The sequence below is a fragment of the Capsicum annuum genome, chromosome 10 (genome assembly GCF_002878395.1).
Source record: "Capsicum annuum cultivar UCD-10X-F1 chromosome 10, UCD10Xv1.1, whole genome shotgun sequence".
NCBI classification, from domain to species: Eukaryota; Viridiplantae; Streptophyta; class Magnoliopsida; order Solanales; family Solanaceae; genus Capsicum; species Capsicum annuum.
In genome coordinates, this window is record NC_061120.1 from 105,672,753 (window position 1) to 105,744,841 (window position 72,089).

At 37.2% G+C, this 72,089-nt stretch overlaps 1 protein-coding gene across 2 annotated transcripts; it reads right to left on the reverse strand.

Annotated features, from left to right (window-relative positions):
* Window positions 1-19,635: 19,635 nt before the first annotated feature.
* On the reverse strand, window positions 19,636-39,217 carry LOC107845734. Of its 2 annotated transcripts, XM_016690208.2 has the most exons (8): window positions 38,755-39,217; window positions 26,281-26,454; window positions 26,035-26,127; window positions 25,887-25,955; window positions 20,839-21,045; window positions 20,260-20,385; window positions 19,992-20,127; window positions 19,636-19,871 (listed from the first exon to the last, which is right to left on the reverse strand). In XM_016690208.2, the coding sequence occupies exons 1-8, from the start codon at window positions 39,007-39,009 to the stop codon at window positions 19,786-19,788; spliced, it is 1,146 nt and encodes a 381-aa protein (XP_016545694.1). In that variant the 5' UTR covers window positions 39,010-39,217; the 3' UTR covers window positions 19,636-19,785. The 2 variants fall into 2 exon arrangements, with proteins under 2 accessions (XP_016545694.1, XP_016545696.1); XM_016690210.2 differs by having other exon boundaries at window positions 19,636-20,127.
* Window positions 39,218-72,089: the final 32,872 nt, after the last annotated feature.

Consider the following 72,089-nt stretch of genomic DNA (forward strand, 5'->3'; position numbering starts at 1 on the left):
CACAAATATCTTCATCTTGCAAAGAAGCAGTGTATTGAGCTTATCGAGTTTGATCTCATCGAGCCATCAGATTCCTAGTGGTCTTGTGAGTCATTCTAGGTCAACAAACGTGCCGAACAGACAAGGGGAAGGCTTCGTCTAGTCATAAATTACCAGCCCCTAAACCACTTCCTTCTAGATGGTCAGTTTTCCATTTCAAAAAAGCTTACCCTATTCTCGCACATAGCGAAAGCCACCCCTCTTTTCCAAATTTGACCTCAGATTTAGAATCTGGAAGCTAGGCATACACCAAGAAGACAGGGTCAACATGGCCTTCAGCATACCCGATCACCACTATCAGTGGAAAGTTATGTCGTTTGGGGTCAAACCTGCCCCCTCACTCTTCTAAAAGGCCATAATTAGGATATTCCAGCCCATCCTACATACATCATTGGTCTACATCGGCGACATACTACTCTTTAGCAATACTTTAGTGGAATACTTGCACCTTCTTTGTTAGTTCTATGACCTAGTAAAGCAACATAGAGTTATGCTCTCGACAAATAAGATATCCCTAGTAAAAGCTGAGATTGATTTCTAGGTGATGTATTTTTCCCATAGGTCTTACACTCCAAGATCCCACATATGGAAAGAACTGCTTAGGTTCCCAGACACCAACTTCTCCATAAAGCAGCTCCAGCAATTTTGGGTGTAATTAACTATGTGAGAGACTTCATCCTTGACGTTTCCACATATATCTCCCCACTTACAAAGATGCTCAAGAAAAATGCTTCAGCCTAGGGAAAAAAGTAGGATGATACAGTCCAAAGGATAAAGGGAATATCCAACAAGTTCAAGATGCTCCATATTCTGTTAGACTGATAGATGATATTGCAGACCGATGCAAGGAATGACTATTGGAGTTCAGTTCTCCTAGAAGAGAAAAACGGCCAGCGAAAGATATTTGGACATGTAAGTGGAAAGTTCAAAGAGGCGGAACAACATTTTTATTCCACCTTCAAGGAAATTCATGTTGTGGAGAATGGAATAAATAAGTTCAACTTCTTCCATATTCACACAGAATTTTTGATGGAGATGGATATGCGGGCTTTTCCCTGAATGGTCCAGCTGAACTCAAAGGTCATCCCAAATCTACAAATTTTTTGATGGTCTCAATTATTTTCTCCCTATATATTCAAATCCAGACATATCAAGGGAAAGGAGAATATCTTGGTGAATTTCCAATCATGACAGTAGGAATTATCTTCCAAACAATGCATGGAAAAAGGTAAAAATCAAACAATGCTGGCCATCAAACTCATGCACCCACTCATCAAGCATGGTGTAGACTGGTGGATGGAAAAAGCATCTGCGAGCCCATCGTTGTTGGCACCATCCAATACTGCTTGAAAGATAACGTCAAATGACATGTGCAAGAAAGTTACCCTTTCCAGCGGGTTACCCTTCCCAGTGGGTTACCCTCTTCACTGGGTTACCCTTCTCAGTGGGTTACCCTTCTCTCCAAGAAAACCCTATTAGATTGGTTACCTTTACCTGTGAATTACTCTTTCTAGTAGGTTACCCTCCTCTCCAAAGAAACCCTCCTCAGTGGGTTACCCTTTTAGATAGGTTTTTAAAGTTTCTCACTCAGCTACTTCGAAGACAAGGAGCTTATCCACCTACTTGCAAGATGCCTGTGAAGCAGCTGATGCACCTGCTTGCAAGCTGATGACTCACTTGCTTGCACATGCTATCTCATGCAAACAACATATTTTGTTTTATTTTTTATTTGGCCCCCCAAATGTTAGTACGACCCGGTGTGAATAAAGATAATGCTTTTCTAATCATAACAGATAATGCTTATCCCTTCCAAAAGGATAAGACTAAATCTTATTAACAGATAATGTTTATCCCTTAGCTGTTAGGATAGGAATTGTAATATTTTATTTCGTGTTTATCCGTAGCTTAATTTAGGTAGTAAGCTTTCTTCCTCTATAAAATAAAGCCTAGGCCTTTAGGTTTGAGGCATCATTTGCTTTACCTTGATCATTTCCTATACCTAAAAACCCCTTGTATAAGTTTCTCTCTGCTATCAATGAAAATGTTTGTTGGCTAAACTCTCTTTCTCTTACTTTCTCTATTCCAAAGGGATGGGTACTTCAATCCTTTTGGTTAGAGTAGGGGGTAAGGAAATACTACGGCGAAGTGCAAGCTTGTTCCGACGACAACAATGGCATCCCAAAGTTACTTTCCATATTTATGAAATAAAGTTGGATTTATCCATACGACGTAGATTTTTAAGTTCTTTCCATGTATATTAAACGAAATTGGCTTAGTCCATGCCATAGCTTTCCCAAAAGATTCAATATTTGAGAAAGAACACGCTGATCTAGTGTCTGCCTCAGTACACCTTTTGTTCTTTGATTGTTTTTAAGGGAAACAAGCCAGGTAGAGCCACCCTAAGACCCACTTAAGGCAAATATATAATAGTTGTGTATTAAGGAGACAAGTGATCTTATGTATTCTAAGCATGACAAAGCCAAGTCATCCCTCTTTTGGGTTGCGAAGTCTTTGTTGCCGAGGAAAACTATCCGTAATGTGTAGCTTGCAGTTCCAAAGTCAAGCCATCCTATTAGGTTTTTGAAGGGTTTGTAGCTAAAATGCAAACTGTCTATACGAATGCGTAGCTGGGTCATAGGAAGTTTTGTGGCGTGTCAATTAAAAGCTTTGATTTCGTATGTCGTGCCGCCTATATGGACGTGAATCAATAGTCATGTTTGAAAGGTTAGTCTCTGTGTATGTGGTGTTGACGAAAACTTTGACTTGTTAAGATATACCGCCTCCATGGTGTTGAAACCCATTGGAAAGTTAGTCTCTGTGACTGTGGTGTAAGATGAAAACTTTGATTTTGTATGGCGTGTGTCCTATATGGTCGTAGGCTCTGCTACCTGGCTTCTTGGATTCTCTCTCCGTTAGTCTTTTGTGCCCCTCTGCCTCCTAGTTTATTTGGTATTAGAGCCAACCCCACTTTCGAAGGTCGGGAGAAAGAAGGAGTTTTCATATACCTCTGCTGGTTGCAAACGCGTGAGCTAACTTTACATTTTTATTTTCTTTTGTTTTTATATTTTCTTTTTCTTAGTTTTTACTCTAAGATCAAGTGCATAGTTCGTGCTTTCCAGTTTATCACTATCCAAGTCCTGTACATATTTGAGTCAGTTTTTTCATTCTATTATCAGAGTCAGTGTTCTCTAGTATAGTATTCTGCATCTTGTACTTACTCAAGTCGCTTTTTAACTGAGTCTTATTGTCCACAAAAACACAAAAAGATTTGTATTCTATTGAGTCTTTTCCATAGAAGATTAGAACATATACATTGAGTCTTTACAGTCGAGAAAAAACAAAAAATATGCCTATCCCAGAGTCCTCATCTAGTTCACACAAACTTTTTGTCAAGATAAAACCCAACTAGGTTGGGGTCAAATCCCACAGGGAATAGGGTGTGAACTTCAGTTTGTTTATGAAATACTTTACTAGTAGTTTACTGTTTCTGAAAATAGGGGTTTAAGTTTCACATAGAGTCAATTGTCACTTTCAATATTTTAGTGTTTGTAACCAAGATAAATGGGAGACCAGAGTTATGTTCACCATGGGTTTTGGGAATTGACAGATAATACATAATGCTTAAGACTCTTGAAGTAAGTAGAAACAGCAGAATACGCCTGACGTCGATACTATCTGACTTATCTCTCAACCTCACCAGACAATTTATTATCTAATTCTCTCGAACTTAGATAACTTATCCATTTCCAATAGGATATTATCCCAGGAAGTTTAATCTAGTTACGGCATCATTCATTAAACAGAAGGTTGGTAGCTTCTGAATCCCTGTTGATAATTCACGTCCTCTAGTTTATTTCTCTGTTAAAATCAAATAGGCCTAAGCCATAACCTTTTGTTTGCAACCAAAAGATTCAAGTTAAAGCAATAGAATTTAAAGATGTCCTACTACTCTTTGAATCCTTTCAATACCTAGCATGATATCAAACCCTAATCCATAGATCCCATAACTCGGGCTAATGGAATTAGCCGCTCATGATTTGATGAACAAAATAACAAGTTGGATTCATGATAATATGGATAGATTTACTAATGGATGAAACCCAACAAGTATTTATTAAATTCAATCACAATATAAAACCCCACAATAATTGATAAGTGTTTGGAAAAAAAACAAGAAAAATATCTGATGAAAAAGATTAAGCAATTTTACGTGCCACCCTCCGAGTTAATTGTCTGATAGATTCTCCATCATAAAAATCCAAAAAAAGATGATTTAAAAAAACCTAAAACAAGTCTTTAAATAGTTAATTCTTAATAAGGAAACAAAAATAGATTTCAGTTTTCTCTTCGGAATAGTCGACGGCTATCTTGATGGCGTGTTAGACGTCTGACGATGTGTGCAAGTTATCATCAAATATTCCAGTGAATTTTTATCTTGTGAGTCTTCTGACAGCAAATCTAACGGAGTGTCAATTAAGTGACGATGCATGAAAAATGTTTTCACATCTTCATAGGAAATCATCATGTTCTGCTTCGAGTTAACAGCAATTTTGATGCCTTATCATAGTTGTGACGGCACTTCAAGAAGGTCATCACACGTTACTTTAATTCTTTAGATTTTGTCTATGCTTGACGGTGACTTTAACAGCCTTTCACATATCTGATAAGGCTTCAGAAATGTCTTCATCTTTACTTCTGCTTATTTGCACCAGATTCTAACTGATTTCCTCTTCTTTTCTTTTGTTTCCTCCCCTATCATTCACATCTGCATTAACACAATAAAAATAACCAAAACTAATAAAAGTGGCTTAAGACTTTGCAATTATTTTGAGTTAAAAGCCTCAAATGTGTTAGCATCTACTCACACATCAGTAGCTTGCAAGCAGGTGCATCAGGAGCTTCATAGGCATCTTGCAAGTAGGTGAATAAGCTCCTTGTCTCTGAAATAGTTAAGTGAGCAGCTTCAAAAATCCATCTAAAAGGGTAACCCACTAAGGAGGATTTCCTTGGAGAGAAGGGTAACCTACTGGAAAGGGTAACCTACTGGAAAGGGTAACCCACTTGTGAGGGTAACCCATTTAACATGTTACCTTGGAGAAAAGGGTAACCCACTTAGAAGGGTAACCCACTTGAGAGGGTAATCCACTGTAAAAGGCAACCCGGTGGAGAGGGAAACTTCTTGCTCATGTCATCTGATGTCATCTTTCAGACAGTGTTGGATAGTGAATGCTGCGATGGGTTTGCATATCCTTCATCCATCCTTCAATTAATTTTATGCTTCTGCTTGAGGCGTTCTTGGCCTTCTAAGCTTTTCTTCATTGATCTGGTGAAGTAACTCTTTCTAAACGATAAATCTTCACATTCCTGTTGGGGAGATTTCAGTTGTATGCTTTGCTGGAACCAGTGACTTCATCTTTAATGATCTCGTACTGCAGCTGATATTGTTTTACTGCTCATCGCACCTCATCCCAGTGGGGCTGACTTTTGTATGTATAGTTCCATTTTCTCCATTCCTTTGGCAAGATTCCTTTGGAATGCATATTTTCTTAAAAATAATACATTGGGCTTCATAGTATTCATCTTTAAAAGAGAGTATGGACATGGGAAATTTCTAGAGGAGTGAAATTTCTAGCTGAGCTTGGATGTTGTGGTCTGAGATTCCCACAAGGCAATGTAGTATGAAGGCCATTACATTATATAAATCCTTGAAGTATAGAATCCAATATTCTTGTGACTTGAACCACAACATGAATCTCTTTAGAGCTGGTTAGATTCGATCGAAATACCTGAAAGCATCACACTTGAACTCAGTGAGAATGTACTGCTGGTGGTATAGATACCAAAATAGCCACATGAATTTTTGTGGGAAGTCATTGGAAAGCGCAATGAATACATAGTAGAAGGGATATTCCGAGTGTACTCCGAACGGCTTCAGGATGGATCCATCATATTTTTTGAACACTTAAAGCTCGTAGTAGATTATTCTTTATTAGAGGATAGATGGATAGAAGGGATCCACATACTAGTTAAATAGATCTAGAGGGTAATCTTCTAGCCCAAAAGATAGTATTCCTATTATGTTGAGAATGAGGATTTGACTGGCCCGATGCTTTTAGTCTTCGCTGTTGTTGGACATCAGGTAAAGATCATTGGCATATATTTCACCTACTATGTCATATATGTCTATAGAGATAAGGGTGTCCTCTATTGGTTCTTCTTCCAGTGAGAAGACTGATTTGAGGTCATCCTCCTGAGATAGGCTCCAACATGATCAGATATCTCTTCAAAGAGGTGGACGGAGTCCTTTAACTTCCTAACTTGAGGATAGTTTCTACAAAAGTGGTAAGGTTTTCTGCAGATAAAGTAGCCATCGTCTTTCTTCTTGTCGTTTGCTATACTTCTCTGTCTGAAGTACCTGATTCACCGGGTAACCCTGCTTCTATCATCGGGAGGCCTTGGTAGTTTTAACCTCCTGAATAGCAGCTGCCTTTTCCTGCTCGTCTTTCAGTGAGTGCTGGGGCAGTTGGACTTGGTGACTGTGTTGTATTTGTTGTAGGCTCGATCGAGGGTTGGATTGTTTTTTATGATTTGCTTTAGAATTTTCCTCTTAATGTATATGTTGTCCAGAGCCTGGAAAATGACCTACCGAATGTAGCCTATTTGTTGGATAGTTATCGACTTGAACTTCTCGTCCACAATCATCATGGTGTGGTTTGCTTGCATTTTTGGTAGTGATGATATGAAGGCTTACTTCAGGATGGGATCCCCACCTAACTCAAAGTAGATCTTTGCCATCCTATGGAAATAGATATCGATGAAATTTCTATCAAATCATAGACACTTCATCTCAAAGAAATGTCGTTGGACCTTCTCGTTCCCTTAGCCTGCATCCCTGTAGAATACCTCGTACAGGATCCTGATGTTAAAATAAAAGTCCTAGGATGTTAGATATGTTTTCTTGTCTGAAATCCCAAGAGTATTCCATTAGTCTCTGAGTATGTCAGAGAATCTAGATGTGAACTCTGAGATTATCATGTATTTCTCCCGCTCATCCAGATTCTTCATCACCATCCAAGTGTAGAAGTCCTGGATTTTCTTGGGCCAGGCTTAAATCTTTATATCATCGAGGGTGAAGGTGTGAAATTTGGCTCCCATGGTCTTTGTTGCCGGTGTACCTGGATTTAGCCTTCTTTCTGGGTTTGGATTTTTCGTCATCCCAGCTTGGTTGTCGATGATGTCAGAGACCTCTGGTTCCTTGGACTGGTTCATTTATATAGGTGGATAGTCTTCTTTTACTGTAGATTCAGCATTAGTTGTATTAGATTTATCAGTATGTGCTGGATCATCATCAGTAGCATCAGAATCTTTTATCTGCATTGGAGTATCAACAGATGAAACCTTCTCTTCTGTGTCTTCAGCGGATGTTCCATCACTAATTTTAGAACATGCATTCACAGATTTAGTGGTGGATGAGTGTTCTTGCTCTACCTCGGTTTCAAAGCCAAAGATATCATCGATTGCTTTCAAAAATTCTTCTTTTAGACTATTCTTCAGAAATTGTTAAGTAATGGCATTCTCGGAATCTGCAACATCTAATTTATAGATAACTTGACTTGGGATGATAGAGCTGTCCATCTTAAGACCACTGTTACTGAGAAGATATTTTATGGTGGATATCCACTCTTTATCTGGTCGCTCTTTCAATAGTGATTCTGCAATTTGGACCTCTGAGTCATTGTCAGAGATAATAAAACCTTGTTTAGGAGCAACATGTATTGTGATTGACTTATCAACGTGATGTGGAGCCTGTCTAGAATGCTTCATTCTTTTGACCTCATTTTGTGCCATCTTGTCTTCCTTTTGAGTTGTCATAGCATCCTTCCTTTTCCATACGAACTTGGCAATGTCAAACTCTTCCCATTCATCCAATGGGGCAGGAGTGAACAACATTGAATGAGTCAGAAAGGTGGAAAAAATTTTACTTGATCCTCGTGAAGAATATCCTTTCAGAAATACGATGACTTTTTAGGCATGACCATATTTCAGAAAATGGATTTATTCTTCCAACAAGGCTCTTTCTTTCTTTTGTTGGTCAAGAAAATGTAGTATTGAGGACCCTAGCAGGCATCTTTTAGACTGTATAGCTTGTATCCTACTCTCCAGTATTCTGATAAGTATGGCATATTAAGTTGGTGCATCTGTCTCCTCTCGCGTGAAAGATGGAATAACATGTAGTGGTTTTGGAGCATGTCTTTGGTTATTCCCTCTAGGTAGGTAGTCTGGTAGGAATGCAGAGTTGGAATTGCATCTAGTTTTAGATATCATGAACATTGGGGATTCTGGATTAGAATCTAATATAGAGTTGGGGGATCTACTTTGAGATAGAGTGGGCAGTGGAGGCCATTCTTGTGGTTTCTAGGAGACTTCAAATGGATGGTTATTATCCCTTTCATCTGAAGGCCTCTATATTGGGATTTTTGGAATCCCCAAAACTCATCCCATTCCAATTCATCTTCCTCCTCATCAGAATCATTCAACCAGGCCTCTTGGCATCTCAGACAATCAAAGTCGACATCCCATAGGTAATGTTCTGTGAATGGCTCTTGGAACCAGTACACTGTATGCCCATCATGACCAAAGTGTACAATCTAATCATTCCCATTAATGGCACTAGTGATATAACTTGACATATTGGCTGGGTTTGAATCCTCTGCATCCAAAAAAGTGTCAGCAAGGGTATGCATATGGACGAAGAGAGATATTCTTAAGGTTTTTTATCGAATATAGGTTTCGGTGACCAGAGATGTTAAGGATGATATCTCATCATCTCATAACTTCTAAGCCATGATTTTGGAAGAATCGTGAGGATTTCTTCCTTTAGGATGTCTTTTGAGACTTGGATACACTGGGTCGTACCCTTGGTGGCATCTATGGTTAAGAACATCGAGTGGTGGCCACAAGGAAGGTATAGGTTTCTTCTGTGGTTCTAGACTTGCAAAAATATCTAGTGGTGTAACGTTATTTGTATAGGGCTATAGTCCGGTGAGGCTCCAAGAATTTGGAATTGAAGCCTCATTGCCTTTGTAAGATATGGATCTGAGAGGGACATGGTGAAGTTGGGGGACATATTAGCGACAATTGTCCTGAGTCCAATTTGATGTCCAAAGTGCCTAAATTCGCATGTTGGTACTTTTCAAATCTAGTATCGGAAATGGAAAAGCATTCCTTTAACGGCTGTCCTTTTCTCCCTTGATAAGTCAAAGAATTTGAATTGCACAAAAACGGTTATGGGTAAAGCTATACTTTTCCACCGCTGTGGAAAATTCTTTGTCATCCCAGAGGAATAAGAAGGGTAAAGCTATTACTTTTCCACCATTGTGGAAAATTCTTCGTCATCCTAGAGGAATAAAAAGACCATCAACATCCTCAGTTAATGGATCCGTTAAACATAATGATCTCAAACTATGATCCAGCTCCAATTCTTCCCGTGGAGGCTGATGATGTTGCAGGCGTGATTACCACCGATCACATCAAACCAGATGAGTCTCCCCAGCTCTCAAGATATCAGGCAAGGCACAAAAGGTACTTGCAGTACAGGAGGGCCACAAAGAAAAAACCACCGAATAAAGAGCAGATATCCTGTAGAAACGCCACATCTCCTAGAAAGAAAGATCAAGGAAAGGCTAAGTTCTTATTCTACCATAACAAAGGACATTTGGAGAATACATGTCCTAAGTCAAAGAAGGCAAAAAGGGAGGCTCAATATGTAGGAGGAAAGATGGAGGAAAACAAGTCCTCAATCGAAGATAAAGCTCTTTATGATCCATAAAACATTCCTATATCTACTAGTAGCGCAGGCACAGAAGTGTCCGAGGACTGTCCATACCCCTTCATTGACGGCCAACCTCAACCACTTATTATCGATGACTACTTGGATAAGGTCTCATTGCCCATCAGCGAAGGGGAATTCAATAGGTTAGCAAAAATGATAGAGGCGATCAACATGCTCATGCAAGGAATCAACATGATCTTCGAACTGGAAACCCCCCATGTCGAACTCATGCTATATCCAAAAGATTGGGAAAAAACCCTTCAAGTCCTTGCCTTTATGGACACCGGTGTAACTACTTTAATACTAAATCCCGACATCATCCCCAATGATCACTGGTTCCTCACTTAAGAACATTTGGTGCAGCATCAAATAAAGGAGTCCTTACAACCAAGATGATCACGAGGCAGCCAGTCATGATCAAATTCTTCCCAGGCATACTCTACAGAACGAAGCTCCTTGGCAACAACATACCGAGAAAGGATCTGATCTTTGGTTTTTATACCTACAGGCAGTTGAAGAAACACCTTATTATTAGAATGAAAGGTATAACCTTCATGGGCCGATTTATGCAATATTCCACTGAACCGAGGCTATTCCAGATTTTTGAAAAAACCTAGTAAAGAGGATGGAAAAGCAGCTGATAGAAGAATCTTGTGCTGATTCCCACAGAGAATTCCTCAAGAAGACCAAACATCCCCTATGGCTCAATCAGGAATTCTTCATTAGACTTCCATTAAAGAAGAGTGAGAATGTTAACCCCAAGAAGGCAAGTCAGTCTGGAATGAATCCAGAATATCTTTTATCTTATAAAGAAGAAGTGTGATAAGCTTATGGAGTTTGGGCTCACGGGCCATCAGATTCCCAGTTGGCTTGTGAGAAATTCTATGTTAACAAGCGCGCCGAACAGACAAGGGGAAAGCTCCGTCTAGTCATAAATACCAACCCCTAAACCATTTCCTTTTCGATGATAAGTTTCCCATTCCAAATAAGCTGACCCTATTTTCGGACCAGGCAAAAGTCATCCACTTTTCCAAATTTGACCTGAAATTTGGATTTTGGCAGCTAGGCCTACACCCAGAAGGCAGGGCCAAAATGGCCTTTTACATACCCAATCACCACTATCAGTGGAAAGTTATGTCGTTTGGGCCCAAACCTGCCCCATTACTCTTCCAAAATGCCATGATTAGGATATTCCAGCCCATCCTATATACATCATTGTGCTACATCGATGGCATACTGCTCTTCAGCAACATTTTTAAGGAATACATGTACCTCCTCCGTCAGTTCCATGACTTGGGGATGCACTTTTCCCATGGGTCTTACACTCTAGGATCCGACATTTTTCAAGAACTGCTTAGGTTCCCGACACCAAATTCTCCATGAAGCACTCCAACAATTTCATGGTGTAATTAACTATGTGACAGACTTCATCCTTGATATCTCCACATACATCTCCCCACTCATGAAGATGCTTAAGAAAAATGCTCTAGTTTGGGGAAAAGAGCAGGATGATGCGGTCTGAAGGATAAAGGGAATATCAAGCAAGGTCAAGACACTCTATATTCCATCGGACGGACCGATGATATTGTAGACCGATGCCAGTAATGACTATTGGAGTGCAGTTCTCCTAGAAGAAAAAGACAACCAACAAAAAATATGTTGACATACACGTGGAAAGTTCAAAGAGGCGGAATAAAATTATTTTCCACCTTCAAGGAAATTCTTACAATGAAGAATTGAATCAAGAAGTTCAACTTCTTCCTTATTCACACAGAATTTCAGATCGAGATGGATATGTAGGCTTTTCATAGAATGGTCCAGCTGAACTCAAAGGACATCGCAAATCGACAAATACTAAAATGGTCTTAATGGTTTTCTCCCTCTAAATTCAAAGTCAGACATATCAAAGGAAAGGAGAACATCTTGGTGGATTTCCTATCAAGGCTGGAGAAATTCTCTTCCAAACACTTCCTGGAGAAAGGTAAAAAGGAAACAATGTCGCCATCTAATGCATGATCCAAATCATCAAGCATGGCATAGACTGGTGGATGGAAGAAGGATACGTTATCCTGTCACCGCCAGCACCATCGAACACTGCCTGAAAAATTATGTCAGATGACATGTGCAAGAAAGTTACTCTCTCAAGCAGGTTACCCTTCCCGGTGGGTTACCCTCTCCAGTGTGTTACCCTTCTCAATGGGTTACCCTCTGCTCCAAGGAAACACTATCAGATGGATTACCTTCACCAGCGTGTTACCCTTTCCAGTGAGTTACCTTCCACAGTGGGTTACCCTTTCAAATGGGTTTTTGAAGCTGCTCACTCAGTTACTTTGAAGACAAAGAGCTTATCCATCTGCTTGTAAGATGCCTGTGAAGCCACTGATGGACCTGCTTACAAACTGCTGACTCACCCGCTTGCACATGCTGTCACTTGCCAACAACATAGTTTGTTTTATTTTTTATTTAGCCCTACACATGTTAGTAGGTCTTGGTGTTAATAAAGATTAGGATTTTCTAGTCATAATAGATAATGCTTAGCCCTTCCAAAAGGATAAGACTTATCCTTATAAACAGATAATGCCTATCCCTTAGCTGTTAGTATAGGAATTATAATATTTTATTTTATGTTTATTCATAGCTTAGCTTAGCTAGTAAGATTCCTTCCTCTATAAAAGGAAGCCTAGGCCTTTAAGTTAGAGGCATTATTTTCTCTACCTAGACCATTTGCTCTACCAAAAAACCTGTTATACAGTTTCTCTCAGCTATCAATGAAATATTTGTTAGCTAAACTCTTTTTCTATTGCTTTCTCTCTTCCTAAGGGATGGGTATTTTGATCCTTTAGGTTGGTGTAGGGGGTTAAGTAAACACTAAGGCAAAGTGCTAGCTTGTTGCGATGACAACAATGGCACCCCGAAGTTACTTTCCATGTTTATGAAATAAAATTGGTTTTGTCCATACGATGTAGATGTCTAAGTACTTTCTAGGTATAATGAAATTGGCTTTGTCCACATGATGTAGATTTCTAAGTCCTTTCTATGTATATGAAACAAAATTGGCTTAGTCCATGCCATAGCTTTCCGAAAAGATTCAATATCTAAGAAAGAACACATAGATCTGGGTTTTGCCGTGGTACACCTTTTCTTCTACAGCCATTTTTAGGGAAACAAGCTAGGGAGAGCCGACGTAAGACCCTTTTTAGGAAAATACAGAATACTTGTGTACTAAGGAGACAAGGGATTTCATGTGTTCTAGGACTGGCAAAGTCAAGCCATCCATCTTTTGGGTTGGAAAGGCTTTGTTGCCGACGAAAACCATCCTTGATGTATAGCTTGTAGTTCCAAAGTAAAGCCATCTCGGTAAGGGTTGTGAAGGATTTTTATCTAAAAAGAAAACTATCTATATGGATGCGTAGCTTAGTCATAGGAAAGTTGTGGTCTGTCGATTAAAATCTTTGATTTCATATGGCAGGCTACCTATATGGACGTGAATCGCCTGTTATGTTGGAAAGGTTAGTCGTTGTGTCTGTGGTGTTGAAGAAAGATTTGACTTGTTAATGTATACCACCTCCGTGGTGTTGAAACCTGTTGGAAAGTTAGTCTCTGTGTCCGTGGTGTTTGACGAAAGCTTTGATTTCCTATGGTATTCTGCCTACATAGTCGTGAAACTGCCTTTCATGTTGGAAAGTTTGGGGTCTGTCGATGAGCCGCCTGGCTGCTCTCTTTGGCAGTCTTCCATGCACCTCTACCTCTTCGTCTTTGCATCCACCTCTGCTGATTGCAAATGAGTGAGCTGGCTTTTCATTTTTATTTTCTTTTGTTTTTACTCTTCACTTGTCCACCCTACTACTTGTACATTCGTCCTTAGTTTTCGCTTCCAAGTTTTACTACTCATTTCCTATACATAATAGAGTCATAATTTCATTTCATTTGTCAGAGTCAGTGTTTTCCAGTATAGTAGTCTGCGTCTTTTTCATAATCGAGTCGTAGTTACTTTCTTATATTTTAGAACATATATCAGTTATGTTCATAGATCCTTAGCACAAATATATAAAGTTAATCCATAAAAATATAAAAAGATTTTCATTTTATTGAGTCTTTTCCATTGATATTTAGAACAAATACATCGAGTCTATACAGTCCAGAAAAAATACAAAATATATCTTTCCTTGAGTCTTCTTCTTTAGGTAGGCCCAGTTTATGCAGATCTCTAGCTCAAGTAAATATGTACCCTTCCAAAACTCTGTCATCCAAATTTGATTGCCTATGCAAAGTAGATGTGCTACCACCAGAACAAAAGATATCTCAACACATTTACCTATCCTAAACCCTTACTCTGCCTTTGCGAAAAAAGCATGAAACCAATGGCTACAAATCCGTTCTTTGGTGTAGCAGAGACCGAAAGGAGTAAAAAAAATATATTCCTACCTCAAAACTAGACCAGCATCCTATTCTGGCAACTCAGGAGGAACAATTCATCAGTCTACAGATACTGCAAGATTTTCTAAGATAGTGTAGGAACCAAGGCTTCACCCATATCCACATTGGTGTTGTTAGAGTTGCCTTATCATATCACAGAAGAAAAGGCCAGCCTATGGTGGCACGTCTTTCACTCCTCGATACCAGGTACAACGAATACCAACATGCCAACTTGGGAACTTTAGAAATCACACTGAACATCGGGACAGTCTTCACACCATATTCCCCAACTTTAACATGACCCTCTTTGATCCGTATTTGACGGACGCATTAGAGATCAAGGTCCAGATACTTGGAGCTTCACAGGGGATAGATGTCATGCAGGAAAATATCCACAACCAAGTAACTTGGCGAGTTAAGAATCATGCTATGGATTTATACCTTCCAGGTGGTGGGGATGCTTTGTTCTTAAATATAGATGGCACCAATGGAACCACTCATTGTGTCCATATCCCAAGGAAGTTACCCAGAGATGAACTTGTGAAAGTACTCCCAGATTTATAGGTCACAAACTATGAGAAGTTGAGAGACTATACTCAATTTCTCCAGTCCAAGGATCCAACCTTTGCCAGAAGGAGTGACAACACCATAACGATTAGCTTCAACAACTCATACCTAAAGCAGCATCCCAAAACCACCTTCTCAATTCATATGTATCAACCTTCTAACGACATGCCACTATTAGAAGGCCAAAGGTTGACAGATGACCCAGGGTTCATGTGCTGACTCATAGATAACTTTTTGGAAGAGAATGATTGGATACCCCACTTCGATCATAACGACTAATATATCGTGTGGTGAAAATATCCTCTCTCTGGACATTGTCCATGGAAGATGATGGTTGCTTCATCTGCCGAAAGCCTGGCCACTTTGCCAGAAATTGACCTCAATCTAAGAAGTCAAAGGACTCCATCCACCTATTTGAAGAGATAGCCGACCATGCAGGAATCTATCTCAGTACGTAGGATGACCTCGAATCAATATTCTTGCTGAAAGAAGAACCGATGGAGGACACCCTCTTCTCCATAGACATATATGAAAAAGCAGGTGATATCTATGCCGATGATCTCTCCCTGATATCTAGCAATAGGAAAGACAACTAATACTAGGCTATTCAAATCCTCATGCTAAAGACCAAAGGGATACTATCTTTCGGGCTAGTAGATTACCTTCTAGATCTATTCAACCAATAAGTGGATCCCTTCGATCCATTCATCCTCCAAGAAAGAAGGACCTTCTACAAGCTTCAAGTGTTCAAAAAGTATGTGGATCCATCCTAAAGTTGGTCGGAGTTCACCTAGAATATCCCTTCTTTCATGCGCTCATCGCGCTGGAGATCGACTTTTTGCAAGAACTCTTATGGATATTCTAGTATATGTGCCACCAGCACTACATTATCATGGAGTTCAAGTGTGATGCCTTCAGGTATTTCGATCGATTACAACCTGCTTTAAAGAGATTTATGTTGTGGTTCAAGCCACAAGAATATTGGATTCAAAGCTTCAAGGATTCCTACAATGCAATGATCTTTATGCTGCATCACCCTATAGGAATCTTATGCCACAACGTCCAAGCTCAATTGAAAATTTCACTTCTCTAGAAATTTCCCGTGTCCATACTCTCTCTGGAAGATGAATACTATGAAGCCCAGTGATTCTTTTTCTAGTAGAAAAGATGAATTCCCAAGGAAATCTGGCCAAAGGAATGGGGAAAATAGAACACGCAGATGACGGGCATCCCCACTTGGATGAGGTTCGATGAGCAGCAAAAGAATATCAACGACAGTATGAGATCACTAGATAAAAAGTCACCAACTCCATCAGAAGCATATAGTTGAAATATCCCCAACGAAAATGCAAAGATTCATCATTTGGAAGGAGTTACTTTACCAAATCGATGAAGAGAAGCTTGGATAGCCAAGAAAACCTTAGGCAAAAGCACAAAATTGATTGGTGGATAGAAGAAGGATATGTGATCTCTCCACCGTTGATACCATCCAACACAGCCTAAAAGATGGTGTCAGATGACATGTGTAAGAAAGTTATCCTCTCTATCAGTTTAATGATTTTAAGTGTTGAGATTGATAAACAAAGAAACTTCAGGAATGTTTTTGAGAAGTTGGCCACTACTTATTGAAATTGTTAAATGAATGGAAAGCCTTTGCATGATTTTTGACTTATGATTTGAGATATGACTCTTCTTAAACTATATGCATGATCAAGTGGCCTGAACATTGTTTAAGAATGAAATAATCATATATGGCTCAGAATAATGACTTACAAGTCTTGGTATGACGATACTAACTTAGACAATGCTATAACAGAGACAGACTAATACAGAAATCAGACTTTTTTGTTTTAAAATTTCAGAATGATGCATGTTTAGAAAAGGCTAAAATAGCGCATAAAGAGATGTTAGGTGGTTCCCTGAAGAGGGCACGAGTTCAGATAACTCATTGCCCAAAAACTATGATTTGCCAATCTGGGTCTATTAGATTACGCCGGCCTAGTGTCGTGTGGCGTATCAGAATCAGAGATTCCAACCCTTGTGGCATACTTGAGTTGGGTGCTTCCCCGCCGAGTCAATGGTGGAATCCATATAGCTTGTGGAATATTAAAGTTGTAGGGGAGTGCCACCTAACTCAGAAGTAATACAAAGAACAAACAGTGCATTGACAAGAATGACTTATGATTTTCAGAAAGTGCCCATATATTTTGAGAATTGTTTATGCATGATGTTTTAACAAATTGCTCTTCACTATTTTACTTATATAAAAGTTTTATTTTGGATTATTTTGCGTACCAGTACATCTGTATTAACCCCTCCCTCCTCCCTTCAGATCTGAGGCTTAGTCTAGGGGTCGAGAAAAGCAATAGATTTTATCAGACAGAGTTGCAGTATTATTAGATATGGCTTTGGTCTACTGGGGGCCTTGTCCCAATTTTCAAATTGTGTTAGTGATCATGTAGTAGAGATTTTGAAGACGGTTAGCAGATGTTGCTAGTTAGTTTTGATTTTCATTTTTAAATGTTAAATTCATATCAGATTTATGACCATGATTCCACCTTGCCATAACTTTCGTATTTCCTAGTTTATGTATGAATGGTGTATATGATTTCAAGTTTAGAAGGGTGTCCGAACCTTCATGGTTCGGGATGCTCGTCACGGCCAGGGCCTCGTTTCGGGTCGTGACAAACTTGGTATCAGAGCACGGTTCATGGTCCCAGGGTATCTGCGAAATCGCATCGGGTAAAGTTTTATTTATGGGTGTGTAGCGCGCCACACATATAAGCAGGGGGCTACTAGGCGTTTAGGAATGTTTCCCTTCTTTGTGATCTAGTTCGTGCTTTGGAGTCTAATCTGCCTCTAATCAATGCTCTCTTGCTTTTCAGAAAAATCGATCATGCCTCCTCATCGCACTATCGATTAGAATGCACAGACAGATGAGGTCCACTCATGGGATGCGAACCCATAATAGAGCTCTCACCCTAGAGCCTGTTCCTACCCTGGGAGTACCCCCAGTCCCGACCAGCCCACCTCGGGCTCCACGGACCAATGTTAACTGTCCCCGACTTCTCAGAGGGATATTTCTAATGCAGAATTCAGACAGTTTATTCATATGCTGGCACAGTTGGTGGCCAATCAGGATTAATGATCGAAAGATGTTGGGTCTGCATCTGTTACATCTGAAGCTACTAGGGTGGGTCAGTTCATGAGAATGAACCCGCCCAAGTTTACTGGCACCAAGGTAGAAGAAGATCCACAGGAGTTTGTGGATGAGATGGAGAAGATCTTTAAGGTGATGCATGTGGAGGAGATAGAAGGAGTGGAGTTGGCAACTTATCAACTCAAGGATGTTGCAAATCAGTCGTATAACGAGTGAGAGGATGCGAAGGGAGAGAGTGTTGAGCCCACAGCAGGTATTTCAGTATCCAATTTTACATTATCTTATCAGTATTTAAAACCTTATGGCGTTGACAGTTTACTTCCGCACCTGTGTATTTTATTACTTTATTCAGTGCTCACAGCAGGTACTAGCTCATGGGTTAGCTTGTGGTCACTTGTGACATAAGCACTGTTGTCGCGACTAGGGGTAGACTTGGATCGTGACAAAACTTGGTTTCAGAGCCTAAGATTTTACAGTGTCCTAAGAAGTCTGAAAGACGCATTGAGTAAAGTCTTGTGAATGAGTGTGAAGCGCACTACACTTATGGATAAGAGGCTACAAGACGTTTTAGGAAAAGTTTCCCTTCTTTTGTATTCATGTCCTGCGACTGAGCATAGCTCTATTTAAACTCTCTTTCTAATACATCATTTATTCTGTTATAGAAAAATGCCTCCTAGAAGAATAACAAAAGAAGAAACGGGAAGCAGCCCGCACATCCACCTGTTCAGGAAGATCCCCTAAATGAGCATGTCTCTCACGCTGAATTCAGAGCCACTTTCACTACCTTAGCTCATTCAGTAGTTGCTCAAAACAACCAGCAGGTGGTTGTCCTATATAGGCTTATGGTTCATGCTCAGCAAAATAAGGAGGAGAAGCGTAGGGAGAAAAAAAGAAAAGAGTAAGAAGGCTAAAACAGGTAGTTTTAAGTCAAGGTCAGAGAGTGGTAACCATTCCCAGTTCTGCTAAAAATTCTCAGCCCTAGCTCCTTCTTCAACTAGTGCGCTAGTGCTAAAGTTAAGGAATTACAATTGGGATAGAGCGCTAGGCTCTAGGCCCAAGGTAGCATGAACAATGATCGTACTAATCCTCTCTGTGGAAGGTGTTGTAGGAATCATCAGAGTGTGTGTAGGGATGGTAGTGGTATGTGGTACTAATCCTCTAGTTCCATGCTTCTGCGCTATCCCATCCCATTTTATTTATTTTTTGTTCATTTATAAACAACCTACTGGCGCTCCACATTGAAAGAGAAGTATAGTAGTTCATTGAAAAAAACTGACCGACAAACTAAGAGAAGCATATTTGTTTGTATATTTTTTGCGGTTCAGATCGAGCAGGTTAGACTAAGGTGTCATTTAACATTGATTTGAATTTCTATGTTAAAGGAATGTTACAAATGAAAAGTTTCGTAACAATGAAGGTGACATCGAGGGCAAATTTGGCCTCAAAGTATGATGAAGGATATATTTAGCCAATTTTCAAAGTAGAAGGGTAAATCTAGCCTCAAAGTATGACAACGATGGTAAATTTAACCCCAAAGTATACTTGGCCAATTTTCCAAAGTAAAAGGGTAAATTTGCCCCTTTTCCCTTGAATATATGTAAAGCATCACCAACATAATAGACACTACCAAACTGACATAACTCAATTGAATCACAAACGGTTAATAAATCAAGCAAATCCAAAAATGGATGGCGTGACATTTCATCTTTTAGCCAATCAAATGATAGAACAAATCAAGCACATGTTGCAGTCATTTGGGATCTATATCCAATCACCTTAGTGTTGAACAAAGTAGAAATAGGGAATTGATGATACAGTCATACTTTGCTCCTTTACAGAGGCTCTTGGAACTGTTCACTGGCCAGGAATTGACAAAAGAATTCAGTTTCAATTTGCTTCATCATTGATAGCTAGTCTTGAGTGCTATAGGTATCCACTTACTAATTTAAATAGGGATTCATTAAGCTCCTTTATTACCTTTAAGATTTATGTCAGCAAGCTCTTGTTCAACATATTCACCGGCACAAATGGGAGGATACTTGCTTGCAAGAGGACTCTCTGAGAAATGCCCTAAAGGTTTCAGAACTGCATCTGATGCTATGTGTGCAAATAGCTAGGTGAAACAGAAAATGAATCAAGTTAGGATCACTTTCAACAAGTCAACCTTCAAACAATTGCAACTTTTGGAATTAAATAGAAGTTTCGACCCAGAAATAAAAGGTTTCACCCCAACTTCCTCACTCACCGTTGAGGATACTCTCCACAAACTGCACTTTTGCTCCAGAGCTCGTTTAATTGCATCAGTGGTCCTATTAGTTACAACAACTTCATGCATGCCAGCCATGCATTCTCCAGCTGTCAGCCATTCTATCTGAGTACATTATTGAACAAGAAGTTAAAAATAGTAGCAACTGAAACTTCCATAATATGCCAGGTAAATTAGGAATACTTATAAATCAAATACCTTCGATTATATGATACAGATCTTGAAAATTGAACATATTAAGATATGTCTTGATTAGAAAAATTGGCATTTTAACATTACATTTATGCCAGACACTGCCGCAGAGCTAATAGCGACTAATTCTAATTTTCTTATAAAAAGTGAGCATATTTATTCAAACATAGAAAATGATCAAACATGACATTCGTTTTACTTTTCTCCAATAAAAATGGGAAAACATAGGACTACAGTTTACTACTTCACCATGCCAATGAAAATCTAGCAGTGGTGCATAAACATCTTAAGACAGCATAGTAGATTTAAATGTTAAATGCATTAGTACTGTCAAGAAAATAAGTAAGTGCATAGAATACTTTATACCTGCTTTCCTGCCTGAATAAGGAGGCATCCTACAGGAACCTTCACTTCCATTTTTAGCCCATTTCTAAGCCAAATACTTAGTCCAGGAAATCGACTTCTCCCATGAATTGTAAGGAAGTTCAGGTCATAGTGGTATCCTGCAAATACTGTTCCCTCTTTGCCATAACGCCTCAAGTCACTTCCCGTCGGAGCAAGCAGATGTGGTCCCTGAAAATTTGAATTAGTATAGAGAGTTGAACTAAATAGAGCGAAAACAGACCGTGTCCCCTACTTATGTCAAGAAAGAAATATAATGATAACAAAATAATAAAAGAACAGTCCGGTGCACTAAAGCTCCCACTATGTGCAGGTCCAGGGAAGGGCTGGACCACAAGGGTCTATTGTACGTAGCCTCACCTTCTTCAAGGGGCTGTTTCCACGGCTTAAACCTGTGACCTCCTGGTCACATGGCAGCAACTTTATCCGTTACTTCAACGCTCCCCCTTTCAATGAGAAACAAAATAACATTCCTAGAGAACATTTTTTAAACTCGCAGAACATATTATGATCATACACCCAAGAATATTAGTAGTGGGTCCCAAGTACCAATTAGCAAGCGCGATTCAATAGAGAGAGACTATTCCAAATTTTTCTTTCAGAAACAAATGTATCTGTTTCTTGCAATTTTCTTTCTTGTCCAAACCATTTTAACGACCCCACTTGTGGGAATTCATTGGGTATGTTGTTGTTGTTGTTGTTGTTCAAACCATTTTAAGCAACATTCCACTCGTAAAGCAAAGAATGCAAGAGTTGTCATCTCATTTTTATGATCCTCGTGACTCTTTTTGTTCACATCTGATTTAAGGCATTTCACTACTCACAACAAAGACCCAGACTATACAGAGAGGGTTTTCAGCGAGAGGTGAAGGGTTGGAACAATAATCAGGTATGTGCATTGATGTTCAGTCAAAATACACACATTTTAGCTAGTATTTGCCTCACATTTTGCTACTTCAAATTGTCTTTTGAGTATTCATCAAATTGCTTTGTGCTTAATATTTTATTTTTACTATGTAGGAAAATAGGAATAAAGAGATGTAAAGATGAAGAGATTTGAAGTGAATGTGAATAGAAAGTGGAAACTTAACAAAAAGAGGCAGCAAGATAACGTTCTAGGGAATACAATTGGGAATTTATTAGGTGGAACCATGTGTAAGGTTAAAAAGTTTGTAGATCAGCATATTTTATGGAAGCTTGGAAAAGGGGATGCAGCTTTTTGTTTGATAATTGGACAAAATTAGGTCCTCGGTGCAACTTTTTACCTGAAGGTCACAGGTCAGAAGAATTAAGCTCTCCAAAATGGTTTAAACAGTCATTTAAATTGGGGTGACTGGTATCTATTATTCTTCCTCAACATGTGGTTGATAAGGTTCACAGTATCCAAGACTTTTTAATATTCACAGTCGATAACAATCCTATCTGTATGGCTGACAACAGTGGAACCTATTCTGTGGCTTCAGAACGGAATTTGTTCAGAAAGAAGCAAAAAACTTAGATTAATGCGATGAAATGGAAGAAAGGTGTTGCTTTCAAGATGTTTCATTGTGTGGATAGCACAGAGAGACAAGATAACCACTGATGCAAGAATTTCCAGAATGGGAATTTCAATTACTTCCGCGGATGTTCTACCCACCCATCTGTTAGAATATGAGTAAGAATAGGAATAGCATATAGAGTCCTATTTGGAAATGGATTGGAATATAGTGTCTATAAAAAGGGTCTCAATGTAATAATGTAGTTACATCAATTTAATAATATTCTTCCCTTCCATTTCTCACATGGTATCATAGCCTCTACGATCTTGATAGAGAAGCAAAGAGTTTCCACTGCTGGCGGGCGGCTATTGCTCATTTACATTGTCCGTCTGGCCAATGATCGTGTTAACAAAAGTTGGGCCTTCGTGCTTCTTTCGGGTGGCTTCTCATATCTAATTTGCATAGCATCATGCATCTTTCCGGTGACTACTTTCTCATATCTAATTTCGGAGCATTGTGTATATCTGCCGTGGCTACTTTATCATATCTGGTTTGTAAAACTCCGTGCATCTCGTTGGACTACTTCTCATATTTAATTTGTGCAGTGTCGTGCATCTTTACGGACTACTTTCGCATATCTGAGTTGCATAGAACTGTGTGTCTTTTCGGTGACTCCTCAAATCTGATTTGGCGCAGGATTGTGCCATCATTCTGAACCTACACATAATTTCTCTTTTTCAGCAGGGTATTGTCTTCATTTCGTTCCTACCCATATAATTTCTTTTTTTCAGTAGGGACGTGTCGTCATTCCGACCCTACCCATATAATTCCTATTTATCCAATAAGGTCGTGCCACTATTCCGCCCCTATCCATATAATTTCTCTGGTGCCGTCATTCCGACCCTACCCATATAATTTCTATTTATCCAATAGGATCGTGCCACCATTCCGCCCTTATGCATATAATTTCTCTTTCTCAGTAGGGTCGTGCCATCATTCTGACCCTACCCATATAATTTTTTCTTAGATTGTGACCATTTTTCAACAATCAAATCTAATAACCCCGCATGTGAGCATGTTTCGGCCAGTTTTTCGGTGACTTTCTTGTTTAAGATCTACTTATCTCTTGATTTCGAGATGACCCATATATTTTATACCAGTTTCCGGCAATTTTACAGCAACAAATCGAGTTTCCGACAACGTTACTACTTTTCTTCAACTAAGGTCTCCTAGACATCCGGAGCAACACTTACCAGCTTCCTTACAGATATCTTCACCAAATCCCTCATTGATCCTCATATTAATTATATCCATAATAAGCTTGGTACATATGTCTTGTATGTACCAACTTGAGGGAGTGTTAAAATATGAGTAGTAACAAGAATTACATATAAAAGTCCTATTTGGAAAAGGATTGGAATGTAATGTCCATAAATAAGGTCTCAATGTAATAATGTTGTTACAACAATTTAATAATATTCTTCTCTGATATTTCTCACACCATCACCACTGATTGGAACTGCTGACCACCTGTTCTGCATTAGTTCATTTATTTGCTCAAGAACTGTGGAGAATATTGTGTGACCCTATGGAGATCTACTGGAGCAGAGGCAAAATGAAAAATCATGTTTATACCTTTGTTGTTAAAAGTCTGGAAATAATTGCCTCTTGGGAGATATGCAGAGCTAGGTGCACTGCCAAATAAGATACAACTAGAACTAATGTGAGGAAGTCGCTATCTCTTATTGCATTCTATCACCAATCTTGTGAATCTGCAATTTAGTCATCTCAACTTAGAGTCCAAATTGGGAAGAGGCTATTCAGTTACTGAGAAGCAACTTGCACTTTCCAAAGACTATTGTTACTGAATAGATTAAACCCACTCTTTCAAATGTTTAAGTTAAATTCCAGTGGTAGTAGTAAGGATGGTAAATGTGGTGGTTGAGGCGTGATAAGGGATAAGGCTGTCTAAGTTTTGCTTACTCTCTGGTACTTGGGGAACCAGTAATTGGGCAGAGGCTTCTGCTCCTCATTATGGCATAATATGGTGCTTATTATGGCTTTCAATTCATTGATGCTGATAGTGACTCCAAACTTTTTGTGAACTGTGTTCATAACCTTAACTCCATGGAGGATATCTAGTGAATTCGAAGAACTTCAAGAGCGCATGTACCACACAAAATTCACACTTAAACACTGCTACAAGGAGAGCAAACAAGTTGCAGACAAGCTTGTGTCCCTTAACCATTCCCTCAACCAGACACAACTATATCAATATTTGATGAATTGCCATCACAAATCAAGGGGCTTATGAACATGAAAAGATGGAATATTATGAACATGAAAAGATGGAATATACACACCTTTCGGAGATGCAAACTAAAGGAGTTACAACATCACCTTTGAGTCTCCATGATCAAGCTGTTCTTACATAGTGTATTTCCTCTCAAGTTGTTAAAAAGTTAGTGCCAGCTAAATTTCACCACGGATTAGTGAGTTAGTTTCTAATCCCTCACCTCAATGTAACCTTGTCTTGGAGATGAATAAAATGAGCAGTTAGTATTTATAAGGGCCCGATGCACTCAATTGGTGCTTTCCAGAAATACACTCGGCCTTTAAAAATGAAAATGTGACTATTCACCAAATAAGTTATAAATAGCACAAATTCCAATCTGCCCAGACCATACCCCCTAGATTGCAACTCCATGCCTTTAAACCCAACCAATCAAGTTGAAACTTACTATTCCCCATAGTCCCCAATATAAATCTGAAGACCAGTAAACTTATTAATAATGCTATTTGTATATGAATGATATAAAAGGTCACTAGACATAAAAGGACCAAGTCACACTAGTAACAGTAACTGCAGCAAGGCAGGGAAAACTCATTAGAAAGCTAAGTCGTGCAGACTCTCCACTTTCAATGACGCACCCGTGTCAGATTCTCCAACAATACATTACTTTTGGAGAATCCCACACGTGCCCGTTGACATTTTTATAAGAGTCCGGGCAACATAATTCGAAAGGACGTTTTAGTCACAATGTTAACAGAATCTGAAATAAGAAAAGCAAAGAGAGATCAAAGTGCGTAACTTTTTTTAAAAAGTATCAACATTTGCTTCTTGTTCTGATACATCCTAGCAAAGATGAAGATATAGCATTCATGTAATAGATCCACGGAACAAATTGCAACCAGTGAAGTAATGCAACAATTTTCGTACACGATACAAGCAATACTAGAAATGTGTATTCAAGCTCTTCACATGTTGGATTTTATATCAATGTCACACCAACAACAATCAGTCCCACTTAGGCAATCTTAGGCATATCCATTGTTCATCGGAATCGATTTTAAGAGAAATTCTGTACACCGACTGCCTTCCCCTTGGAGGTAAAGGGGGAGTTCTTGAGTTGTACCACAAAACAGTATCATAACCGACAAACAATAATTAATTGTCATCAAATTTATAATACACAAGCAATCCATTGGAGACCCAATATGAAAAAATTTCCACCGACATGAAACAACAGTCACCTGCTGCATTAGGGAAGTAAATGCATCCTTTGAGAGACCAAAACCAATGGCAGCCATTTCAGCAACAGACTGAAAAAGACCAAGCAGTCACATTTCAGAATTGTCAAACTAATTACATAGATAAAACATACAAATGCTTACGACCCACCTCTATAGTAGATACGATCTTATATCCCCATGAATCCATAGTACATTTCCATTCAGGAAAGCCTTCAGGTATTACTGGCTCTGAATTCAGTTCCTGAAAGAATATAATGCTTGTTTACTTACTAGCAGCAATTTTCAGTTCTTATGGCACTAATTGTATTCATTGATTGGTAACTAAATCAAGGAATATTTTTGATCAATCTCATCTTAAATAACATGATTGAAATGGGGAAATGAGTGGAGAAACCTTAAAACGGGTAATCTTTGGACGGGGACCAACTCTCCACATATATCTCCATTTAGGATCTGGTCCAGATGGACTAGATGGTTGATATTCTTTAGGCATTGCTTTGAGCTTCTCTTTCATTTCCTCATCGACCAGGCTACGCGGGACTTCAACTCCTTCAGGTGTCACCCCCACCTGTCAGACATTGACATGAATAGTCTTCCAAAAAAAGAGACTTAATGAGCAGACTTGGAATTTACTGAACCACCTCTTTTTCTAGTTATTAATTGATAAAATTAGCAGTCGCTCCTCAATAATTGACAGCAAAACCATGAGAAAGAAAATCAAAGCAAAATAAGTTTGTTATTTCAACATGTAGTACATGCAGCTCCTTTAATGTTAAAAAAAAATGTAGTATAAGCATCAGAAAATAGAAATTGTGTACTATTCGAAGTCGTTTCCAAATTAGAGTCAGATGCTCTGCATCCCTTTTACTCCCGAAGTCTTTTACCATATGCTTTTGTACAGTTTATTAGCAACCTATAAGAGCTGTAGAGCATTTCATTCTATGCTTATCTCGCTGATATAGCAAGGGAAATAGAAACAGAACAGAGAGTTCCAAATATTTTTATGAGAAAGGTAACATATATAATATAAAAAGGGAACTACACCAAAGGTGTTTTCCAGTAATAATTACAAGTAATAGTCAGAACAGCAAAACCTGCTACCTATCTACACATAAGCATTCTAGAACACAAGAAATGTCCTCAACTACTAAAGGATATTCATTTTTACGCAAAAAATGGAATAGCACTAAACAGTTCATTTTTTTAGTTTCTGGAAAGTACAGGATTTATCTTCAAAACACCTCTGGTTCCTCTCTCTCCAAATAGTCCACCATATGAAAGCAGGGAAAATTTTCCATCTCCCCCATCAGTGTTAAAAAAAGCGCTCGCTTCAGTGCTTCTTGAGTGAAGCGAGAAGAGGCGAAGGTCAAGCGCTTCACGGCACTAAAGCGAGTCGAGGGAAAGAAAAAAAAAACGCTCATTTCAGCAGAGGAAGAGAAAAGCGAGGCGACAGTAAAGCGTTGCTTTTATGGAAAAAGCAAGATTTTAGGTCTATTTTTAAAAAAAATTGCAACAGTCTTACACATTTTTTTGGTTCTTCTTGCTGCTGTTCTTCTCCGATTCTAGGGCTTCAAGCTGAGTTCTTCTCTTCAATTTTTTTTTCTTCTCTTCTCCTCTTTTCCCGATTCTTTCCTTTTTTACTGCTCTCCTCTGTTTTCAATTCCTTTTCTCTTCTACTATTTTCAATTTTTTTCTCCTTTTCCATTCTCCACTGCTTTCTATTCCTTTTCTCTTCTCCTCTTTTTTTCTTCTTTTTTCCTCTGTTTTTTAATTCTTCACTTCTCTTTTTTTGAATTTTTTCTATTCGTCTCTACTCCTCTGTTAGTTTACTGTAACTTTTTTGTTCTCTGTTTTGTTACTTTTTTGTTTTAGCTTTCCTGTTTGCTGTTGCTTACAAATTTTCAGTTTATTGTTTGGTTTCTGATTGTAGTGAAAATCTTTAGCATTTTTATCCTATTTATGGCATTTATTGCTTACTTTCCAGTTTAAAATTGAAAAAATTTCCTTAATATGTTATTTCTATTGAGTTCAGGGTTATCTATGCAAATTTATTATTTTCTATTTTCAAGAAAGGGTCATATTTGCTTTTGTACTCCTAGGAAAAGGTTATATTTACCCCACGTCATACTTTTTGGTATACTTGCCCTTAGCATCCAACTTTGGGCACATATTTGCTCTTGGACCATTAACTCCCATGTCCCCAGCCTCATTATCTTACCTGGCGCCTACGTGGATATACATTTAACCCAATTAAAATTTCCTCCCAATATAATTCTTCCTCCCCACCCAACTGACCCAACAAACCCAATTGAGAATTGTTCTTTACTCTCAAAACTGCCAAAACAACAAGTGAACCAAGTCAATAGGGAAGTCTTCAGGTGAACTTATTTCCATCTAGTATTAAAATCTAGAGGCTTGTGAACGATGAAATTTCTTGAGGTATGTCACTATGAAAAGAAATTTGAACTGAGGTCTAGTATCAGTTAAAACTTTCTACAGAAATCAGTGTCATTGTTCCGATTACTCAAAGCATTTGGATAGTTCAGGAGATTATGAATCCTCAATAAGGTCTTTGATTTTGAAGATTGTAGTTGCTCTGAGGAGCTAATTGAGAGCAATAAAAAAATTAGCAAAACTAGAAGAATATAAATCCTAAATGTTTTTCCATCAGCAAAATCATTAAAACGACTGAGAAATTTACACTTTTTTTAGCTTTCTTGGAAACATTATTTGCATCAGAACATAGGAAATTGCCACTTCTTCGCTATTTCAGCTGAAACTTTAGTAAGCCAACATATCAAACTCTGAATCCATAGAATTTATTTAATATAACAATTAAAGAAAAGTGTAATATTTTTTTTGAAAATGGTAGCAGACTGTATATAAATCATCAGCACAAAAGCTGGAAGCCACAATTACATCATTGAATCTATATCCAAAACAGTAGAAACAATAGACCAACACTAAATCCCATCTCATCTTACAAGGATTCTACTATAGAAATTGGGTCATCTATATACTCCGAGCTACACCAATAACAAAAACTTATACTGCAGCTCATCTTTAACTTTTGAAGAGAGCTATTGGTGCCTTCAAAACACCTAGAGTTTCTCTCTTTCCAAATGATCCACCATATTACTGCTGGGACAATTTTCCATCTGTCTTTATTAGTGATACCACCACCCTCAAAATTCCAGTTAGTACCTCCCCTGTTCTTTCCGGCATCGTCCACCTAATGCCTCTTGCCTCTGAAGCTGGTAAATAGGTAAATAGATTCCAAAGTTGGTTGACTACGTTACAATGAAGAAACAGATGATAAATTGTCTTTGCATTATGTTCACAAAAAAAGCATCTTGAGCACAAATGTTTGCCCTTCTTCATTAGGTTCTCCGGAGTTAAAAAAGCTTCTTTCACGACCAACCAAGTGAAAATAGCTACTTTATGGAATTTTACTTTCCAGATAAGCTTCCAAGACAAAAACTGATCTAAGAACCCATCCAATTCATGTCCTTATAGGCAGAATGATACAAGTCGAATTACCCCAAAGATTCTAACTCAACGTAATTGGCGAAGCCTTAGAGATGAAGAGGAGTTTTGAGGTCCACCGGGATGAGCATGGGCGATGGAGGCTCTTTCTTTGGATATTAGGCACTTTAGGTCACTTTTGGGCCCATTTGGCATTTAGGGTCACTTTTGGGCCCATTTTGTAATAAAGAGCCCATGGCTATAAATAGCTAGGTTCCTTCTTTTCTTAGACTTGAATGATTTTTGATGAGTTTACACTTGAGAGTGTTTATCAAGCGTGTTGGGAGCTTCGTTGACTGTCTAAAAACGTTGGTTGCGAGGGGGTTCAATTCCACTCTTGGTCTTCATAGGATTTAGGTTCTTGTATTAGGATTACGTTTGAGGGCCTTGGGTTAATATACCATTGGTTTGCCTACGTTCCTTCTCATGTGTCTATCTATTTATCGTATTTCCTTTATTATTGTTTGATTTTCGTATTTTGTCCTGTATACATTTGGTACATTTGGTATCAGAGACGAAATGAGTTTTTGGGTCTTCTCCAAATTTTGAGTTTTTTATTTTTGTGTTTTCTTGAGTTTCTAGTGCTAGATTCTTGTTCTCTAGTACTATTTGAGCCTAAATCTAAAATTTGAGCTTTATCAGAGTTGATTTGAAGGTTCTACCATTGTTGAGTTGAGCATGAAGAAAATTGAAAATGGGTCTTTAAATCTGAGTGTTTTTTTTTTTGGAGTGAAATAAAGGGTTGAAACACATTGGGGTTTGTTACCCATACTAAAAGGTGACTGCAGGTTCACTGGAAGTGACGTGCGAAGTCCCACCTGCGAAGGAAGACCCCCTCACCTGCAGCCGCACCTCAACCAATGTAGGTCAACAACTCCAAATCAAATTTTCCTCAGGTTCTACCGTTCTAGTTTCATTTTCTTGATTCCTAATTACTTCCTCTGATTCTTAGAACTAATTTTCAACTAGTAAGAGCCCTACTTAGTTGTTGATTAGTTCTTGAGTCTGTCTCGTTTCTTTCTTGTCCCTTTTATATGATTTTATCGTTTATTTCTTAGTTAGCTTCTTCAATTCAAGTCCTTTAGTTTTTCAATTGAGTCGTCCGTTCTACTCTCAACAAGAATCCATTCTAACCGAGAGTAGCAAATTGACACCTCATATATCAACGTGAACAAGCAAGTTCAACAAGTCGAGCTAATTGTGAGTCAATCCAAGTGTGAAGACACTAGTGATTGTGAGATTTGATTTCATTAACGTTAACCATGTTTGTTAGTTGTGTTGAGTGTCTTGTTGATAGGTACCATGGCACCGGGGGATGAGATCCAACCTACCACGAGCGGGGCAAACTTGGACACTTTGGTCGTGGCCATCATGGGGTAGCGACAAGATATAAATGTCATGAGGGAGAGACATCAAACATGAATGAGAAGATATCAAATGTGGAAGGAAGAATGACGAATATTGATGGAAGGATGGTGAGTGTGGAGGGGAATCCTAACTCTTCAAATGCTACTCCGCAAAACATCTCCAAGCTTTCTCAAGTGGGCAAGTCCAAGAAACTTCCACTACCATTTCTCGTAGAACTCTCCACCACATATTTTCCCCTGCCCAACAAGGTAATGCTCCCTTACCTAATACTATTACCGATCAAACTCCACGAAATGTAGCCCGACCCCACAATTTAACCCACCCCAACCAACGCCCCGAAACTCACCACCACCTCAAGCTCCACAAATTCTCACTTCACCCTATCAAACACCACAAAACCAAGTTCCAAACTATTAAATTCCACAATAATTGAACCCACAAGGTCTCAACCCACCCTACTACCTACCCCATCAAGTGCCACAAGTCCAAATACCACACTACCAAAGACCACAAAATCCAAACCTACCTTACCAAGTCCAAGTAATCAAATGCCACCCAATCAAGCCGTAAGGGTTCAAGGAGAATTTGAGGAATATGTAGAAGGAGGTTATGGGTATGGCGCTCAAGGAAATGGTCCAAGGGACCAAGGTGGATATGGATATGGAGATCGCGACATGGGCCTCAACTCTATCAAGGTCACTCTTTATAGTTTTCAAGGAGGTAGTAATCCCGAAGGGTACCTCAAATGGGAATCTCAACGTGATAGGATCGTCCAAGCTAATGATTTTCCAATGTTAAGAAGACAACCTATGTCGTTGCTCAATTTGATGGATAGGCTTTGAGTTGTTGGGAGTCGGCTAAAAGAATACATGGAGCTGTTCATGGAAGTCATTATCCATCATGGTAGGAAGAGACTATTATGAGAGCTAAGTATGTGCTGGAGAGGTATAGACAAGGGTTGCTTGCCAAGTTGTACAATTTGAGACAAGAAGAAAAACGTTTTGAAGCGTACTATGATGAATTCCAAAACCTACTCTTAAAGCTTGATTATAATAAGGATGAAGAGCACACCAAGATCCGGTTCAAAGTGGGATTGAACTAAGAACTTGCCTCTACAATGACCATACACAAGTCTGCCCGCATGGATGATCTTTTAGAAGCGGCCATTGATGTTGAGTGAGATATCAAGGCGGAGAAAGCCATCAAGCTTAAGATGGGAAATCAAGAGTCCTAAACTTGGAGACAAGGCTCTGAATTCAAAAAGTCTTTTGAAAAAAAACCATTGAGAAAAATGCTCCAAGGTATCTCCCTAGAGAAGAAGGTAAACCTAATCTTAAGGGTACCCAATGCTTTAGATGTCATGGATGCGGTCATCGAATGAGTGAGTGTCCAACTCGGAGAGCAATTATACTCAGGAAAAGCGAACCCTACTACAAAAACGAGGTGGAGCAAGAGGAAAACTACATAGAAGGGGTTGACAGTTTTAATGAGAATGCGGAGGGTGTAGAAAATCCATGTGATGGGGTTCTCACTGTTCCAAATATGCTTGCCAACAAAGTGCCTATTGAAGAGGTTTTACCTCAAGAAAGAGAGCTTAGCATTCCATTTTTTGTTGGCTAAGCGAGTTATGAACTCTCAATCCCAAGGCGTCTCCAAGGATCTTGATTTTGAAAATGATGTTTTCTTGAATTTGAGGACAAATTCTCTTCAAGAAACAGAGGTTGATACAAGTCGAATTACCCCAAAGATTCTAACTCAAGGTAATTGGCAAACTTTAGAGATGAAGAGGAGTTTTGTGATCCACCATGATGAGGATGAGCGATGGAGGAGTCTCCTTATTTGAATATATGGTACTTTGGGTTACTTTTGGGCCCATTTGGCATATAGAGTCACTTTTTGGCCCATTTTATAATAAATAGTCCATGATTATAAATAGTTAGGTTCTTTCTTTTCTTAGACTTAAATGATTTTTTATGAGTTTACACTTGAGAGTGTTTATCAAGCTTGTTGGAAGCTTCGTTGACTGTCTGGAAACATTGGTTGTGTGGGGGTTCAATTCCTCTCTCGGTCTTCGCAGGATTTAAGTGCTTGTATTAGGATTACGTTTGAGGACCTTGGTTTAATATACCATTGGTTTGCCTACGTTTCTTTTTTGGTGTCTATCTAGTTATCGTCTTTCCTTTATTATCGTTTGATTTTTGTACTTTGTATTCGTTCCCATATTATGTCTCGTATCACAGAACTTACAGTAAAAAATGCCCTTGTTGTGGCATTTCCATCTTAGGGTATCTTCTCCTTCCTGTAGCCCCTTGCATTAGTCTACTGTGCAATAAAAGTTGCACAATCTTTCCATCTCCCCGTCTTGCATCAATCTTCTATAGGTCAAGTTCCAGCCTTGATTTGACCACACATTGTGTAAAGTAGAATTTTGGTGCTGATTTAAAATATAAATGTCAGGGAATAATTGCTTAAGACTTCCATTCCCTAGCCAGTTATCTTCCCAGAACAAGATCCTTTTACCATCTTTCACATTGGAACTAGTTCTTTCAAAGAATACATGCCACAAGTTCCTGATTGACCTCCACAAGCTTGTGCCCTATGCGGTATTTACTTCTTTTTGTCTTCCTAAAACCTTTCTTTTCATACTTAGCTTGAATCACAACGGCCCATAAAGAATGTTCTTCCTTGGGTAGTCTCTAAAGTCATTTCATCAAAAGGTTTTTGTTCTGCTTTCTCTGATTTCTGATACCCAACCCACCATCTTTCTTAGACAAAATTAACATGTCCCATTTGACTAAATGATAACTTTTTTCCTCCTCGCCTCCTTGACAAAAGAAATTCCTCCTAAGAGTATCGATTCTTTCCTCCACATTAACGGGAAGAGGTAATGACATCAAGTAGGTTAGTACGGCAACCAATACAGAGTCCTCGAGTCAAGTATTGTACTTTCCATCTAGCCAATCTTTTTTCACATCTTTCTATGACGTCATTCCATATATCTCTTGATTTACTTTTTGCACCCAAAGGAATTCCTAAGTAATCGATTGGAATCTTACTTATTTCTCCACCCAAAATTCCAGCCAACTGTTGAATGCTAGCCACTTCATTCATTAATTGGAAAATTAAGACTTTTTCTCTAATTAATGTGAGGGCTGAAATATCCTTAAAGAGAATTGTTAAGTATCCCACATCGGAAAAGGGATAGGAGTAATTGGTCTACATATATGGACTTGGACAATCCTCCCCTCATGAACTAGCTTTTGAGGTTGAGTTAGGCTCAAGGTCCGTTTCTTGACCCATCCCAAATCTTTGTTCACCGATGTTGGGCCCCCATATTATATTGTCCACGCTCCAATTAACGAGGCCTGGGCGTGCAGGGGAGTATTAAGTATCCCACATCGGAAAAGGGATGGGTAATTGGTCTATTTATATGGATTTGGACAATCCTCCCCTCATGAGCTAGCTTTTGAGGTTGAGTTAGGCCCAAGGTCCATTTCTTGACAAGAATCAAAATAATCCTCAAACACTTCAACTGACTCTCATCGGGATCACATGAGAGTGTTATCTTCATTTTGTGTGTTACTTCCACTCTATCATTCTGTTCCTTTTGCTACATTGAAACCTCTTATCCAACCATTATTGTGGACAATCTTCGCCATATTGTTTAGTCCCTCACTCACCAGAAAAACGATAGCAGCTCACAATCAGGTATATATTTGGTCCGATAGAAGAATTTTATTTGGATACATATATATCCACATAGGCGCCACAGAAAATAATAAGGGTGATAACATAGGAGTTATCAGTCCAAGGACAAATATGGGCCCAAAGTTGGATGATAAGGGCAAATATATCAAAAAAGTATGACGAGGGTAAACATAACCTTTCTCGGAGAGTACAAGGGAAAATATGACCCTTTTTTGTTCTATTTTATATTAAACTGCAGTTTAGTTGAAAAAAGCGTGCGCTTCGCTTCTCGCTTCGATGAAGCAAGCCCTCATCTCTTTTTTCGGCTTTTCTCTTTACAATACACTGCTCCCTGTGACCTAATTGATTACACTCTGTAAGACTCTATGTATGCTCCTTGGCATGGTCTACCTGATACCCCTTAGATTGATGAAAATTTGTCATAGTTTATCAACCACTTTACAATGTAAGAAAAGAGAATTTATTGTCTCAGTCTAGACTCGAACAAAATAAATCTGGAGCATAGTTGAATGCCCCTTCTCATAAGATTATCTTGAGTTAAAGCCGCCTGTTTATCCAATAACCATGTGAAGCATGCTACCTTAAATGGGATTTTCACTTCCAATATCATCATCCAAGTTCCAAGGTCAGCCTCCAGGTTGTATGTGTGAATCAAGCAAGCAGTAATACGTGGATTTGACTCCTACCTATCTTTAGTCCAAACTAAATTGTACTCCCTTATATTAAAATCTTGAAATTGCTCGTGGGTGTCATAGAAGTCTACCAATTTATCGACCTCCCAATCATTTAGGAGTCTTTTAAATAAGACACTATCCCAAATTGCACCTTACCTCCATGATTATAGCTCGTTTTTGTAAATTCAAATTGTATAACATAGAAAATCTAGTCTTCAATTTTACTGAACAATCGTCTTCCTAGAATAAGGACTTCCTTCCATTGTGTACCTTAATTATGGAATTACTACTGATCTTGCGCCAAATTCTTGACAGTTCTCTATACTCCAGTTCCATACTTTCTAATCCAAAAGTCCTATATCTCATATCTTGCTTTGATAATTTCCTTCCACAATGACTGCTCATCTGAAGCAAATCCATAGCCATTTCAACAAGAGATTCTGGTTGTGTATTTCAAGTTACTAAACCCTAGGCCACCTTCCTTCTTGCTGGTTATTACTTCATCCCATTTTACTAAGTGAAACTAGTTGTCACAGTTTCCTTACCAAAAGAAATTTCTTCTGATAGCATCTTGTTTGTTCTACATATTGACTGGCATGGAATAGAGGGATATCATATAAGTTGGTAGGGAATCAAGTCCGCAATTAATGAGTGCCACCCTCCCTCCTAAAGATTAATATTGGTTCCTCCAATTGACAAGCTTCCTCTCAAATTTTTCTGGCATTGAGCCACACTATGAAGTTTTGGGAGAGGGTGGTAAAGTTAAGGTTACGAAAGATTGTGACTATTTCTGAGAATCAGTTTGGATTTATGTCAGGACGCTTGACTACTGAGGCCATCAATCTCGTAAAGAGACTGGTTGCGCAGTATAGGGAGCAAAAGAAGGAATTACATATAGTGTTCAATGACTTGGAAAAAGTTTATGATAGTCTTCAGGGAGAGGGAGGTTTTATGGAGGTGCTTGGAGGCTAGAGGTGTACCTATAGTGTATGCTAGGGTGATTAAGGATATGTATGACAAAGCCAATACTCGGGTTAGGACTGTGGGAAAGGACTCGGAGCACTTTTCCGTCTTGATAAGTTTACACCATGGATCGACTCTTAGCCCGTTTTTATTTGTCTTGGTGACGGATGTTTTGACTTTGCAAATTCAAGGTGAGGTGCCTTGGTGTTTGTTATTTGCGGATTATGTAGTCTTGATTGATGAGACCCGTGGTGGAGTTAATATTAAATTAGAGGTTTGGAGGAAAACCCTAGAGTTTAAAGGGTTTAGGTTGAGTAGGTCCAAGACGGAATACTTTAGGTGGAAGTTCAGCGAGGCATCGCATGAGGCTGATGTGGTTGTGAAACTTGACACTAGGCCATACCGAAGAGAAATAGTTTCAAGTATCTCGGATCTATGATTCAGGAAAATAGAGAGATTGACGAGAATGTCACTTACCGGATTGGGGTAGGGTGGATGAAAGGGAGTCTCTCGTCCGAAATCTTGTGTGACAAGATGATGCCTCTTAAACTCGAAGGAAAGTTCACACAGTGGTGGAACCACCACTTTGTTGTATGGGGCGGAGTGTTGGCCAGCCAAGAAATCTTACATTCAAAAGATAAAGGTGGCGGAGATGAGAATGTTACGATGGATTTATGGGTATACGAGGAAGGAAATGATTAGAAATGAGGTTATTCGAGATAAGGTGGGAGTGGCGTCTATAGAAAGCCAAAATGGGTGAAGTGAGGTTGAGATGGTTTGGAAATGTGATGAGAAGGGGCAGGGAAGCCCCAGTGTGGAGGTGTGAAGGTGTGAAGGTGTGAGAGGTTGGCTAGGGATGAATTCAAGCGAGGTAGAGGTAGACCATAGAAATATTGGATGGAGGTGATTAGACATGACATGGAGCAACTTCAGCTTACCGAGGACATGACCTTAGATAGAAAGGTATGGAGAAAGTAGATTCGGGTAGAAAGATAGTAGGAAGGGAGTCTCATTGTTAGTAGGTAAGAGGACTTTATTTTGTTAGTCGGGCATGTAGCTATAGCATCAATATTATTTCAGAGTGTGTTATTAATGTTGTATTACTTGGTTAGCCGTGTTTATGTTATTATTGGGTGTGGTTACTTATTCCTATTGTTTCTTGTTAGGTATATTGTTGTTTGTTTTGTTTGATTTTCTCTTAGCTCCCAAGGGCATCCCTAGATAAATGGAGGCAATTCTCCTATACTACCCCCTAGAATGTTAGTTAAGTTGTAGAAGCCAAGCACCTCACAAAAAGGTAGATGAAACATTTACCCCAGTTAATACGAATCCCTGAAATAGTTTTGAAAAGGATGAAAATGACTCAGATATTTCACTGGATCACTATCAGCTTCAAAGAAAATGAGTGTATCCAGCGTTATCTTTAACCATATCGCTGGAGCCCCTAATCCACCTGTTACTCTGAGTTGTCCTTAGCCTGTCATTGAGACTTAGCCTGTCATTGAGACCATCCATTGACGGTATGAAGAGATAGAGATAAGACATCCCCTTGTCTCAATCTTCTATCAGCTGAAAAGAAGTCAAACGGTGAACCATTAATAAACACAAAGAATTTCACTGTGGTAACACAAAACTTGATCCACCTCCAAAACCCTTTTTTTCCATAGACTTCCGGAGAAACTCCAAGTTTAAATGGTCGTATGTTTTTTCTGTATCTAACTTACATAAAATGCTATTCCTGATTTTCCTTAAATCCACACATTCATTATCTATCAGGATGGCATCCACGATCTGTGATCTTTCTAGTTTCGATGAATGCCATTTGATGGACATCCACCAACTTAGACACAACTTGCTTTAACCTCTCAGTCAGAATTATAAATGCTCCCAATCAAAATAATAGGTCTGAAATCTTTTAATTCCTTAGCCTCCATCTTCTTTGGAATCAAGGCTATGAAAAAAATTTTCAAAAAAGCTCTGTGCATGAAAATTCTGTATAGCCGCCACAGCTGTTAACTCACTATAACCAACAGTCGATAAAGAATGCCATAGAATAGCCATAAGGACCCGAAGCTTTATCCCCTATTGCATGCCATAACACACTCTTTAATCTCCGGTTCCCCAAATTGACACTGTAACATGATGTTGTCTTCTTCACTAATCAAAGACCCTGGACTGATAACAGAGTGTGGTCTCAATGTTTTGGATTCAGTATACAGATTCTGTAAAACTGTACAATGTCCTTTTTTATCTCAGCAGGTTTCCACTATATTAACACAAATATAGACAGTTCCAAATATTTGTGATCCATTCAATCAAATTGCAATAAAACTCAACTCCTTGACATACATTTATAGTTAATACAAAAAATAGAATCATCAAGCGAGGTATTAAGATGAAGAATTTTAACTCCTACGGATCTAGTGAACACCTGGCAAGACGGTACACGGAGGAAAGGATGAATATGATCTAGAAGCTTATACCTTTTGGAACAGAAGGAACAAGAGGTGTTCTGATAACGTAGCAAACATACAACATACAACAGTTTGGGGATTTTGAGAAGATGCACTTTAAGGCATAAGTTAGCAAACATATAACAATCAGGGGATTAGAAATTCAAATGAAATGACCTGATAATGTAAATGAGGGCGCTCTTGAAGGCGCTTAAATTCCTGAGGCTGTTGGAAGTACTTTTCCATCATATCAATAAACCTATCATTATCTTCGGCTGTGCATCTCGGATCCTTCACCAGTAAAGCTCCACTGTTTACTAGGGTTCGACTCACCTCCAAGCACACACTCTTAATTTCCGAATCCAACCCTTTCCCTTCAAGATAGGGTGCCAGATCGATTACCGGAAGCTCCATTGAATTTGCCTGCTCCATTGAATTTGCACAGGATCACCACTTTATTACTTCTGGTTTTGGGTTTTCATATAATCGTGTACACCAAATACACCTGGTTTTCTTTTTTATCCTTTTTTGACAAAAGTAGATTTTACGGTGAAAACCTTTTTATGAAAAATATTTTTAAAAAAAATAGTTTTAGGAGATTAAGTGATATTTTATTTATTTTCTGGTGTTTCGTAAGTTGATGTTAGTCCAAAAGAAACATTACTTTCTAATAAGAGGGATAGGGCAGAAGAAGCACGTATGCCTTTTCTTCAAATACTTTTTCCGTAATTTTATTATATTATCTTTAATTAATTATTATAAATTATTTATTTATTAAAAAATTAATAATATTTAATAAAAAAGTAATATAAATATTTATAACATGTTTGTTTCAACTGCTTCAATCATAACTTCATTAAATATTGCTCTAAATTAATTATTATGTGTTATCTGAGTATTAAAAAATAATAATATTTGATAGAAAAGGTAAAAAATAATATGAAATGATAAATTAACTAAAGGGCCGGAGAAGCAGGCAGCTCTCCGTCAATATGGCTCCTTCTTCAGCTGCTTGTTTCGTGATTTACTATATCACCTCTAATTAATTATTATAGGTCATTTATGTATTAAAAAATTAATAATATTTAATAAAAAGTTAAAATAAACATTTATGACATATTTGCTTCAGCTGTTTCAATCGTAGCTTCATTAAATATCATTCTTAATTAATTATTATGTGTCATCTGAGTATTAAAAGATAATAATATTTGATAGCAAAGGTAAAAAATAATATGAAATGATAAATTAACTATTGATATTTTAAATGAACTTGATGACTTATATGAGGCCCACTTAAAAAAAATTACAAATATTTTTTATAGTAATTTTGCTATATCACTTTTAATTAGTACTTGATTTTATTATATTACACATAATTAATTATAATATGTTATTCACATATTAAAAATTAATAATATTTAATAAAAAAAGTAAAATAAGCATTTATGACATTTCTGCTTCAACTGCTTCAATTATCTCCGTCAATATGTCTGTTTCTCCCACATATTTCATAAGTTGCTTCCTCTGTGATTTTATTATATCATCTCTAATTAATTATTATAAGTTATTTATGTATTAGAAAATTAATAATATATGATAAAAATGTAAAATTACTCTATAATAAGAGGTAATGGCAAGGAGAAGCAGACAAGTCTCCATCAACATGCCTGCTTCATAAGTTACTTCCTCCGTAATTTTTTATTATACCATCTCTATCGTAATTTTTTATTATACCATCTCTACTTAATTATTATAAGTTATTTATATATTAAAAAATTAGTAATATTTAATAAAAAATTAAAATAGATATTTATAACATGTTTGCTTCAGTTGTTTCACCCATAATTTGACTGTATCACGCATAATTAATTATTATAAGTCATTTAAATATTAAAAAATTATTATAAAGTCATCTAAGTATTAAAAAATTAATAATATTTAATGTTAAATTTACTTGACGTTTTATATGAGACTCATTTAATTTTTTTCGCAAGTATTTTTTATAATAATTTTGTTGTATGACTTCTAATTAGATATATCTGTTTCGTTGTTTCAATCTTGATTTTACTATGTTATTCCTAATTAATTATTAGGGAAAAGAACACTCTATAACACTTTATAAAACAAATTGCATAAGTTTTAAAACTTTTCAAAAAGTGGTCCTATTTCCGCTTTATAGTCATTTTCTAATTTGGGTCATTTTGGCCTACGTAATCCATATACAATACTATACAGTTTATATACAATACTGATAAAGTATTTAACTTGGATAATTCGACCCTTTTAAAAATATTTTAATTTATTTTGCTATAAATTTTTTAACTGATCAGATATTCTGCTTTTTTTATTGTTTAAAAATAATAATTAAATTGTATAAAAACGATATAATTGTTAAATAAAATATGTATTTATATAAAATATATGTATAGAAATTGTATAGTTCTATCAAATATGTATATGTATAAAATATATATAAAAAATATATAGAAAGTGTATGAAAATATATATGTATCACCTTCCGAAGCGCGATAGCGAAGACCCAGATTGACTTTTTGTTGCTTAGGAAAGGAGATAGGGTGTTGTGTAAGGACTGTAAGGTCATTCCGAGTGAGAATCTTTCGACCCAGCATAGGCTCTTAGTTATGGATTTGGGTATAAGGAAGGATAGGAAGAGAAGAGGTGAGGAGTGTAGACCTAGAATTAAGTGGAGCAGCTTGATGCCAGTGAATGCGTGGGAGATAGGGAAGAAGTTGGTGGGAATGGGGGTGTGAGAATGTAGGGGGACGCGGATAGTATGTGGTATAGGGTGGCTAGGTGCATCAGGGAGAATGCTAGTGAGGTGTTGGGTGTATCTAGGGGCTAGGCTGGGCATCATCGGGGGGATTGGTGGTGGAATGAAGAGGTTAAGAAGAAAGTAGAGACCAAGAAAGGGGCGTATGCTAAGTTGGTTGAGAGTAAGGACGAAGAAGAGAACTGGGTAAATAAGAAAGAGTACAAGTTAGCTAGGAAGGGGGCTAAGTTAGCAGTTACGACGGCTAAGACGGCAGCTTTTGAGAGCTTGTATACGGGGCTACAGGAGAAAGGAGGGGAAAAAAAATTATTTAGACTCGCTAAGGCTAAGGAGAGGAAGGGTCGTGACCTCGACCAAGTGAAGTGCATTAATGGGAAGGACAGTACAGTGTTGGTAAAGGACAGCCACATTAAGAATAGATGGTAGTCGTATTTTCATAGGCTCTTAAATGATGAAGGGGATAGAGCTATTGTATTAGGGGAGTTAGAGCACTCAGAGGAGTGTCGGGATTTTAGTTATTGTAGACGTTTTAAGGTAGGGGAGGTTAGCGAGGCTGTTCGCAGGATGCGAAGGGGTAGGGCGACAAGGCCTGATGAGATACCGGTGGATTTTTGAAAGTTTTCTGGCGAGGCTGATTTAAGGTGGTTGACTGGATTGTTTAACAAAATTTTCAAGAAGGCGAAAATGCCCAAGGCTTGAAGGTGGAGTACTATGATCCCTCTTTATAAGAACAAGGGTGACATTCAGAGTTGCAATAATTATAGGGGTATTAAGTTATTGAGTCACTCTATGAAGATTTGGGAGAGAATGGTCGAGGTAAGGTTGAGACGGATAGTGTCTATTTTGGAGAACCAGTTTGGATTTATACCTGGGCGCTCGACGACGGAGTTAATTCACCTGGTATGAGGCTGGTGGAACAGTATAGGAAAAGGAAGAAGGACCTGCACATGGTGTTTATCGACTTGGAGAAGGCATACGACAAAGTCCTTAGGGAGGTACTTTGGAGATGCTTGGAGGTGAGTGGAGTCCCGGTGGCATATATCAGATCAATTAAGGACATGTATGATGGAGCTAAAACTCAGGTGAGGACGGCGGGAGGAGACTCAGAGCATTTCACTGTCTTGATAGGATTGCATCAGGGATCTACTCTTAGTCCCTTTTTGTTTGCTTTGGTGATGGATGTGTTGACGCGGCGTATTCAAGGAAGAGGTGCCTTAATGTATGCTTTTTGCAGATGATGTAGTTTTGATTGATGAGATGCGGGGGAAGGGAGCGTTGTGAATGATAAATTAGAGGTGTGGAGACAAACTCTTGAGTCTAAAGGGTTCAGATTGAGTAGGAGCAAGACTGAGTATTTGGAATGCAAGTTTAATGATGTGAGGCTGAAGAATGAGGTGGTAGTGAAGTTGGAATCACAGGTGGTATGTAAGAGGGATAGTTTCAAGTATCTCGAGGTCGTGATTCAGGGTAACGGTGAGATTGATGAGGATGTCTCGAACCATATTGGGGCGGGATGGATAAATTGGAAGCTCGCTTCGGGGTATTGTGTGATAAGAAGGTGCCGCCCAAGCTTAAAGGCAAATTCTACAAAGTGGCAGTCCGTCCAGCCATGTTGTATGGAGCGGAGTGTTGGCCAGTTAAGAACTCCCACATTCAAAAAATGAAAGTGGTGAAAATGCGGATGTTGTGTTGGATGTGTGGGCTGACTATGGGAGATAGAGTTCAGAATGAGACTATCAGGGAGAAGGTTGGTGTGACTCCAGTGGAGAATAAGATACAGAAAGTCCGATTGAGATGGTTCGAACATGTGATGAGGAGGGGCATGGATGCCCCGGTTCGTAGGTGTGAGAGGCTAGCTTTGGATAGTTTTAGGTGGGGTAGGGGTAGGCGCAAGAAGTACTGGGAAGAGGTGATTAGGTGGGACATGGAGCAGTTATAGCTCATTGAGGACATGACCCTAGATAAGAAGATCTGGAGGACGCGAATTAGGGCAGAAGGCTAGGGTCAGTTTGGGTCGCTAGTGTAGGGAATTACTTGGTGAGGGTATTATTCCTTTTATGATACCTTGTGTCATGCTTTATTACGAATCTGTTTACTTTTCTCTATTTTCTATTACTTGTGGGTGTCGTATTTATGTTATGCCATCTTGTTCCATGCTTTACTATGTATTTGTGTAGTATTCTGTGTCTCGATCCGAGGGTCTATCGAAAACAACCTTTCTACTTCTTTAGAGGTAGAGGTATGGACTGCGTACATCTTACCCTCCCCAGACCTCACTATATGGGAATACACTGGGTTTGTTGTTGTTGTTGTTGTTATTGTATAAAACGTGTAAGAATGATGTACAGTTATTGTATAAATTGTGTGTCAAAACTGTCAAATGTTCATATAGAATATTTATATGTATAAGATATGTATAGAAACTATATAGAAGGTGTGTAGAAACGGATAGAACAAGTCAGTAAATTGAAATAGCTAGAAAGTGAAATTTAAATTTGATAGCCATTTTTATGGAAATAGTTTAATTTGAAGTGTCGTTTCTGTCATTTTCCCTTATTATTATGACTATTTGAGCATTGTATTAATTAATAATATTTGATAAAAAAATTAAAATAGATATAAAATGATAAGTTAATCAAAAAAAAAATTACAAATATTTTTTATAGTAATTTTGTTATATCACTTCTAATTAGCTGTTGTAAGTCATTAAGACATGTCTGCTTCACTGCTTCAATCATAACTTTAACATATCACTCATAATTAATTATTATGTTTATCTAAGCATTATGACACTTAAATTGAAATAGAAAAAAAATATTATACATCACAATAATTTAAAACTTAAATTATTTTAAAAAATGTAATTAACTATTAATGCCACAAAAATTTGGACAGCGAGAGTGATATATATTATTTAAAAATTACATAAAAAGTATTATAAAATACAATAATTACAGCTTAAAATATCTATTAAAAAATCTATTATATATTTTAAAATAATATTATAAATCATAATAATTAAAATAATTTTTTTAAAAAATATTTGTTGGGCTCAGGCCATTAATAACTAGTATATTTAGTAAAGCCAACTAAAGTAGTACTTGCACCACCTTTCATGTTACAGAGGGTTACGTAAGCCACCAACAATTATAGTAGCACTTATGGCGCAATGATTTTTATGGCCACTAGCAATTATAGTAGCAGTTATGGTGCGAGGATTTTTGTATCTCATCAGATTTCGAATTTACGAATACTCATCGTTCAGTACGAAAACTCTAAGTCTGAGACTTAAAGTCCCAAACTAATATGACTCATTGTACGAGTCATACAATGAGACCACGAATCGTACAATGACTCAAGGTATGCTGCCCCAAATTGGTTCCTAGTTTCCAATCATCCCGACTCATGGTACGAGTCATGGGTTGACGTACGAGTTGTACGCTGACTCGTACTGACGAATCAAAAAGGTAATCCTGGAGATTGAAAAATTCCTAGTAATCATGACTCATCATATGAGTTGTAGTCATGGCCACGAGTTATGCTATGACACGTAGGGAGCTATAGCCTAAAAATTTCAAATGTTTTTAAAAAGGGAAACTTAGTTTTTTTTCCTACTTTTAAGTCCTATATTTGTCGTTTTAAGGTTTTTAAGGGAAAATTAAGAGTTAATTGATCAACTTATTCCTCATTGTCACGCTCTAAATTTGAAATTAGAAATAAACACTCTCAAGAAACAAGCTTACGGTTCATCCTTCAAGTCTCCAAAATCCAAGTTCCTAGTTCAATTCTTCAGCAAATCAGGTATGTGGGATCTTCAATGAGTGTTTTCTTTCACTCTTGTCTCCCATTTTCATAAACTTCATTATGAATATCCTAATTTCAAATTTAAGGTCAACCATTCAATTATCCTTATTGTCGTGATAATAGTTCTAGTAAGTTATTCTATTGATAAAATTCCAGTTTTGACTAGTATACATGAATTTAATAGCATTATTTTAGTATGCTCAAACCATGATTTCACACAATTTATTATAATTTAGTTACACGGACTTAGAATTTAGCATGACCAGATCCATAACCTCAGAATATAGTAAAAATAGCTATTTGAACTAAGTGTTATACTTTATTTTCTAACAAACAATTTTATCTAGCTATGAGAATATAGTAAATGCAGTATAATTTTGGGAGTAGTATTTAGCACCCGGAGGATAAGAGTTTTGAAACACCCTATATTTTGGTCCTTGAAAATATTTTGAGTTTTTAAACTCATTGCCCAGACTACGACTCTCCCTATGAGTTGTAAAGTGTCATTGCGGGTCTTAAGGACCCAATCATAGTTAGACCAGTGTGCTAGCCTGATGTTACTACCTTGACTACGACTGGTGGTTACAAGTCGTATGTTTCTATCTATAGCCAAACCAGTGTGTGCTCCTAGTGTTCCTGACTTGACTACGGCTTGGACCATACGAGTCGTAGGGTTATCAGACGAATTGTATGGTGTGAATCGTAGAGTCATCAGAGAAGGTTCCTTCAGCTACTGTCTTGACTGAGACTCGTGGAGACGAGCCGTAATGTGTCCTTACAATTCGTATAGTAACTCGCAGTCAGTAGTAATAATTTTTCAGCTTTTAATTAAGGGCACTTTGGATATTTCCCTTTTTCCCCAAATCATAACCTACGACTTAAAATCCTTTTAGAGTGTCATTGTCACTCCTAAATAAATCGAAATAACTTTTAAAACACTCTCAATTCTTAAAGGTCAAGATACTTAGGGTTTCCAAGAAGTTGATCAATTAGAGCTTTCAACGAAAAAATTCTCTCCATAACTCTTGATATTTCAATCATGTGACTCCACCACAAAATTTGTTTACTTAAAGCATGAAATTATATGATTGTTTATCTCAATTTGAACATGGATTTTGATATGGGTTGAGGGTTGAATTGCATGTTTATTTTTGTAATTTCATATGTATTGCAGTAAATTCCATATTTTGAGTTGAATTATCAATATTTACATTATCAGGCATGAACATTATGATGTTTTCTCATAAATTTTATGTATGGGTCATTAAGCCCTATTGGGATATTGCTATTTCTAGATTGATTATGCTATAAGCACCCTATGACTAGATTATTTTCAGATCTTACATAAAGATTTAATCTTTTGATCTCAGCTTAGATATGAAATCTGCTTTACAGTTTTAGATTATAGTTTAACTTAGCAATTATACAGTTGGTTTTCGTAATAAACTATTACACTAGATTTTAAAGTGGATTTCCAACAGAATGAGCATATAGATTAAAGAGAGTAGTGTTTAGCATCGAGTTGGGTATGTTCTCATGCCCTAAAGCTACCAGCCAACATAGGTTCAGATTATTCTCTAAATTCAGTCGCTACTAGGTGTGTTACATTTGGTTTGGCTAGGAAAATTGGGTTATCTCTAGTCCATGGTGGACTTAAAATACCCGTCATAGCTAAGCCTTGGTTCGGGTCATAACAAAATTAGTATCAAAGACTAGGTTTAGTGTCATTGGATGTCCACAAAGCCGTGTTAAGTAGAGTCTCTTTTATGGTTGTGTAGTGTGACATACTTAAAAGAAAAAAGCTATGAGAAATTTAGGAATGTTTTTCTTTCTTGTTGTTCTATTTCAGTCTATAGAGTCTAAGTTCTTGAATCTCGTCTAATCCCTATTTGTTCACATTTTAGATCATGCCTCTAAGAAGATTCGACACTCATAGAAACTCTTCGGTCCTGGTTGGGGACAATGGGGATGTAGATTGTCCTTTTTGTAGATTTCAGACCCAGTCTAGGAGTCTAGCTCCTGATTGCCCTAGTGGAGTTCCACCAGTTCCCCTAGCCCTCCTCAGACACCTCAGGCTGATATGTCTAATGCTGAGTTTCACTAGTCGATCCATTTGCTTACCTAGTTGGTGGCTTTTCAGACTGAGCATATTGCTTCTATTGCTCTATCTTCTAAGATCACTAGAGTTGGTCAATTTATGAGGTTGAGTCCTCCGACTTTCACTAATTCAAAGTTGAGAAGGATACTCAAAATTTTATTAATAAGATAGAGAATATTTTTCATGTGATGTATGTTTCTGACTCCGAGGGTGTTGGGTTTGTTGCATACCAGCTGATGTGGCATATCAGTGGTATGAGGAGTAGGATCAGTCTAAGGTTAATGATATGGTGTTGGCACTATCAGAGGAGTTTTTGGGTGCCTTTCTAGATCATTTCTTTTCTCAAGAGTTGAGGGAGACTAAAAGCTGAGGAGTTCATAAATCTAAAATAGGTTAGGATGACTGTGGAAGACTATGCCCTAAAATTTTACCAATTTTCCCATTATGCTACTGAGCTAGTGTCTTTCATGAGAGCTAGGATGAAGAAGATTTTTTTTGCGTTGTCCCGTGACTTGGTATTGGAATGCAACGTCACCTTGTTGAACAATGATATAGATATTTCTAGGTTGGTGATGTACATACAACAAGTGGAGGATGAGAAAAAAAGTAGGCAAAAATTAAAGAGAGGCAAAGTAAAAAGTTTTGGCACTCAAAACTGAGTGGAGGTCAGAAAAATAGTGGTGGTGATGGTACGTAGTGGTTTATCAAGAAGACCTTGGGAAATTCTGGTTCTTATTCTACGGCTAGTGCTCTATATCCTAAATCATCCGATAATCCCAAGGCATGGGGTGCCCAGTCTTAGGCTAGTGGAGCTTAGTCTGCCCCATCTTATCCTCCTTTGCCAATTTTGTGGGCAGGTACATCATGGATTTTGTGAGGAGGGGAGAAATATATGCTTTAAGCATGGTTAATTGGGCCACATATAGAGGAATTATCCCTTAGTCAGGGTTTCTGCTGGGGCTAATAAGGTTCTGGCTGTCACGTCTTTGGCTCCTGCACCAAAGGGTGCTACTTCAAGCTTTGGCACTATTCAAAATTGCCTTTATGCTCTTGCTACTTGCCAAGAATTTGAGGCATCTTTGGATATTATCACTTGCTAAGAATTCGAGGCATCTTCAGATATTTCCACTAGTACGTTACTACTCTTTTCCCGTGATGTCTATTGTCTATTTGATTCGGGGTCTATGCTCTCTTATATGACCCCGTATGTAGCTATTCATTTTAGTTTTGGTCCTAAGAGTATTTGAGACCCCTTTTCTATGTCCACACCCCCGTAAGTATTCTGTGGTTGCTAGAAGAGTTTATAGGGATTGTGCTCTATCTATTTTTGGTATGGACACTTTAGTAGACTTGATAAATTGGATATGGTCGATTTTGATGTTATCTTGGGGATGGATTAGCTCCATTCATGTTATGCCTCTCTAGGTTGTCGAACACAAAGGATCAGTTTCCAATTCTCGAATACACTGGTGATTGAGTGGGAAGGTAGTTCCTTAGTGCCAAAGAAAAGGTTCATTTCCTATCTTAGAGCCTAGAAGTTGATTTCCAAAGGGTGTCTCTATTACTTGATATGAGTTAAAGATTCTAATTTGGATGGCCCTTTATTGTAATCCATCCCTGTGGTTTGTGAGTTTCCCAAAGTATTCCCCGATGATTTTTCTAGAGTTCCTCCTAATAGGGAGATTGATTTTGGGATTGATCTTCTTCTAGACACTAGTCCCATCTCTATCCCTCTCTATAGAATAGCTTTAGCTGAGTTGAGAGTACTTAAGAAACAATTGAAAGACCTTCTTGATAAGGGATTTATTCATCCCAGTGTTTCCCCCATAGGGTGCTCCTGTGCTCTTCGTGCATAAGAAGAATGTGTCCCTTCGAATGTGTATAGATTACCACCAGTTGAATAAGGTAATAGTGAACAATGAGTATCCTCTTCCTAGAATTTATAACTTATTTGATCAGCTTTAGGCTGCTAAGTACTTCTCTAAGGCTGGGTTATCATTACTTGAAGATTAGGGAGGTGGATATCCCTAAGATTGCTTTTCAAACCCAATATGGTTATTTTGAGTTTTTTGTGATGTCTTTTGGTTTGACTAATGCTTCGGAAGCATTTATGGATCTTATGAACCAGGTATTCTATCAGTTTCTTGACTTGTTCATTATTGTATTCATTAATGATATTCTGGTTTACTTAAAAAGTGAGGCATATCATGTCGATCACCTTTGTATAGTGTTGCAAACACTTAAGGATCAACTATTATATGCTAAATTCTCTAAGTGTGAGTTCTTATTGAATGTTGTGACCTATCTGGGTCATGTTGTTTCTAGTAAGGGGATCATCGTGGATCTACAGAAAGTTGAGGTAGTTAAAAACTGGCCTAGACCCATGACTCCAACTGACATGCTGAGCTTTTTGGGTTTAACCAAATATTATAAGAGGTTTGTGAAAAGTTTCTCTTCTATTGCGGCCCTATTGACTTAGTTGTCTCAAAAAAAGGTAAAGTTCCTATTATCTGATGCTTGTGAGGGTAGTTTCGAGAAGTTGAAGTATAAGTTGACTTCGGCTCCAGTATTGACTCTACCCGAGGGTACTGATGGCTTTGTTATTTATTTTGATGCATCTCGTGTGGGACTGGGTTGTGTTTTGATACAACATAGCAAGGTGTTTACATATGCTTCTAGACAGTGCACAACTTGGAGTTATTAGTTGTGGTCTTTGCTTTGAAGATTTGGTACCACTATTTGTATGGGATTCATGTTGATATCTATTATGATCATAAGAGTTTGTAGTAAGTGTTTACTCAGAAGAAGGTAAATCTCAGGCATAAGAGATGGCTTGAGTTACTTAAGGACTACGATATAATTACCCAGGTAAAGCTAACGTGGTTGCTGATGCTCTTAGCAGGTTGTCCATGGGATGCTTATCTTATGTTGATGAGGAGAAGCGAGGTTTGGTGAAGTATATTCACCGTTTGGCAAATCTTGGGGTTTGTATCTTGGACTCCGAAGATGGACGTATGATTGTGTAAGAGGTGGTGAAGTTATTTCTTAGTATAGAGGTGAAAGAGAACAGGTTCTGGATCCGATCTTGACACAGATCAAGGATGATATTGGTTAGTACTAAGTGATGGCTTTCGAGATTAGTAGTAATGGTATCCTGATGTACTAAGGTAGATTATGTGTTTCTAATATTGATGGGTTACGAGAGAAGATCTTGTTCGAGGGTCATGAGTCGAGGCATATTGTTCATCCTGGTTCGATGAAGATGTACTGCAACTTAAAAGAAATCTACTGGTGGAATAATATTAAGAGAGATATGGCCAATTTTATGGCTAAGTGCTTGAGGTGTCAGCAAGTGAAGGTGGAGCACTTGAGGGCGGCTAGTGGATTATTTTAAGAAATTGAGTTGCCTATGTGGAATTGGGAGGTAATTAATATAGATTTTGTTATCGATCTTCTGTGGTTGCATAGTCAGTTCGATTCGATATGGGCCATCATGGATAGGATGACTAAGTCTGCTTATTTCCTACCTATGAGGACTAATTACTCTACTGAGGATTATACAAGGCTGTTTATCAGGAAATCATCAAATTGCCTGGTGCGCCTATCTATATTATAGCTAATCATGGTACAAAGTTCTCGTCTCACTTCTGGAGTTCTTTTCAGAGAGGTATGGGAACTAAGTGGGCCTTAGCACCGATTTCTACCCTCAACTGGATAGACAAGCAAAGAGGACCATTCAGATATTGGAGGATATGCTTCAGGCTTGTGTGATCGACTTTAGTGGTAGTTGGGTTGATTATTTGCCTCTCATCGAGTTCACTTATAATAATAGTTATCACTATAGCATTGGAATGGCAACGTTTGAGGCTTTGTATGGTAGGAGATGTCATTCTCCTATTGGGTGGTTTGAGGTTGGCGAGGTTGGGTTGTTCGGTCTTGATTTGGTTCATCAGGCTATGAAGAATGTTAAAATGACTCGGGATAGGCTTAAAACCGCCCAAAGTCTCCAAAAGTCATATGAGTCGAGGTATACTATTCATCCTAGTTCGACGAAGATGTACCACAACTTAAAAGAGATCTACTGGTGGAATAATATTAAGAAAGATGTGGCCAATTTTGTAGCTAAGTGCCTGGTGTGTCAGCAAGTGAAGGTGGAGAACTTGAGGGCTGGTGGATTATTTTAAGAAATCAAGTTGCCTATGTGAAATTGGGAGGTGATTAATATGGATTTCATTACCGGTCTTCCGTGGCCACATAGTCAGTTTGATTCGATAAGGGTCATCATGGATAGGATGACTAAGTCGTCTTATTTCTTACCTGTGTGGACTAATTACTCTGCTGAGGATTATATAAGGCTTTTCATTCAGGAAATCGTAAAGTTGTATAGTGTACCTGTCTTTATTATATTTGATCAAGTTGTATAGTGCGCCTGTCTTTATTATATTTGATCGTGGCACGGACACGCTAAAACCCACGTTTCTCTTCAATTTTTCATGGGTAAACACGTCAATTACGTCCTAAACTATCCTATAACTATTAGTAATGTAAATTGATCTTCACATAACCCCCAATTACATGATCCCTATTCCTCCCAAGCTCTCAAGAACAAAGGTTTCTTCCACATGTTCACCTCCCAAGGTCACAAAATCCAAGTTCCATTCAAGGAAACAAGGAATTCAAGCATGTGAGTATTCAATGAGGATCTCCTTCATCTCATGCCCAAATTGCAATTTTATTCATGAATTTTATGAATTCCATAAACTAGGATTCTATCCAATTATTACTCGAAGTTTGAATTCAATCTCCCATGATATAAGAATTCACTTATAAGCATGTTTTAATTATTATTCATGACTTCTTAGGCACATGATATATCTTTCATGCTATTCCCATGTACATGCATGATTTACGTGTCATTATTCTGAATTTAAAGCATATGATCAAGTTATGAATGATATACCCATGTTTTTAAGATTTCTCAATCCTCAAGTTTAATCCTATTTTGATTTTAAGGGTTCCATGAAAATTATAAATTCCATGATTCCTCCATGTAATTCTTGAATTCTACCATGAAATAATATTCCCTCGTAATTTCAAGTATTCTTTCGTACTCTAATCATGATGATTCGATACATTGATGAAATTGTTGGATTCTGGAGTTTAAGTTATGAAATTTCCTATCATCTCATTATCTTGAAATTATCGTATTTAATTATATTATTTTTCATGCTGGTGGGTAATGAATACCCGATACTTAGTTGATCTTGCATGCTATAATTTTCAAGATTTCAAGTTAATCATATCTTGTTAATCCCATAAAGTTTATAACATTGTCATAATCAACACTCACTAGTACTACATCATGCTAAATACATCAATTTACATGCTCATGATTACTTTAGATTTTGCATGCAATGTTATTTTCAAAATACCATGACTTTAGCATTTCCATTATCAGTGCATGTACCAGCTTAAGTTTCAGTGTCTTTCAGTTGGGAGTAGGACTTTGCACCGAGCGAACCTAGGGATAGTGGCTCACCCGCTAGTAGAGGACTGAGACCTTTAGTAGAAGTCCCTAAGTTTCAGAACCACGTAGCCAATGTAGGTTATGAGATGTCACCCGCCAGTTTAGGACTGACACTCTCTTAGGGGTCACCCTTCAGTTTAGGAAAGACACCCTAGTTCTTTAGGACATCATCTTTATTGGATCCATATCGTCAGCCATGTATTGGTACCCCTAGGAAGGTACCAGTACCCTTTCAACTGGGGTTACAGGTTGGACCCCGATTAACTCAGATTGGGGCATGTCGATTAAATGTTAGCTCCCACAGTTTCAATTTAGTATTCAGATTATATCAACTAAGGTTTGCATGACCAAATGTTCATTTTATTAGTTATTTAGTTATTCAGATCATTTTAGTTCATGATTATACTTGGTCTTGCATTCGTTTTACATGTTCATGCATTCATGCTTAGTATTTATACATGATCCTTAGTTCGGTTTTGCAACCTATTTAACTTTAACTTGAGTTTTACATATGGTACTCATGTGTCTACCATTTTACCAGCTTATAAAAATGATTTCAGCTCATGATATAGAAATTTTACTATGTCTTTCAGTTTTACGTACAAACCTATTTTATATGCATATTTTAATAAAGGATTTATGTACTCACTTTTAAAGTAATGTTTTTAATTATTTTCATGATTAGTGCATGTCTCACATACCCAGTACATTCCAAAGTAATGACCATATATATGTGTTTGTGGCTACATTCATTCATGATGTAGGTACAGATGTAGCCCACACATTATGGTCAGACGAGTGTAGCTTTCAGCCAGCAGGTGATAAGTTCTCTTATTTTGAGGATTCAAGTCAGTTGCAGTTCTTATATTGTATTTTTTCTTATTTTTATGTATTAATTTGAGATAGAGGCATATCCCAAGTACCTATAATCAGGATAGTAGAGGCTTCATAGATGGTCAGTCAGAGTTAGTATTTGTAATTTAAGTTTCTCTCTCTCTCTCTTAGATTTTAGTGTTGTAAACTTTGATCAATTATGTATTAAAATCACTTATCTCATGTTGATTGTGATTCTGCTCAGTTATTTGACACACACACAAGCAATATGCCAGTATATGGGTTAGCTTAGGATCACTTGTGGTTTTAAGCACCATGTTACGACTAGGGGGTAGTCTCAAGTCATTACAGATGGGATATAATTAATATAGGCTGAACATGATACATGTGACATGATTAACTAATGTAAGACCAAGTAATAATCATGTACTGTATGATAATCTAAAAAGCTGAATACAAGGTTATGCAAGTATCTGAATCTGAACTATGAATGGTGGAATGTGGGAGTTACTATTAACCAACATATCCCAATCTGAGCTAACCGAGGTCCAACCTGTAACCCCAGTTAGATGGGTCTTCAATACCTTGACAAGGGTATGAACACTGACTGACATAGATCCATTAAACTAATATTTAAAAGGACTAAGGTGTTAAGCTTGGTCTGATGGGTGACCCTTTAAGACCTAGGGTGACATCATAGTTCTAGGACTTAGAGCTTTCTACTAAAGGTCTCAACCTAACTGACGAGTGAGCCATCAACCCTACGTCCGCTTGGTGATATGTACTACTCCCAATTGAATGAGACTGATAACTAAAATTCCTCAATAATAGTAATATTATAAAAATTAAAAATAAATGCATAATATGAAAGTATCAATAAGATATAATATAGAGGATTTATAATTCATAATTGTATGCATGAAATCCTAGGTCATTGGGTGTTCATAACCCACCATCTCTGAAGAATGCAACTAATTATGGCAATACTATGACCAGAATATAATAAGGTGTTTTATAACTAAAGCCCAAAATAAATAATTAATCAATATGATGAGATTTCATATTCATGAGTATGGAAAAATACTCGAATTTATGGGAGAACATGTGTTCATTGTTCAGTCAAGGCATGAAACTGAAAACTAAAAAAATTCACACTTTACATAGAAACTCTAAGCTTGATGGGTGACTTAAACTTAGGGAAATAAGTTAACTTCGGGACTCAATGGGTGAAAGGAATCCCACTGGTGAAATACCATATACCTAAGGTTTAAAACCTTGATGAAATCTTTGGATTTGAAGTTTGATAATGAAAAATTGAAATTTTACCTCGAAAAATGAAAATTGACACTGTCTTTATTTTCTCTCCGTGTGTTCATTGGATTTTGAGTTAATGGAGAATTTTAGGCATTTTAGCCTTATATTCTTGCTTTATAATAGGTTAAACGATGTTGTTTTGGTGTTAAAAGAGTGGGAAAAGACCAAAAAACTTTTGAAAACATTATTAACAATAGAGAATAGTCCTGACTGACGGTTCAGTGATACTTGCAAGCACAGAAAGATCATATGCTCACTTATAGAAGATTTGATCATCCTGATGTAGTTGGATATTCAAATAAAGATTATGTTGGTTGTGTGGATACAAGAAAATCCACATTTGGATATTTGTTCACATTGGCTGGAGAACCAATATCATGAAAAAGTGTAAAGTAGTCTATTATTGTTGAGTCCACTATGATATCTGAATTTGTGGCATGTTTTGAGTCCACGGTTCAGGCTAATTATGTCATGACCCAAAAACTAATGGTCATGATGGCAGTTGTAGAGGAAAGCCTTAATAAGAAAGAATGTCATCCAAATTGATATGAATTGAAAAGAACAATATCAAAAACCACAGCAAGACTCTTAGAGTGGAGTCAAACCACACACATAAATAGTGAAAGAAGAAATACATAGTCAATGATACCAAACCAAATCCCAAAACCTAGTATCACAGTGTAAAAGCATAACTAGTACAACTCGAGATTAAAATACATAAGGTATCTAAACAGGAACAACTCTTTCTCTGAATACAAATAAAGTCATAGTCTAAATAAAGGAAGGTGGTCATCAAGTCTGGACGCATGAAATCAATAGCTCCCTAGAAAGACTCAAAATATCACCCGAATCAACCACTGTGAGGCTTACTTGAACCTGGATCTACACCAAAAAGGTGCAATAAGGTGAGTACGATCCACTTGTACTCAACGAGTATTATAGGTCGATCGAGAAAAATAGAAAATAAAGCATACAAAATATACACTAAGGGTACATCACCTACAACCAAAAAATGTCCCAAACAGTAACCCACACCATCTCCACTAAAAGTTCTATAATATTCACAGACACCATTACAATACGAGGGATAAATACAAGTATACGATATCACACATACGAACACAAAAAAAGAAGTACACATAGACAAGTATCTTATCAAGGAAAGATAATATATCACAGAAAAGTGTAAAGTAAATACAAATGCAATGGAGATGATGATGGTAATAATGATGATAATGATGCTCGAGGTTATTGCACAACCTCTATACACACCCATAGAGCTAAAGTTTCTTGACGTAGGACTCATGGGGAGTTTGTCAACCCGTTATAACCAATATCCAATACCAATATCCATATCTCCTCTTTGCCACATCCATCGATAGAGGGTTTTCAAGATGTCAATGTTTCTGTCAGAAAAAGACAGTGTTTCCAGTATTTCTATGGTGGTACCAATGTTTTATGAATTTATATGATATAAGGATGTAATTCTCACAGCCAAAAAGAATTGAAAATTTCCATATCCAAATAATATACCAACCAACTGAGCCAATAACTCATCTAATATTTTCAACCATCCATGAAATCCAACATAAACAATATGCTAATATAGTGAAATTTATTAAAATACACCATTGACACTATATTAGGCTTTTTCATTAAACAAGATACCATAAATTTCATGTATACAAAGAAAACAATATCATATAGGATTCCACATGGTCATACATTGCACATAATATTCCAAAACTATTGAATACTGCAAGATTTAATCCCCCACATCGGCACAACACAAAATTATAGTCATTTTCATGATTAGTTCCCACATCCTTAACATGATTTTGTATCAATGTTAACTACCCAACCTAGTCTGGAGAAAGTAAAGCCATAACCTGTCTTGAAAATTGAAAACCGATCCAAAAAGCCTTCAATCCAAAGCTCTCCTTTTATGAACAAACTCGGAACCAACTAAAACATATAAATATAGAATCAATGCATCAAAAGAAAGCCAGAGATACCCATATTGCCTATTTTGAGTTTGGGTCAAAAAGGACCCCTAAAATGAGTTTTCAAGAAAGAAAGGTAAAACTGTAATTTTAGCTTTAAAACATGTTCCCCTATACTCATAGGATTTTACAACTGAAAATCCAAGTGAAACAAATTGAAATGACGTTTAAATCTACCAAAAAATATTTTCAAGATTTACCGGCAAAAACCCAGAAGCCATTTTGAAAATCAAGAATTGACATTATTTTGAAGGTGATTGAGAGAAAAGTGATAATTGTTTTGACATTATCAAGGCCACAGGTACCACTAAAGTAGTCAACTAGCCTCTTTTGCGGTCTATTACCGATTTACGGTCTATAGCCGCTTTTGCGGTATTCGCCAAGAAGGTCAGTCTTCTAAGCAAACAATGGCCGATTTAGCACCCTCTACTAAAGCAGACAAGGGCCGCTAAAGTATCCTTGCTCCCAGGTCAGTTGGCCACTAAATTAACCTCATAATGCTTTAGCAGTAACCGCTAAAACGGCAAAGTGGTGCTTTAGTGGTTACACCATCTTTGGAGACTTGAAATTCTAAGTTTCCATGAACCCCTCGAGACTTACCTGAAACCCTGTGAATTCCAACAAACTATGATACCTTATCAAATTCGATGCTTCGGACACATTGGCTATATCAGAGTTTTGATACAATGTTGTTTTCACCAAGTTGACCTCCGAAATCTAATTTCACAATTTTCCAAACTGGGGGTTGAAATAAGATAAAAGCCCTAAAACCATACCAACCATGTTACCTCCCTATAACTGACATTTTGAATCTATTGGCGCAGTCCATCTTGCCATTTGATGCACAAATTAATAAATATTGATCGAAGTCAACTATAAGGCTTCTTAAGCCACCAAATACCACAATATTACATATTTCACAACAAAATGCAATGGAAAACATGCCAATCATCCCCATACCCCAAAAATACCACAAAACAACCACAGGGAGGGTAAAAATGGTAAAATCACATACAAATAAATATTTCACATAAATCACCAAAAATTTAGTCGTTACATCATCTACCACTAAGAATCTAGTTCATCCTCAAACTAAAGGCAAGGGAATACCTGAATCAGAAAAAAGTCGAGAATAAAAACTATGCATAGTAGACTCGACCTCCATAGTAGCTCATCTATAGGTCGATGTCCCCCACTGACCTTAACAAACGGAATATCTCTAGAATGCAGCTGCCTAATATCTCTAGCGAAAATGGAGACCATCTCCTTAACTAAAGACAACCTCTTATCTAACTGAACTGAAGGGAAATTGCTTGGTGTGACGGTTTATCACCTGAGCCATCACACTTTGGCAAATAGACACCCTTTTGTAATTTGAGCATAACATTTTACTCTGATATCAGATTAAGGTTAAACTGTATGCATTGGAAAATATAATTTAAATATCTGTCATTTTTAGGTCTTGTTCTCAATAATACTTCAGAATCTAGGAGTTATGCTCATTTAAAGTTGATTGTAGTAAAATACTAAATAAGAAGTCAATCAGTAAGGGAGGTTTTTACTTGGCTATGAGCTAGGAGTTATTTTTGGAATTAATACATGTTTAAATCACTTCTCATACTATCAAATCATGAGCTTTTATTTCTATATGCACTTAAAGTATGGTTCTAATCTAGGCTTGGATTTTTGGGGTGTTACACTTCTTTGCTAAGTCGTCCAAAGTTGTGATTGAGTTTGAAGGTTCTGCCTTCAACCATTTATTTTCTTCCCCAATAATGAGAAAGGAAAGAGTGTGAGCCTTACGTGGTTGTGGATACTCAACGAGAATGAACGTGTCACTGATCTCTAAGAAGTTCTATAAGGGGACCTATAGATCCTGATGTTACAAGTTTGTAAACTGACCACTACTGTACAACAATTGCACTATGTACTGCTTAAGCTCAAATCTACCCCTAGGTTTCAGTCTACAGATTATAGAGGTAACATTAGTTGCCAGTGGGATTGCCACTTAGCGCACTGTCCTATGGGCTGGTTGTCCATCACCCATGACTACATAAATAGCTTTGCTCTATTAAACTTATGGGATGGTGTAAAGATATGTTGCTTCTCTCCTTAGTTGGTGCAAGCTTTCAGTCAGGTTCTGGATATTGTTCAACCAAATACCTTTCCCTTGCCAACTTGCTTGAGATTTAGACATGTATCTATTATTTCAGAAGTTAAGACCAAGTTGTTAGCTCTTATCAAACAAAGTAGTAAAACTAAAAATTACTGAGTTGTTAATTTTTCTAGTCCCCAACAACGATGCCAAAAACTTGTTACATCCTACAACACACGCAAGTGTACGTAATTGGGCAAGTAATAAAGTGTCCCTTTTGAGCTGAATATCGATCCATCAAGGACTTAGTGATTAGCACACAATCCAATTCAAGTGTCACTATTAAAGTTAAGTTAGTGCACTTTGTAACACAAGAGAGTTTAAGTTTGAGGTTATAAAACTAACATTAAACGATGACTAGATAGTGAAGTGTTTGAAACAATAATTAGGAGAAATCCAGGGTCAAAATTTTTTTAACTATCCTACGAAGCTATACAATCTTGTCGGTTAAGTTAACTATCTTGATTGTTAATTCATGGTGTTAATAACATGATTATAATTTTCCGAGCCTCTAATAATATATATAAATTATCCCCACAACTACATCATTGAGCGGGGATATGAGAACTAATCCAAATATATTTGTATGTCATCATTTATCTGAACCAAATAGGGAAAATTAGGTATATTCCTATCCCAACCATGAATATTATCTTTAATTAATTTAAAATGCAATAACCCACTCCATATTATCCATGCTCTAATCTAATGTTCCTCTTTCCGGTCTCATAATAGAAATATAAATGTATTCTAAGGGTCACAAGTCAATAGATTAGTAATTACAAGAATATATGAACAACTAAATACTATAATCAACTTTAAACCAACTTGATTGAATGATAAGTACTCATGTTCATAGCCTCAAATATAGAATGAGGGTATTTACCCACTCATAGTCTTACAAAGAATCAAACTAATTGAATTCATAAGTTAAAACTACAAGGAAACTAAAATAAAGAAAAAATAACCGTAGTATAGAGTCCTTGAATGTCTTCCCTTCTCTCTAATCTTGTGTTGTTACTAAGTACTTTTATATTTTTTTTGGCAGTCCATAGGATTCCCCATACTAAACATATGCATTTACAATATTGCCCCAAACTTAAAAATATAAAAAACAACTTTTGGATATCGGGAGGGTGGGGGGTGGGAAGGGGTTGTTGCGCCACAGGCCAATTCGAAGGACTAAGGGGGTGAGACTCTCACCCATAGCGTGGTATAGGAAATGTGACCTATCCATTAGGGGTGCATCTCAAGGACCATCCCATGCCTTGGGGGGTGCACATAAGTCCCCTCTTTAAGGGAGAGGTTTTTCTCCTGTTTTGCACCTATCTCCTTGTACGTTTGATCCGTGTTTACCTATTTATCATGGATTTTTTGTATCCTTAAATTATCTTCCATAACACCTCCAATGGTCTCCTACAGCATCATATAACAATCAGTAGTTCATACAAGACAATATAGCTCATCAAAGGACACTAGAATAAGCGTAGCTCAAGTTAGAACTGCTAGTTTTCTTGTCGAAACTATATTTGACCATTTTGACTCTTGATTGGATGCATATTAAACACTTTAAACATGTGACTTAACACATAAATACATAATTACTCCCTTAATACCTCATTGAGCACATTGAGAAGTCCTCAAATAAACTAAATACGTATAGATAATGACACTTAGGTGTACAAATACGCCTAAGATCATTACCCAAGATGCTCATAAGAGCAATCCCTCATATTCCTTAAAATAGCTAGTCCAAAAATTAAAAGAAACTAATAACGTTATCCTAGACACATAATTTCTGGAACATAAATAGGAGCACCATATAAACTTCCTCTTTCAAAGGGAACATAATAGGAACATTAAAAAGGGTAAAGGATGGGAAAAGTAGAAGATAGAAGCACAGTAAATATCTCTATTTATCTTATAATGTAAATATGAACATCCATATATCACATACTTCTACCAAATTTCAAACAACTAAAAATCAAATAGTAAGAAAAAATAGGAACAAACCAAAATTAATAGGGTTTGGAGGAAAGAGAAAAGTTTATCAAATATCTAGAGATAGGAAGAGAGTAGAGGATGGTAATGTCATAACTTGTTTGTATTTCATCCCATAATTATCATATGAACATATCCCTATCATATACTTTATCAAACCAAAATAAATATGGAAAAACATAAACATGAGAGCTAAAAGTTTGAGTGAGCTATTGTCATTTAATTAAATTAAACATTTAAAGAGGAACTGGAATAAGAACACCTTTACGAGTATTTTAAGAGGAAGGGGATGAATATAAATAGATGAATATTATGATATATTCATCCTCTTGTCCTCTAATATCCACAAGAACACTCCCCCATTTCTCCATACTCTGACAAATTAAAGTGAAAGTGAGACAGTACCTTATTCGAAAATGAAATCAATAAAGAAATTAAGCAACGAATAAAAAGCCGATCATTGCATAGTCATATTAGAGAGATGAACAATAGCCCAATGAAAACAATAGTAAAAAATAAAAATTAACAAAAGAAATAGGAATAAGGTATAGAGATTACCTCCTTTAGGGAAACAAACTTAGGATGAGTTGTTGGAGAGAAATTTGAACTTCCATTTTAGGTTGGAAATTCTTGATTTTTTTATATTAAAAGGAAAGGAGCCTTTGATACTATGAAAATCTCTTGAAAAGAGTTAAAAACTATTTTTGTTGTGAAAGTCGTGTCTTAAAATAAAGAATTGTGGATCTATTTATAGAACCCCAAATGCTAGGGTTATGTAAGAATAGGAAAGATCCATCTATTTAAAATTCAAAAATTGGATGTGAGATGTAAATTTAAAAGTACGAGAATAGGATGGATTTCATTAAGATCTTCGTACTTGTTATTAAAAAAAATTCAAAAAGAAAAATAGAAAGGAACTTGAGAGAAGAGAATCCCGCTGCTCTGTGAGTGAGAAGACAAACACATTAAAAACTTTGATGAGAATAAATGATCATGGCCTCGAGATGATGAAAGTTGATTAATTTTTAAACTATAATATCTAAGGTTTCCAATGAGGAGAGAGGTGGTGGTTTGGAGGAAAAATATAGGAGCAAGGGTTTGTTTTTCTTTGCTTCTAAGAAGGAAAAATGGTTGATCTTTCTCTTTAGCCAGGAATTGGGCCTGGGAAGGTGTAATTGGCCAAAATGGTTGTGTCAAATGTTGCTTTGAAATAAGGGATAAAAGAGAGGTTCATACTATGGCTTAAGATTGATTTTAAGTTTTAGCCAAATTGAGTTTAAAATGTGACCAAATTAACCCTCAAATAATTTGAATTGTTGCGATTGAAATGAAATTATGATATATTATTTCTTCTAATTAACTTGTCAACTTCTTAATTCATCAAAGTAAAATACTTACTTCACAAAATAGATTAAGTATATTAATTAGACTATAACTTACCCAATCATTATAAAATAGAACATTAACTCAACTAAACACTTATTTTATATAAAAAATGATTTTCCTAAATAAATATAACATAAGTATTATATATTTCTATTATGAAAAAGTAGCAAAATTTCCTTGAAAACATCTTCAGTATTTGTAAAATAATTTTAAACTATTAAAATTGAAGCAACTTAATTACTTAACCAAAATTTTGGAGGGCCTAAATTTGGGGTCAACACTTAACCCTAATCTGGGATAAGATTCATGATTTGTCTAGACATAACTATTCATCTCACTTGGTTTCTATATAGGAGCTGCAAATGCATTCTAGTTAATACTATTCATTTAAATATAAAGAGTTAGATTAACTTGAGTAGACTAAAAATTGTTCGACAAAAACTTATTAGCAAGACTAACCTTGTCAATCATTAAACTATATAAACTAATAGAATTAATTCAATAATACAATGTGATTATTAAATAAGACACAATACTAAATCGATTTCTTCTCATCGATAGCATAAAAATCTATTCTTTCTTGGTTAAAGTTCATTATTTATTTTCTTTTTAGTTTAGTTAGTTTGTAATTACAATTTTGGACTTTATTAGTTGTTTAGATAATCTGCATTAGTTTAATTTAGTTAATGTTTGATCACAAGTTCCTATTATTTTGAACTCCAACTTCTAGCCACTTCATTACTTGATGATCATGTATCATTGCGTGTGAATTCGGCCACGACACATTTTTGACATTGTTGCTGGGGACTTACAAATTAATTATTTTTCTAAGTACTTTTGTTATATACACACACACACCCAACCACCACCATTCTATTTGGCATGTCATCATAAAATATATGTTGGTCGAAAGATAGGTATTCATATATTGGTAATTCGTGTCTATACCGTGTAGAACCCCACTTGAATACAAATTATCATAATTATTTTAAGAGTGGATTATGCGCACCTACCTAGTCTTTTGAGTCGAATGTTTATAGTCTATATAGTGGTCAGGATGGTCATTGAAATAGTTGTCCTAACTCTAATTCTCCTTCTCTGAGCCCCTTTTATAAATCTCATGCTGGTTGTGATGTTGGCAGGACTAATGAAGTGAAGGATCTGTGGAATGACCCATTATATTTTTATCATTATTTAGGGCATAGGTACCTGGTTAAAGTTTTTTCTAGGATGAGAATTGATTAAATCTCAGCCTAGGATGGTTTCTGATAAAAATCTATTATGGTATACTTTAGAGATATGTGTTTCTCATGGTGTAGTTTTTAGGGTTATGTGTTCGTTATAGGATAGTTGAGTAGCATAGTTTCCCGTAGAAACTTTTAAAATGAGAAACAGATTTGTAAAACTTTTATTATAGAGTTTGCCGTGTTGGGATAAATCTATGCTTTCCAGAATCAAGGTTTGTGTTTTGTAATTAGAGAAATCCTTAATCTCCCTTGAGTTACTATTTAAGGGATACCATAATAGTTAGATCACCATTGCAATGAGACCACTAGTGGTCAGCTAGCCGCTGAGAGGCAAGCATAGAAAAGGTATGGACCACTATAGGCGGACCTTTGGCCACCATAGTAGGCCCATTGTAGACATCATGAGACTGCTGCGGTGGTCATCGAGCAGTTAAATGCTCTTAAGTTTGAAAATTAGATTTTATTTCTCAAAAACTCAAGGGTTCATTCTTAAGTTTGAGATAAATAATTTTCCACAATCTTGGGGAGATTTCCATTATTGAGGCAATTTTATTACTCTCTTCTAAAACTGATTAATCATTTAAATTTATAAATCACTAAAATGGGGGTTTATGGTGAATTTCTTGAGTTTAGGCCCTAAGTTTATGAATTAGTGGAGAAAACCTATGGGTAACCTCTGCCTAAGAATGATTCTAGGTTGTTCATTCACAATTATTTACATAGAATTACTTCCTTTGAACGTGAATTATAGTCATTTTTTGAATTTATCCTATGTCATGGGAAATATTATGATAAACAAGTAATATGTGAAAAGTTGTCAATTTGACAACTTGCTAGCACCTTTTAAGCCTAAATTATCATGATTTTCCATTGATTTGATATTAATCTCTCACTTAATACTCACTTATATAAGTAAAAGTTGAAATGGGAAGATTAGCAAAGAACTTGATGAAAAAGAGTTGAGGAAAAGGTGGAAGGGAAGAAATATGAGCAAGAAGCGCCGAAGAAAAAAATGAAGCCCAAGAGTCGACCCTCAGGTACCACGATCATGGACTGAGGCTCGCGATCCTAATCCAGAGTCAACCTGATGACGTCCAAGCTGCACCTCCACTTTGAAGATGATATAGTCACTGCCAAATATTATAACCCAACAAAGACTAGGGTCGAATCCAAAGGAAATACGTGGAATGGTGGCTCTCAGTTATTATAATCAACAGGCGAAACTGGAAAAGTAAATGAGGAGTTTTGAAAATCAATATCAAACTTGTAGCAAATGTTAACTTCGACTGTAATTAGTCATGAGTGAACATTAGGATTGTGTTCCCCCTGGATTCTCAACTCCGTAGACTGATCGTGCTTTATTGAACCAACCCGATACCTTGTATGCAGAATCAACAAGTTATGTACCTTCTACAGTCTTTTGGATGAGCGGAAGGATTTCACCCTTTACCTTTTGAGTCTCAGGATGTCGCCTTACTAACCGTTATCTCGATCCCAGTTAACTATTTACTTTTGAGTATCTAGTTATTAGATGAAATCTAACAATCTTACTTAGATAATACCTAGTAGCATAGACCGATAGTTAAACTCCCAATTACTATTGTCATTATCTTTTTCTAGTCACTACCCCTCTTTTGGAGTAAGTAGCAATAATCTAGGCGGGATCCTAATGTGTGCACCCATTAAGAAAATGATTAAGTAAAGATAATACAATGCATTCATGGGAATTAGTTCAGAACAAAAATAGCACTTCTTCTACTTCGTCAAACCGCTAGGGTTTCCACAACCCTAGCTAAGGGTTTTTAGCCGTTCATGTTTGTGAAGTAATCAAAAACATTCAAGATTGAAATCATAATATGAAATCATAATAATCACAAGTAAGAACTTAAAATCATAACTGATTCAATCAGCTAAAATCAATACAAGAGAATACCAAGACCAAAATCAAATCATGGAATCAAACTATGTCTGTGAGTATCAAAAGTGCGTAACTTCTACTAAAAATGCATATGGGGTAGTTATAGTACATGAGGAAACCCTAAAACCAAAGACCAAATATAATACAAGAAAAAAGGGTTAGTGGCTAGTTGTGGTCACCACATGCGGCCTGGATTTGGGTGTATATGGTACATACGGCCTGCAGGCTGTGCGTATATAGTGATGGCATGAGCCCAGACCAAAATTTCTTGCAGGTTAGCTCTCGGGATTTTGGACTTCTGACACATGCATTGCCCACATGCAGTTCACATGTGCTATATGCAGTCCACATATTGACTTAAAATGTGCCGGAAGTTATTTTCCAGCTATTCTTTAATTCCCTCACATGTTTTAGTCACGAACAATGCAGAAAGTGTCTTGAACATCCATATTTGCTCCCATAAGTATCCAAAAACACCTTTTCATCTTTTCTTATGAACTTAGCTTCAAAAATATGATTTCCTGCAAAATATACCCAAAACGCATCATATCTAACAAAATAACCTTCGGAACTTACATATTTTCATAGTTTTAAGCATTGAAAGTGCTATATTTTTATAGCACATCCACACCCTCAACTTATAATGTTTGCATATCCCCAAAAAATAAAATACAACTAAATGAAACAAAACTAAACATGCTGCTTAACTGGGAGAATCTAAGCTATTCAAGGCAGTCAGTCAACACTTTAAGCTCAAAACACAATACCCCCTCTTATCTCACTTTTTAAAACCAGTTGTGTATACACATGAAGCATAACAATGTGGCACAATGGGATCAAGGTATCACATTACATTAGTAAAAAAACAACTATGCATATGTACAAGTTACATTACTCGAATACATAAGCAGCTAGCAATATGACTCATGTGCCCTTATAACAAAAATGTCCCACTCACTCATATGAAATAATATATGTCAATGCAAGGAAATTCAAGAGGCACTCACACTCAGAAGAGAAGTTCCAATCAATGTACATCAAATATCATAGGCTTGCCCTTATTTTCTTTACCTTAGCATTCAGGCAGTCATGTTGGGATCACTATAGGACTTTTCTCAGCTTATAATGTAGGTTGGGGGATGGTATGGTACATATGGACATATCAAGTGTAAGCCCCCTTGGCACTACACTAATTTTGGTGTCTCACTTACTAGCCATTTTCTTTTTTATTCCACCCTTATTTCTTTTTTTTTCTTTATTGCACATTTAGGCTGGTGTGGCCTTTTATTCTTTCCCTTTCACTTTTTATTTTTCTTATTTTTCTTTTCTTTTCTTTTACTACCCACACCCAATCCTACTAACTTTTTATCTTATTTTACCCTTCTACAAACTTACTTTACACTATGCACCCCTATGATAGCCTGTCTCAACTTAGGCATTTTGCTTGAGTTGAGGTAACTAATGTCCAAAGAGGACTAGAGATAAAATAGGTTCATTGTAACACAAATAGAAGGTGAGTGGTGAAACAATAAAAATAGGCTATAAGGCTCAAACAGGGATCAGGGGATACTATTTTACCACATAGCTAGTGTAGGTTATGAGATGTCACCCGCCAGTTTAGGACTGACACTCTCTTAGGGGTCACCCTCTAGTTTAGGAAAGACACCCTAGTTCTTCAGGACATCATCTTTATTGGATCTACATTGTCAGCCATGTATTGGTACCCCTAGCAAGGTACCAGCACCCTTTCAACTAGGGTTACAGGTTGGACCCCGATTAGCTCAGATTGGGGCATGTCGATTAAATGTTATCTCCCACAGTTTTAATTCAGTATTCAGATTATATCAGCTAAGGTTTGCATGACCAAATGTTCATTTTATTAGTTATTTAGTTATTCAGATTATTTCAGTTCATGATTATGCTTGGTCTTGCATTCGTTTTACATGTTCATGAGTTCATGCTTAGTTTTTATACATGATCCTTAGTATGGTTTTGCAACCTATTCAACTTTAACTTGAGTTTTACATATGTTACTCATGTTTCTACCATTTTACCAGCTTACAAAAATGATTTCAGCTCATGATAAAATATCATCATAAATCTCGATCTCAAAAACCCAAACCCAAGCATTAATGGCCCTTTGGCTGTCCACTAAGATTTGCAAGAACTCTTTAGATATAGTAATCATACTTGTAGCACGAGCTATAGAAGATGGGTGAGTGGGCTCTGAAAATATGTTATACAACTTTAAGGTTGAAGCCAGTAATAAAGAACTGGCTGGTGTCCCCTCACCTTGAGTACTCATATTTGGGGCTTCTCTCTGCTCCCATGTCTCAATATCAACACTATCACCCACATCACCTCCATCTACATCACCAGGGTCTATAGAAATTGATGGACCCTCAGTCTGGGATTAAGGTACTGTGGTAAGCTCACTAGATCTCCTGGGAAGGCCCAAATATGCCAGATCCTTCTTACTCTTTATCTGTGCAGTAGTTGTCATAAGTACCCTTTAATCTACTCCTGGTATCTTAGGTACACTGGCCTCATCACATAACCTCTGAATCAGGAAAAGAAATGGTAGATTGTTATCTCCCCAAATGCTCTGTCATTGATATCATGCCAGAGGATAGCTGCAAAAGTAATAGAATATCCGGCCATTATAATAACAACCAGGGCTGTTTCTTTATAAGTCAACACTTTATTTGAAGTTATAGTAACAGTCGATATCAAATGAGCAACCACCAAAACTTGGCATCAAAAGTCAGTGTACCCTTATTCATTATACCATTACACTCGATCCATGAGGTCTCATCACCCATAGGTGAAATATAGCTGGCTATCCACCTAACTATCTTAACCTTCTCTTATATATGCTTAGCCTCTCACATAATGTATCAATCTTATGTGACTTTTAGTTTGTAGTCACACTTTACTGTAGATACGGAAGTGATATAATTTAGACGAAAAATAACTTGACGGATAGTATCTACTGAAAGATCAACTCTGACCCTTTTCACAAGTGTATGATCAAGCTGTGGCTGCTTCATGTGTCTCATCAGGACCAAAGCTCTGTTCATAGGAAGAACTACTATAGCTCGGTGTGATGTATAAAACTCATGCACCATAGCCAGGCTATAAGAACCGAGTGGTCTAATCATCCACTTTAGATGATAATGATTAAAGAAAACTCGCAACTGTGGTAATCTGCTAAGACCAGATAGATCAATCAGATGCTTCTCTTAAATAAGCCTCTTAGGTTATCCAACCTATGAAATATGACTGTCCATATCAAATATCTCCCGCACCCCTCTACACACTACCTTAAATTTTCCTTCTCAAGAGGTGCCTTCGAGGTATGTGTGGGTGCGGGACTCTACCCCTTATATACTGGTGCATCATGGTAAGCCTTATTTGTACCCTCCTCAAACTGAGGTATATCTAACTACTGTACATGTGTTGTGGTACCCTTCTTGATGACTCCTCCTGCTCGGCATCTCTATATGGATCCTGGGATACCTCCCTAAATTAGGGGTCTTAAGCTACTATCTATGTACCTGACTTTGATTCTACCTCCCCTTCATTATCATCATCGCATAGTGGAGTTGTGTGTGGGGGTGATCTCCAGGCTGACTTTATCCTTGGTCGGATTGCAATAGCTTGGACTACTTGGAGAATCTAAACTAACTCACCCCAAGACCTGGGCTGAGTGAAAGCTGGCCGTCTCTCCCACTATGACTGATCAAGTAATGGATGTCCCATAACACCTATAATAATAGTCTCATCTACCTAGCGTATCTTTCTTTTAGTCACTCTGTGTGTAGCCCCAATAGCAGCGTCTCTAAGTCGTATAATAAGGTACTCCTCTACCGAACCTCTGGGCTTGGGGGGTTTATCCCATATCCTCGATGTCTCCACCTTCTTCTTCTTTGTAGTTTTTGGTGACATATGTATCTAAAAATCTAGTCGTTAGTTTCTAACAAAAATGAGGGTTTACAAAAGTTAAAGAAAAACTCAACATTCAAAAAAATTTGAATTTTCCTTAATTGTCACACCTCTATAACCTATTTGAAATCCCAACAAGTCCAATGCACACACACTTATCAAGAGTCATGATTTTCAAAGAAAACAAAACATGCTCAACCTATGGTATTACTCTACTCATTCAAGTTTAACTTTCGATTGGGGCCTAACCTTAAAATTAATTCAAAATAAGGCCCTACACTGAGATTATATGCTACTTTAAGAATCCTACATACAATCATGATAGATTCTATATATTTTGTGTGAGAATACACAATCAACTTGTTTATTCAATAACTAAATCAATACATAACCATTAGGAGTCGAGAAAGTTACCTCTTTTATGAAAATTTGGAAGTGAACAGTGAAGAAATCAAGCAAAACCAAAGTTGGAACTTGTTTTTAGTGTGTTGGGACAAGTTGGTGCCTCAAACAACTTTCAATTTAGCCTTTACATAAGTGAAGGGTTAGTATTTTAAGGGGGAAGTTTGAATTTAAAGAGAAAAGTAAAGTTTTGAGGATTTGAATACGTTAGAATGAGGTTAAATGTATTTAAATAGAGACGGGGGGCTGATTTAGGTCTTAAATATATATTTATGGGCCCAAAATTTTAATTAAATTTTAGGCCCATAAGTGAGCTAGTCGCGACAGCTATATGCTCCTGCCACATGCGGCCAACATTTGCAGGATGCATGTGCAGGGCCAAAATTTTTGGCCCGCTTTCTTACAGTTCAGACTTTGTATTTTTATATATTCCCGGCTACTTATGGTCACCCAATGTGAATTTAAAGTCCAAAAGTATGAATATGCACCAAAGACCACAACTTTCCCTTCTCATCCTAAAAAATTTCATCTTTTCAATTTAATGCTCAACTTACCTAGCTCGTGTGGGACTTATGACCATGATGGGTTGGTCACACAGTCCCTTTACATGGAAATTGATGAATGTAGAAATTTTAACATATTCTGGGTAAGTCCATAAGTTAAAAACATACAAAAGAAAAACAACAAAAATGTGAACGCTAAAATAATGGGTTGCCTCCCACTCAACGCTTGATTTAATGTCGTGGCACGACATGGCTATATTGGTTACTAAGAATTCACTAACAAGCCTATGGGTTGCCTCTCATATAGCACTTGATTTAATATCACGACACGATGTGGGTATCTTGATTACTCAGAATTCATCAAGTACCCATAGGAGTACCCTCCAGGGTTATTAATGCAATCTATCACCAACACTGCCCTCATATTGGTTGTCTACTTTATTGATTTTCAGATGTTGAATATGGCCTCCTCACCATTAACTCTGACATTTAACTCTCTTTTCTCTATGTTAACTATTGCTCTACCTGTGGCCATAAACGGTCTCCCAAATATAATGGGTATCTCATCGTTAACCTCACAGTCCAGAATGACAAAGTTAGCCAAGAATATAAAGTCTTCCACTCTCACAATCACATCAAAAGAAATTCCCACAGGTTTCTTTACCTTGTTGTCAGCCATCAATAGCCGTATTGAAGTTGGTTCCAGAGGGTTTAAAACCAATTGCATAAACACAACTAGTGACATCAAACTTATGTTGGCTCCTAAGTCATATAAGGCTCTGGAAAATTAGGATGACCCAATAATACATGGTATAGTGAATGCTTCGGGATCACTCTTTTTCTGGACCAAGGACCTAGTAGTGACTGCATTACAGTGGTGTAAAACATCAACATCCTCAATCATATATCCTTTCATAAACCTGTCATATCCGAGCATCTGCTCCAATGCCTCAAGAAGAGGAATATTCAAGCTCAACTCTTTCTATATCTCAATGAATTGCTTGAATTTTCCTTCCTCTTTTTTCTTCTTCAGTCACTGAGAAAAAGATAGGGAGATCTTGGAATTTATCTAATTACTGCTCAATAACCAAGCCCTTACCTCTTTCCTTGCAACCTATATTATCACCACCTGTTACCTTTTCTGACCCTGCAATTAGTATCTCATCATAGAAGCCTCATCATGCCTTGGCTCTTCTACAACCGATAATAGAGGATCCATAGTAGTGATACCACTCCATATGGTATTATTTTTTAGATTTTGCATAGTATTGCTTGGAAGGGTACCTGGCTGCCTCTGGTTTAGTGTTGCTGACATCTACCTGAACTGGTTCTTTAATTGATTGATAGCAATTGTATGAGATTCAACCTTCTGGGTAAATTCGAAAATGTCGCCCTTAATCTAATTAAGGTTGATCTCCTAATTTTCTTGACCCTTTACTAGCTTTGTCAGCATCTCTTCCATTCTTGATTCTATATCTCGTCTTCCAAGTAGAATGTACAAATATACCTTCTCTCTATAGTAATTTTTCTTTCTCTAGTAACCATCTACTACGGTCTCTGTATCTATCATAGTAGTTCCAACCT

What these genes read in the sequence shown, in the direction of transcription:
- LOC107845734 (XM_016690208.2), bottom strand. Translation starts at nt 39,009, where the DNA reads ATGGAGCAGGCAAATTCAATGGAGCTTCCGGTAATCGATCTGGCACCC. An exon ending in AGATCGTATCTACTATAGAG is followed by an intron (nt 25,956 to 26,034) that starts GTGGGTCGTAAG and finishes GGTCTTTTTCAG; the next exon opens with TCTGTTGCTGAAATGGCTGC. An exon ending in TGCTGACATAAATCTTAAAG is followed by an intron (nt 19,872 to 19,991) that starts GTAATAAAGGAG and finishes ATTCCTGGCCAG; the next exon opens with TGAACAGTTCCAAGAGCCTC.